Source organism: Anser anser (genome assembly GCF_964211835.1).
Source record: "Anser anser genome assembly, chromosome: 1".
NCBI lineage: Eukaryota > Metazoa > Chordata > Aves > Anseriformes > Anatidae > Anser > Anser anser.
Window position 1 is genome coordinate 117631578 of NC_139720.1, and position 70606 is coordinate 117702183.

Here is a 70606-nt window from a genome sequence, read left to right on the forward strand (position 1 = left end):
CACAGCAGCTTTGGCTCAGATCTGGAGGTAGCCACTTCTGTCTGTCAGCTGTGCAGGAAACTTGCCCCCCTAGGTGTACAGGCACCCTCGCTGGCTGCCTCAAGGAGGCTGTGTGAATCCCTTGTGCTTAAAGTCTGGAAAGGGAAAGTCACCTCCTTGTGAGCCATTCCTCCCTGCTGCATCTTCTCTGATTCATCACAGATGGTGGCAGTTATTGAAACCTGAATCACAGTGGCATTATGCTAACCCACCTCTGATTACAGTGCGAATGAGGAGCACAAAAGGAGGAGGGCAAGGGGAAGGGGAGAGCGGGACACTAACTGCAAATTAAAGGCAAATCACAAGCTTAGTTTCTGCTATTGTGTAAGTGGGGGTGGTTCAATCTTCTGCCATGCCAGGAAACTGCGAGACATACCATAGTGCCAAAGATCAAGGCTCATTAGGATGACAGCTATTAAAATCCCTGCTTTTTCTCCTATCAGAGATCCAACAGCCTCACACATTTCTGTACAGCTGCAGTGCATTTCCTTCCCACCACTAAGGATCCTGGGAAACAATGGAAAAATTTACAGGGACAAACTTGGTCAAGGGCTCTCTGAAAATTGTTATAAAAGGACTGAATCTAAATCCATAAAGAAATTAATGTTAGATTTCTTTGCCAGCATGCCGTAACCACTAATTCTAGATTCCTCAATGAAATACGTCAAAAGTAAGCTTCCTCCCCATCCATCAATTGCCTCCCAAAAGTAGGAAGGAGACCTTGATGGGAAGGAAAAGTTAAACCCAACAAGCAAAAAGCAACATGTCCTTCAAAAGAAGCACATACTTTCCTGACTTTATGGTTTTATTTATGTCCTTCCAGCCCACTCCAAACAGAAACTTATCACCCTCATTTTTTTTGGTGCCAAATCAATAATCGCTTGTGCAGGGATTGTGGAATGCTGCATTTGAAAGCCTCTCACACACTTTGTTGAAATAAAGGGCTGATAATAATTAATAGCTGCCAAGGACATTCAGCCTTGCTGAGTGGCTGTTAGCATGGTTTTCCCCTGGACACAGTTTAGACTGAGCCTCTCCAATTTTCCCAGACAGTATCTGGATACCAGACAATTTCTCTGCACTTCTGTGCACAGCCCCCTGCAGAAGGTGAAGAGAATATCCCACGAAGCCCTTGGACCAAAAAAATCTTGTTAACGGATGGGGTCTGCACCTTTTCTAAAAGCTCTTCCCATGCGGCAGGGTAGTTCAGCTGTGCTAGAAAGGCACAGCTTTCCCACCCATGAGGACATCTGTGCTTTGGGTAGGTGAAGTAGCTCTGGACTGGCTTTCAGGTCACGGGGGAATATCAAAACACTGTGTGCTGGAGGCTGAAGGATTTGTTCCAGATGGTTTCTGCCTCTTGTTCTCATTATTCAACCACTCTGATAGGGTTAGTAACCTTAGGAATTATGCCTGGATCGTAAGCTGCCTTTATTTCATAGTCATTCTGGAGTTAGTCCTAAAAGTGATGCTTTTGGGAGCAACAAGTCTAATAACAGCACTCAACACAGTAGCTAAAGGAAGCGAGACAGCTGAAGTGAAATGTTGAGCTCCTGGCTCTGCAGCTTACTTTTGTCAGTTCCTCTCAGACCAGGGGAGGCAAGTTTTGGAAATCTCCCCTTTTCTTTCTTCTTGCTTGAGCCAGCTGGAGCCAGGAGAGCTGCAGAGCCAGCGAGCAGCGAGCACCTCGAAGGCAGTGGTGTTACAGGAAAGGGGCAACCTGGCGGGCAGCCAGGAAAAGGAATGACCTTAGCTCTGAATGCCTTGCGAGAGAAACTAGGTGCTGTAATGTTTCTCGGCAGACAGGTGTTTTCACTTTGTCACTTCAGCTTCAGTAGCTGCTTCAATTTTTCATCAGAAATGCTTGTGACAGCATGGGACACACCTCAGCAGGAGGCAGGACACAGCAACGCTCCAGCATCTGCCCTTTCCTTTGTGCTCTTCTCTCTTCAATAAGATGTGGATGTTCTTCTGGAGACACCAGTGCTTATGCTTGGGCAGGTAGAGAGAAGACCTTCAGACTGGCTGAGCACCTCGATTTGCCCAGAGCTGTGTGGACATCTCCAGGCTGCAGGATCAGACCAAGACACGGGATCAGACCAAGTTCTAGCTAAGTGTGGTCAATGGGGAAGCTGCAATGGGAAATACGTGCCCAGCAGCTGGCAGGTTGCAACATCTCTAACCCCTGAATGAGTAACTGGGAGATATATTTGCTTATGTCGGGGCCCAGTCTGGTTCTTATTCCCAGCAGTCAGGGTGGCCAAAAAAACGCTTCAGTCTAAACAGATGCAATTTAGTCCATTAGCAGACATCAGAGAAGCTACCTGCCTTGACAAAACCCAGCTATGTTTCTAATTAAGCAGGGGTAGCTCAGAGTTGCTGTTGCAGCCACTGTGGCTACAATCCTAAATTCCCACAACAAATTACCTACACTTCTCACTGTTAACAGAATTACCTATCTATCTACCACTGTTGGTCAAATGCTGGAGTGCATCCTCAAACAGAATTGCTATCATAGCAGTCACCTGAGATTTGTTTGAGTAGATATTGTGGGATTTGGTGTTTGACATGAGTACACTTCCAGCCTGAAGGGCAGAGGCTCCCTTTTTAAGCGTAATCAAAGAAAGGTCAGTAGGGGCTTGGATTTCCCTCTTGTTCTCGGTCACCAGTGGGAGAAGTCGAGGCCCAGAGTCTGATTTCTCACATTTGGTTCCTTCCCCTCCTGCTTTCTTTTGGACGACCACTGTTTTGTTTTTGTTTTTGTTTTTGTTTTTGTTTTGTCCCTTCTTGTCTCCCCTACATCTTTCCTCCAGCTTTTTGCACATCCCGTAGAGAGGCTACCCACAGCCTCCCCATTCTTCCCATTTTCCTCCATTGACTTTTCTCTTGCTATTCACTGTGCCAGCACCCAAAGAATCACAGAATCACAGAGTGGTTGAGGTGGGAAGGGACCTCTGGAGGTCACCTCCTCCAACCTCCTGTTCAAGCAGGGCCACCCAGAGCATGCTGCCCAGGAACACATCCAGATGACTTCTGAAGATCTCCAAGGTGAGAGACTCCACGACCTCTCTGGAAAACCTGTGCCAGTGCTTGGTCATGCTCACAGCACAGAAGTGTTTTGTGGTGTTCAGACAAAGCCTCCTGTGTCTCAGTTTGTGTCCACTGCCTCCTGTTCAGTCACTGGGCACCACTGCTAAGAACCTGGCTCCATCCTGTTCGGACCCTCCCTTCAGTTATTTATGTACTTGATAAAATCTCCCTGAGCTTTCTCCTTTCCAGACTGAAATCATTTTGTGCATGGTTAACTGATAGAAGTGAAGGAAAACTCTCTCATGCAGGCCCTTTTGCACGTTGATGAAGGCACATATTTTAACCAGGGCTGCAAATGAAAGTTGCTTTGTCTTAGGTAGATCAGCCGGGTTGTCTGTGCTATAAGTGAAACACTAATACATAATACCCAGCTGGCATTATTCCACTGAGCATGGGTATGAGCAGAGAGTTCACTACAAAACCCACTAGAGAGCCAGGTGATGCTCAGGGGGCTGCTCCTGCTGAGCTTCCTGCTGCCCAGGCCCCACCATTTTGAGGGAGGCCACGGTGTGGGCCTGCCCTTGGTTCTCCTCACAACTGATGAGGAAGGGACGAACAGCCTATTCATTCCCTGTCTGTTTTCTGAAAACCCTCCTGTGGTTCCCATCCAGCTGTAACCGCAGTGGTTGACGGCTTTGGGAAAGAGGCACCCGGCTGATCTGACCTTCACTATCTCACAGGGAGCGGTGGAGCACGACTGCGCTGTGAGAGGGAGAGAAAGGAGAGCAAATCCCGATCTGCTCAGTCTTGGGTGGACTAATACTGTGAAACAGTTAAGATAACATTCACAGGGTCTGGAAATGCAGCCTGGACCTGGCCATCCTGAAGAGACATGGGGACAGTACTTTTCCTTTCGGCTTAGCTTTAAAAATATCAGCTTGCATGCTGCGGCGGTGGCCACCGGTCAGGTTTCATCCTTGCTGCCAGGCAGAGGGATAATCCTGCTGTCATCTGTGCTGCTGGCACCTCGCGCTGCCCTGCTGTGGAGATCCCCTCCTGCCCCTGCGTGTCCTCTGCCACCGGAGGAGAAGGCCTCGGGGCAGCAGTGCCCTGCCACCAGCACTCAGCACCCCGAGGGAAAAGGGGGGCATTTGCTCTGCCACCCCCTGCATGGGTTTGGACTCAGCCGAGGCTTGGCCCGCTGCGGTGGTGGGTAGCGGGGGTGGCAGCACGGCTGGTGGCCACCTTCCTCCTCCTGATGGAGGAGGCCGAGGGTGCAGGAAGGAAGGATGGATGATGGAGGGGACGCTGGATGGGGAGACAGGGTGGCAGTGGCAAGCAGGAGAAGTGGGGGGCTTCAGCAGGGGCTGGGGCCTGGAGAGGGACAGGGCTGGGTGCAGGGAAGGACAAAGACTGGGCAGGAGGTGAGGCGATATGTGACAGGGACAAGGGAGAGCACTGGGGGAAATCAGCCTTACCCTTAGGAAGAATGTAACATTTTTTTTTTCTGTTACAGCCTTTTCATTTGAGTAGAAGACATTCTGTTTTTTTCTCCCAGCTTTCTTTGCCCATTCTTTCCCTCCTGTTATTTGACCCTCCATTGGTAATTCCGCTTCAGTGTTTGCTAATTTTCTGTCTCTTGCTCTGCCAATACAACTGTCATCGCATGCATTGTGCTCTGTCCTTTATGAAATGATGTGTGGATAGCAAACAGTCTGCATGTACAATACAAAGGCTGCTCTTACCTCCGAGCTGGCAGACAGCTTAGTCTCCCCATCTGCAATTATCCTTTCAGTTCTTCTCTTCATCCTTTTCTGTTCCTCGGGCCTTGATTTTCTCTTGTGTTTCCTGCAGCCTGGCCCCTTGCCAGCTTTGTTTTCTCCCCTCAAGCTGAGTCTGTCCCTGTCCCTGCTGTTGGTATCACTTGCAGCGCTTCTCCCCCTTGCCCCGAGCAGCCTTGCTGAGGCAGCTGGAAGGCAGCAGTGCAGTGTAGCGGGGAGGACGTGAAGAACATCCATTGCAGATCTCTGTGGCCATGGCTAAGGTCAAAGAGCCAAACGTTTATGGTTTGTGCGTGGGTGTTATGTAAACAACAGCAATTATTCATTGTCAAAACTTCATAACTCAGCCAAAATTCGACCATTTTTGCTGGGCTATTCACAGAGGCTGCTACTTCTAAAGACTCGCAACCAAACTTCAGCCTTCCCCTCCCAGCTAGAGAATTTTGTTATTGCAATTAAGGTGAATAAGTCAGTCACAGTTATAATAAGCTTCCCACCACACCTTCTCCTGCTGCTAGTGATGTGATCCTTGCTGGGTATGGCCCCAAAAATCATACTCACTTGCAAGTGGTACTTGCTCTTACATGACTCATACACGAGATGGCTTCTGATGACCCCTCAGTTGCCCTTTCAGAGACCCCAAGTGTAAGGCAGAGGGTAGAGTTTCTTTGTTATACCTAGATCCCCAAGAAAATCCTTTAGTAATCCCCATCCTTACACTGCTTGCAAGAATGCTCTTCCATCCTCCTTTTGCCATCACATGCAGTGTAATCCTCCTTTTCCTGCGTCACCCGTTCAGTGATCCTTCTTATTCTGCAAGATCACATGCATTGCATATAGCAGCCTCCCTCACACTCACAGGGTGAGCAACGAGTCTGGGAGAAAACACTCTTCCTGCCATCCTCCTACATGTTGCAAAGAAAGCCTCCCTTTCAGCCCGTCCCCCCAAAAGGCCAGGGCAGTTTAGAACCCCTTTCTCTCACTCCGATGCCATGAGACCACTCTTCCCTGAGCGGTACCAACAACAAAGGTGGTGCTTATTTACTTAATCAGCTAGCTTTTGCTGCCTGTCATTGATATCCGTTTCCCTGTGCTGCGATAACCTTTCCCACCCACCCTCCTCCTCTGAGGCCATGAGCAAGGCAACACCGTGCTGACGTCTTCATTCCTGACACAACAGTGGGACACGCTGAAAGAACAGACCCGGACTAGGTTATTCTGCCAGCTCTCCCATGCACTCATGTCCTTGCTCCACACAGAAAGCATTGTATTGCAAACCAGTGTGCTGCTTAGTCACAAGGGAAGCCTGTACTAGCTTGTAGCCTCAGGTAAAGAGCTGCATTTTTTCAGTGTGAGAAACAGTGTGCAAAATGAAGAAAAAATGCTCTGTAAAATGGCCTCCCCTGTATGTGCACTCCCAAAGGGCCAGGATTCACAGTCCTGCTTGCTGCAGTGTCACACACCCCACTGTAGCCACTGCAGTACTGGGGTAAGAGCTCCATGCATCAGATGACCCTGGGATGAATAAGCGGGTTTAGAAGCCTCTGCTTCCTAGATTAGTGTCATCTCCAATGGAGCAGCAAAATTGGGATGAAGATGCTAAGATCCAAAAGTGATGATGGCTTGCCTACCTGTACAAGAGCACGTCTGTGCTTCTTCCAAGACAGCCTCTCTCGTCTTTGGTGGAGATGACTTAATCCAGAAGGAGTGATGAGAAGGAGAAAGATTTAAATCAAACCCGATTACTGTGACTTGATAGGCTTCCCTGGCAAGCTGTTCTGGGATTGACCCAGCAGTTGTCAGCTGGCTGCCTCCTCCCTTGACGACACTGCTCAGAGGGCTTGGGAGCCAGATGAACTAAGGCTGGGCTCTTAACGCTCCTCTGGGCTCCAAGAACAAGCATCAACGTCTACCCTTACAGGCGTGCAATGACGATCTTGTGAGGAGGCTGAGATTCGCATGGCTTTTAGCCAACCTTCATCGGTGGGCAAGCAAAAAGAAAAACGGCTCCACAAGTGCTTTGTACGAGACTCTGGAAATGGCACGCTCTCGTTGTGGCTTTGGAAATAATCCACCTAAGAGATTACTCTGCTGTGGCTGTGAGATAATACTGTGAAGCCATCGCGTGTGCTCAGCCACCATCCCCCAGGCACCTGAGCCCTCCCCAGGCCTTTCCCCAGCCATGTGAAAGGCTCGTGAGGGCACCAGGCAGGACCCTACCCACTGAAGGTGCCTGTCTGTTGCAGGCAACAGATGCCTACAGCCATGAAATGAGAGGCAGGAGGAAAAGTGCAGCATGATGCAGAGGGAAAGCTTATATCCTGGACCAAGCTACAGCAAGGTCAGTTCATGCTGGCCAGCACCTGAGCCTCCCAGGGGGAATGCAGGCCATCAAGACTGCTGGAAAAACATTTCAGAAACAATTCTGAAATGAGTCAAACATGCCCATTTTTTTCCCCTCAATTCAGTCTTATATGCAGCTATTAAAACAGACTGGGTTATAAATAAGAAAATGGGCCAAAGCAGCATGAGCATTTTTATTAAAAAAAGGAGAGTAATAAAGTAAAGCTGTAATAATAACACGAAAATGTTGACTAATATCTGTGAAAAGCTTGGAGAACCATGGAGGGAATGAGCTATTGTGTTTTGTGGCGGGTGGGGTGCTGGTGAAGTGTTTGTGGTTAGGACAAAGACTCTGACTTTTGCAAGCGGAGCTGATGAGTTTTAGGGTTTGCTTTCTGGAGACTCCCTGCACCCGTGAGGAAATGGCTGGTGCTCAGGGAAGGCCAAAACGGCCAGGGTTTTATTGAACTCATCAGAGCCTCTTCCAAGGGTTTTGTCTCTCCTTTTTTTCTCCCCCTTCTACTGCCTGGTGCCACCGATGAAACACGTTTCAATATCGCAGACTGAAAAGCGGTGGCAGATGAAGAGCTCCTTGTTTTGGAGAGCCGCGGCTGCACACCCAGCGGCACCTGCCATTTTACCTCGCCGAGCTGGCGCTGGTGGGGCCTGGCCGGGGGAAGGCTGCGTCTGTGAAAACGTCAGTGAAACACAAGTTCAAAGGCGGGGAAGGGACGGGGAGATAAGAGCGCTCCGAATCTTCATTTAAAAAACAGAAAAGACAATCTGATTAAGATGTGCTGGCTAACTCAACACACATGAGCCCCAACATCAAAAGGCTCGCAGCTGGTACACGTGCTGTAGATAATTATCAGTTTCGCTTGGTACTTCCCGCAGCAACAGAGCTGAGTCGGGGCCACTCCAGGGACCGCCTTTCCGACCAGCCCTGACGCTGGTCCTCTCCCTGCCCCGCGCCCCGCTGCGCACACCCTGCCCGCACCTGCTTGGGCCTGGGTGGCAGGGCTGGGGCTGAGCCCACCGCCCGCCCTCGTGGTGATTAGGCTGGGGGAGCGTATTGTGAAATTCCCCACGTATTTCTGAAGCCGTAAGGTTATGGCAGAAGGCAGGTAATGAATGCCGGGCCTTCCGAGAGAGATGTGCGTAGCCTGTACATGAGAATAATGTGACTTCAGGGGATGGCACAGCAAAGAGCCTCCCTTCTTTGTCTCTGTTCAGCACCAAACCCTCCCCCAGAGCTGAAATGACCTCTGTCCGCCTGTCCACGGGAGGCAGAGACAGACAGAGACAGGACACAAGCAGAGACAGAGAGGTCATGCTTTTGTTGGAGGGAGGAAATAATCCAAAGAGCAGTGCTGAAACACTCCTAATCCCCACAGCACTTTGAAAGGGGGAGCTGGGAAGCCTCTCCCTCCCTCTACCCCTGCATGGCCCCACGACAGTTTTCTTTCATGAGGAGCTCTTTGCACTTCATCCACAACCCCAAGACCACCTTCACTACATCCCTTTTTAATTTGAAGATTTTATTGGACTGAGGGAAGAAGGGGAAAATGCTAACAATTACAACTAAGTCCCCCGCTGAGCACCCTCTCACTACTCTGTCCTTGTGGAAGACTTTTCTTGTTCTTCTTTTTTTTTTTTTTTTTTTTCACACACTTAATCCTTCATTTAATGGATACCCAACTGCATGGGAAGCTTCAAGGTCTATAAAGAATGAAGCCGAACCTGCAAGACACTCTAGTAAGTCGACTGTTTACAGTAAGCACAGCAATCCATCAAAGTAGCTCTGAAGGCTCCTGAGGAACAGCTTGAGGCCGATAAAAAGCTGGATTTTGGGAGGGGATGGGATGGGGGGGAGAGAAATATACCTATAAATAATACTTTATGTCTGTGCCAGATCCGAAATGCAGGCATCTAACTCCACAGAGAATAGGCCAGCTCACTTTATGGCAAAGTGGATTCGCACTCTGTTGAATATTAGACACACACCAGCTGATGGACCTCCCCTGGAAGTTCAGCTCTGTCCCACTTGGTAATCCATTGCACATCTTCAAACAGAGCATAAAGCGTCATGTGTTTATTTTAGCAAAAGGAACTCCAGATACAGAACGTAAACCTGTTCCCACAATGGTGCTTTAATTACCCAAAAAGGCTGACAATAAATTTACATTTTAATTAAGAGTAATGAATTATGCATGATTGCTTAGCTCTTTCTGCATAGTTAGCAGACAAGCACAGAGAAAGGTATGGCATAGATTGCAGGAATTTATCCTGACAATACAGAGAAAAGGCTATTTTGATTGCAGTGGCTGGGGATTTGATTGCTCCCAATAGGTGCCAGTCCACGAAAAAAAGTCCTACTACACCACTGTAGTTCTGCTACAGGCTCCATGTTATATTATGGTGCACGAGAACTGACTCCAGCTTCTCCCCCTGTCATGACAACACAACACTTGAAGATCATTTCACTAGAAATTTAGCCCTTCTGAACACTTTAGGACTGTGTATGTAGGAAGAGTGATGGCAAAATATTTCCCATCCTCAGCAGGGACATGGAAACACCAACATAACTGTTGATGTTGCAGACTCCCATGATTTTGCCTTGTTTTGTCAGCCTGTCTGTCATAAGTGTCACTCATCCCCACATAAAACCATAGCATCCATCCAAAGGAAAGAAAAAGGAGGAAGTTAGCTTTTCTGGATGTATAAAACAACATGCAAATTTGAGCACATATGGACATGAATCCTGAAAAACAAAACCCCTAGAGGACAAACTGGGCCTGCAATGAATGCTTAAACTGTGACTTTTGAGTTATTTTAAATCGTGGGTTCTTAGCATGAGTGGGCAATAGACCGTTGGTGCAAAATTGTTTGAAACTTCACTACCTGTTCTGCCTCGTAAGGCTTTGACCTTCAAAACAGTTTATATTTGAAAAAAAAAATAAAATGGGAAAAGCAGAACAAAAAATTGGAACCACCAGTGAAATAAAAGCATGAACATATAATTGGAATCATCCTGTCCTTATGTCAAACTCTAAGTTGACCGAGTTGCCTGACTTTCATAATTTAGCTGCTTGTTTTGGTATCATAACACTAATTTCCGTTTTCAACTGCAATGTGATTGGTGCTTCAGACATTTCTCCTCCTTGCTGGAGACATCAACCTTTCATACCTTTGTCTCAGGGAAAGTACCACCTTGGAAAGTGGGGCAGCGGCACTTGGACCTCACGGTGAGGAGCCACCGTGAACTTGACATGGGTGAAAATCTGAGTTTTGCAGGAACCAGTATGTCTAGTACAGAGGTAGCAGAAACTCAGGGCTAGTCAACAAAGCTGAGCTGAAGCACATAGTTCTGCAAGCGATGGCACTACATGAAATGGACTGGGGCCCAGCAATCCCATCTGGCCACAGCAGATCCAGGCCAGGGCCTCATGGATCCCAGCGGCTTTCAGTCAATGCAAGGGACAAATTATAAATGTTAGTAGGAGCATTGCAGGGGACTGTTTCTCAGCTGAATGACGATGACTGTGACCAGGACTTGCTATACAAGGAACCTTGTTCTTGATGGAGCTTTCCCATTAGCCTCAGCTGAAGATGGTCTCCCAACTTGTTTCACATAAAGATGCAAAGAGGTGGTTCTGTGCTCATTTTTCATTTTCTTTCCAGCCTGAGAGAAGTCAGTGAGCACAGATATGCCCTTCACGGAGACAGTTACTAAACTGACTGGGGCTTTCCCACCTTGGGCAGACCCCTAAGCCAGATCAAAGTCTTCTGTCAGACAACAGCCTATGCCACAGAGAAAGGGGCTATCCCTTATATTCAGTGGTCACATCAGTAGCTCACAGAACAAGATCTTCCCAAACTGCTCACTTAGAGGTATGCTTTTGACTCTTTTTATGAAATCAGTTTTGAAATATGCTGCTCTCCCCCCAGCACACTTCTATCTTCCTAATTGCTTACCCATATAATGCTCACCATTCCCTCTCGTTTTCAGACGCTAACGCACCCTGAAGGACAACTGCAAACACTTGCCTAATATTATTGTTCCATTTAAGTGATGTGTCGTGTTGCCAGGGGGATATTATCCGCTCTCCAAGGAGAAGAAAGCATATTATAACATTCTCTCTGTACAGACACAGATCTCATGAGGAAAATATCCAAGAATCCCTGAGCTTAAATTCGGATCTATTTGTACCATCCCAAGCAATAAACAAAAATAACTTACGGCATTTTGCAAAATGTTCTCAGTGAACTCTGTCTTTGCCACCTACCTGTGTGTTTTCTGGCTACTAGCAGTGGCTTCAGACTGCAGATTCTCCACAATTCAAAATATCAGGTGTATACACATAACCAGGTGTCAGGACTACACCTACAGCAACAAAGTGCAGTGGCTTTTTGTTTGATTTCCAGTGTCGCCACGAGTAAATAACAGGAGCATTTGCAAGAACCTAAAATTGACTAATCAGAGATTTAATGAAAATAAAGGCATCCTGCAAGTCTATCCCCAGTACCCAGGAAGTACCTTTGTTACCAGAGATTATCACTTTAGTTAACCAAGGATTTTGGTACTTTGTTGATGAACATACATTACCACCAGAAAACAGAGGACAACATTTTCAGTCTCTTCTTTCACTTTATTTTACAGGAATGAAATATTTGACAGGCCTCTTTTTGGTCTTTCTTTACATTGTTGCTGATACTTACAGCATGTGTAATTTCTGTCACCCAAAGTTGCTTTAAAAGCACACAAATGAAAAGGCTGCTGCAGTACAGAAGTTTTGAAAGTATTTTACAGTAGTAAAAACATATGTGAAAGCCAAAACTGAATGCTACCGATACCTTCATCTTTAATTCGTTGAGCTCTGCAAAAGGAGAGCACAACACCACAGCACCACAGGACTTCACCAGAAGCTCTGAATTCTCCCTCCAGAGAGATACAGAGCATAAAGCAGCCTGCATCTTTTCAGACAAGGTGTTCTCTGTAAGCTGTAATATAGAAGAGGCTCAGCATTTGGATGCTGTTATCTTATGGCACATTTAAAGTTGGAGTCGCATGTGATAGTAGAAAAAAAATATTTTGACGTGTTGCAAATACACAAAACATCTTTTGCTAACATTTATGCCCTAAAGCTCTACCATCCATCTCCAACAAACAGGACAAAAGTTCAGGAGCAAAGAGATATGAATACATCGTTTTTCGATACGTCAGTACAAAAGACTTCAGTGAACTTTGTTATTCATTACCACATGTCAGTCCATCAACGATTTTCATAGTTCTGTTTGGTGATATTTTTTACTAAACACACATCAATTACCTAGTTAAATTAAATGGCTACAAGAGACTATCCATTAATTTCACACAGGCCACTGAACAGCCACCATTACAGATTTTAGCTGCTGCTAAACCTTATCTCAAGTCAAATTTGTAACCTTGAACTGTGGCAGTATGATCTCATTACCAGTCTCTGTAAACTAGCCAGTCCCCTAGGCGGGACTTTTTTTGTTTCTCTTTTCCTCCTTGAATTTCCCCTTTCTTGTGACATTGAAGGGATTTTAATCGGTTCAGCCACCAGAAGCTACACCTATGCTCATGAGTTGCTGCCTTTTAAATGGCTGCTTAAACTGAAAAAGTGGCTATGAAAAAGCGCGTGGAAAGAAACCTACTGAAGGCTTTGATGATGGAGGTGGAGGGAGGTTTCAACATCTCTCTGCTTCTCCACAGACCTCCAGGTGACATGGTGCTTTTTGATCTCAGTCGGAGTCTGCTGGGCTGTTGCCATGAAGAAAGCAAAAGAACACGCGCTTTCAGTTTGCTGATGTGTTTGCCTTTGTCTTGCTCTTTAGCTGAGCTCTCCAGCACCAGAGGGGGATGTTTGACTCATGCTAGCGTGACTTTGCGTTTCACGCAGCACGGTCCATTTCGTTGCTGCAGCTTTGCTTGAAGCAGGTCATGGGGAAGAATTAAGCTCCTTCCTTCACAGTCATGCAGAAGCACTCCAGTTCAGGCAGGCTTAGTGAACGGGAGAAGAGATTGTCTGTCTCCCTCCGTGCAGCTGTAAGCGTAGAGGTAGCCTGCAAGAGTCTCAATAGCACAGCACTGCTCTAATGACCCCGACTCACAACCTTCACAAACCTCTTGATTCCAAAATGCCTTTTATGATGCACAGATGAGCTGGGTTTTCAGACAAAACAAACAAACAAACAAAAAAAAAAACCACAAACCTCTCCCTCCTCTCCACAAACACACACTCACACACACTTCAGTCCTGGCAAATGCCACGCTTTCTGGTTCAGCGGAGGGCCCAGCTGCACCAAGTGCAGTGAACTGATAAAGGCAGGCCAAGATGCAGGTTTGGTACAGAACTCAGGGGCTTGTTTGTATCCACTGTTGGGTGGGTATAGAGCCAAATGGCAGGTTATTCCCCATGCTGGCTAGGGCACAGGGCTGCCTGCAGGCAGTCATGCAGCTTCTGGGCAGAAAGTGCCTCGTTTCTGAGTGATGCAGTGTGAGTGCAATGAACCTGGGTCTGCTCTCACTTCCCCAAGAAGCCCCATCTCAAGAAACACAAAGACACCAGAAGATGAATGTCATACTTCCACGACCAGTAAATGGGTACAAATATTAGATAAATGGATAATACGACAATCTGGAAGAAGGCAGTTTATAATGGAACCTGGCAAAAAAAGTAACTATGCTGAGAGGAAAGCCATTTCAAAGCTTTGGGCTTAGTAAGAGCCGGTACTCGATGGAGGGAGTGTGGCCAGAGCAACTGAAGAGGATGTATTTCCAGCCAGAAGGAAATTCAACTGAGCCAAAACTGGAAGTCCCCAAATAGTCAGGATAGTGATACTTGCAGCTGAGAGAGTCCTAAAGAGAAGTCTTGGGGACTGACGCAAACTCAGGGGTCAGTGTTCTTCTTGGCTGGTTTATTGGCTGGGGAAAAGGAAAAGCACGACATTGCCTAAATCTTTCATGTGAGTGTAAGCACAGCTTAACAGGATCTATAATTTTTGAAATGAAGGCAAAGGGAGGCAGGGGAGACAAAGCTCATGCCTATTCTTTGCGTGCTACAAGAAGTTGGTAAGAAGCATACCACAGCTATTAGATCAAGTCAAAGAATGATTATAGCATAAATAGCCAAAGAAAACAAAGCACAGATTTGCTCACTTTCTTACAAGAAAGCTGCATTTATTCCAGGGTATTACTTTCACTTTACTAAGAGAGCCATTTGGCTTTAGACATTTCACTGCTATCTCTACTGTACTCATGTCAACAGTTTGATTCTTTACTCAAACAGTGTTTTGGGTAAAGAAGCTCTGCTGGAAAGGGTGATGGGGCAGATATCAATCCTGCCAGCCAGGCACGATGCTCATAAGGCAGGTTTCCTCCTGCCGACAGGCAAGGTACAAACACACTAAGCACATGGCCAAAACAGCACCAGCTGCCTTCTCCCTGCTCTGAGCCCACCAAGCAGTACAAGAAATTAGTCTTAGGCAACCTCCCTCTTCCCAGATCAACCCAGGGTTTTGACCAGGCACCTCCAGCTGCAGGCTCATGGGATGCCTCTCCACACCTGCCCCAGATCCTGCCCTCCTCTATGTTCCTCCATGTCCCTACACATTCCTCCACGTCTTTCCACATCGCCCCATATCCTGCCATGTTTCTCCATGTCTCTCCACCTCCCTCTGTGCGCCTCCACGTCCCTGGCAGGTTGCTACACCTTGAGAAGAAGAGGGAGCACTAAATCAAGAGTTCTGCTGGGCTGGGTACTTCTTTTATCTTTTCCTTTCTGCAAGGACAAGGAGAAATGCCAGGAAGCGCCAGTGCTGCCTAAATGCAGGCAGCCTCCCTTGCCTCTGACTGCTGGGTGTGCTCCCTGCCTGCCCTATTTCTTGAGCTCAGCTGCGTTTGCTCCCTGGCAGGATCATTCCTTACAGATCCTGGCACAGGAACCCGGCCCCGTTCTGCGTCTCGGAGTACTAATAATGGCATGTGCATGCCCACAGTAATGAGAAGGAGCTGAAAGGTGGAGTGCAGAGCACCCTGATGTGAAATGATAGCGGGCTGGGAATGACAGCACAGGAGTGCATAGGCATAAACTACAGTGCATTGGCTCACGGGAGACACAGCTCAGCCTGTCAAAATCAGGCACAAAGTGATGGCTGTGCTGAGGAGAAGGAGCAGGGACACAGGGGTGGTCTCAGACAGGGCTGAGCACTCGTGGAAGATGGTTTCCCACAGAGGCAGGTCCTGGTCTCTGTCAATATTCAGTGCAGCTGGTTATAGTGGGGACAGAGCGGGTCAAATGTGCAATAGGGTAAGGTAAGGCACTGCGTTACTTAAAAGAATTACCCTGCAGACGGGAAGGTGTTCCCTGGCTAAGTCCTGCTACAAGGCACATCTTCAGGCTTCTGCTTCCTTCCCCCAGCCACTGCTGAGGCTTTTGCCTTGTGCAATGTGGCCAACTTTGCCAGCCCTGCAGGGGCTGGGAAAAAGGCACAGTCAGACAGGGATCTGCAGCAGGCAGTGGTGCGATGCAAAGAGTGAGTGGAGAGACTGAAAGCAGCCACAACACATCTTAAATCCACAGCAATTCCATTGAGACCTCTTAGGGCTATGATTTATTTATTTATTTTCATTTTCTGCAGGCTGAAAATGCTGTTTGTTGGTTGAAAAGTGATGCAGGCTGGGGACCACGTGCAGCTAGTGCCTTGCCCTATTTGCTGGTGCACGCAGTGGAAAGCCAGTGCAGGCTGACGTCTCTCCAGGTGGTGTTGAGGGCACGGCTGGGTTTAGTGTCATCCATCCTGCCCACAGAAGATGTAGGAGATCTTGGCTAGGAGCTCTTGGTGAGGCTGGTACCCCACCATGAAACAAGGAGCTGAATAGATGTGGTGCTGTGGTACATTTCCATTGCTCTCCTCCTTCCCACCCACTAGCCCATTCCCCCCAGTTTTTGTACTAGAACTTACTGGGGAGAAATTGCACTGTATAACCCAGATTTTCACTCTGAATGGCAAGTAGAGGATTTCAAGGAAACATGGGAAGGGAGGAACGGAGCAGGGAGAGCTCTCAACATGCTCGGGAATCGCACTGTTTGTGGGAGCACGGAGGCATGAGCAGGGCTACCTGGAGAGCTCAGCAGCCACCTGCTGTCCCCAAGAGCTGTAGGCCCCTGAGAGGGACTGAAAAGCACAAGTTTTTTCAACACTGTGTCTCTTCTACTTTCCAGATAGTGGCTGAGGAGTCTTCGCAGCCCTGGTGTAAGCCCACAGAAATGCCAAATCCATCTCCAGTTCCAGACTAGCAGAAATGTGATGTGATACACTGAGGGAGGGAATTTGTTGGGACAGACAGAAGCGCTTGGTATGTGTGCTCTTGGGCTTAATCTGTGCCATATCCTGGAGTAAATATACAACAGGATAAGGTGAAAAAGGGGCTAGAAATGGCTTCCTCTAGTAAGGTGGCAACTTTAAGCTAGAGCTTTCTGACATGTCACGCTGGCCTCAAGCTGCCCTTGCGTTTCTGCACCACCATTGGAAGAAGAACTGCACAAGCTTCTCCCCAGGCTGCTCCTCTCCAAGCACGCGGTGCGGCACTTCCCAGCCAGGCAAGCCCTAACCCGAGAGTAAGCTGCTTTCGCTTTGCAAATTGCTCATGGCATTTCCTGTAAACACGATCAACATCACCTACGGGCTGTGAGCAGGGAAGCACAGTGACATTACAAAATGTCTTCTGAAAGGGCAGGCTGCCTCATTTTTTCCATTGTTTCCCAGTTTCCATACTTAGGAGAGCTAGAAATTGCGGGGCCGAGATGGGGGAAATCCCATACTGATTGAGAGGGGGGCAACCACAGCAGAACTTCCGTGCTGGACTTTCCAAAGCTGTCCATAACCTCAGCGTGGTGCAGTCTTTTTTCCCTAGAAAACCGTGGGTAAGAAAAGATGAGTTCTCTGATGGCTTACCAGTCTCCTCTCCAACTGCTGTACTCACTGCTCCTGAGGAAAACACACTTATGGTCTAATGTCAGGATAAAGAGCAAGCCTGAGGAGGATGTATAAGCTAGGAGAGTAACACAGAGCTGCTACCTAAATAAAATACAACCAATCTTGCGTGCTTGAAAGTTCATGATTCAAGCTTCCCCACACCGTGACATTGGATTAGAGTGACTCAAGCAGTGTGCTTTGAAAAGGACAAGAAGATAGGTAAACAACGAAACCTCAGCCTACCTGAAGGTCTATTTGTCTTCTGATATCCTTGTCTTCAGGTTCACCGTGGAGGCCCTTAACCATTTCCCTATGACCATGAGGCCTAGAAACAGCAGAAAAACTGATGTCTCAGATTCTCATGTGACCACAAACATCCAGGCTTTTAGAAAGCAACAAATATCACAAGATCCATGATAGATCACAAGATCCATGATAGATCACAAGAGCAAGGAACCATCACCAAACTTGCCGCTAACACAAAGCAAAGCAGCCTGACAGTGTCACCTTACACAGGCAAATACTGATGAGGTGCTGTAAGAACCGGCTTCAAGGACTATTTGAAGTCAAACTTATTTTCCTTTTGTTTGTCTTACGCTGGCATTTGCCTATACCTCAATCAGGACAGGGGGGTCACCTTGCCAGGAGCTTTATAAACCCCCTTTTTTTTTGGTTTTCCTCAGAAGCTCACAATCCAGTGTGCAGTGAGGTCCAGTGAGAGGGACCTACAAAACTAAATCAATGAGCCAAGAAGATCCACGAGGACTGGATCTAAATTAATGCTCTAGAATAGATGGAGGAAAAGACACACGCACACACAAAACCCACATGATGTATTATCACAAAAATGTGAAAGAAAGCTAAATACATGGCAGCAGCCAACGCAAACTGGCAAGTTCCTGGGCTTTACTGGCGCTCGGCCAGAGGGGTTGGTGCCATCTGGCCCGCAGCCGTGCCGGAGGCTTCGATTAGATGAGGAGCAGTGCCTGATGAATGAGAAGGCACAGATGCGGGGCAGGTGGAAGGGGCACGAGGAGGGGAGACAGTGCAAGACGGAGCCAGTCGGGCAGCAGCACGCTTGGACACGCACAGCTATTAGAGTGAAATCTCCAAGGCTTAATTTTTTATTGCAAATTTCTGAGCCCACTTCCACCGAGTTCTGTCTTTTTCCAAGAACGGTCAAAACTCTCTTTCTGCTGCGCACAAGGGCTTCACGTCACAAGGGAGTGTGGTCTCTTCTGAGAGTCCTCATGCCCTTTTTTTAGATCAGAACAATCTGGGACTATCCCAAGGAAAATTTCTCATACTCTGTCTGCTCCTGCAGATTAGCCTGGAAAGAGATTTGTAGAGGGGACAGCTAGTCAGTCTGTTCCTAAACCTCCCATAACCTGAATCTATTTTGGCCCAGCAGGATCAAAGTAGCTGTAGCTGAGCAGGTTGGATTTTCACCTCAGGCCTCCCCCTTCCCCTCCAAAACCACACGGCACACACACAGAGTATCGTGTGGGATGTTTCTTTGCTGTTCTCGGTGTCATCTGAAGCCATTACCCCAAGTTACATATTGACCCACGGTGTTATGCCCAGTGAGCAGGAAAACTGGCAAGCAGGCAGGCATTGTGCACGGCCCGCCCGATACACCTGCTTCCTCAGCGTGGTCAGCAGCTCTCGCGGAGATTTTACAGAGCATTTTGCCTCCTGGCAGCAAAGCCTCAAGGTGAGATGGCAAGGCAGAGGGCTGGACCGTAGTAAGAGGATAGTATCGGCCAGCTACTGAATCAGAGAAGGGTTTCTATGCCTTCTTCTCCTGACCAGGATGAGGATGGCCCAGCTCATGACCAGCATGAAACCTTCACGCTCAGGAGGTACCAGAATGAGCAGCGCTGTCCTGAGGAGATTTTCAAAGAGCCCACAGTATGCTGGAGACAGGCTCTCAGCAGCACAGACCTCAGAGCCATCTGGGAGACAGGGTTGGAGACAGTCACACCTAAAGCATGGGCCAGGCAGGGACAGACAGACCCAGGCCGAGCTGAAATTGGTCTCCTGGACCCACGGGCTGGGTGTGGGGGAAGGCCCCAGGTGAGACTGGTCCAGGCCATTAAGGGTTGTTAGTGTCCTCAAGGCCCCGACAGATGTAAATGTAAGGGGAAGAAGGGTGTATCTCCTTTAAGAACAAGTCATTTCCCTCCCCTTAATTATGTCCTGAAGGGCACCCAATATGAAGCCTTCCTATGGAAGCACCAGCTCCCTAAGTGGTGCCTGCAGACTTGTCTGCATGCGGGATGTCTGGAGGGTGGTCCTTCAGGCAAAGTCTGCCCTCATAGCAGGGAAATCCTGCTCATATAGCTGATGTTTGTTCTTCAGCATCAGTTCCTCACAGCACGTAATGCGCTCCTTACAAACAACATTAATGGAGGTGCGGAGTCCAAAGTTAGGAAACGCTATGATTAAGGCCACCTGTGGCCTTACATCATCGTCTTTGTCTGTCTGCCTTGGGAAACAATTTCTAATTGCCTGCTCCTCAAGTTCTTACCTCACTCAGAGCATGAGATGGCCAGTGCACTGCTGTTTTAGTCTTCAGCCTGTTCTGTGCCCATGAACTTGTGGCTGCAGGCCTTTTGTGCTGCACCTCTCTCCAGCACTGCTCTAAAACCCAATTATTTCAGTGTTTTCTGAACTCCCCATCACTAATGTATCATGACATTTGCCAAGTGGCCCCACCCGGCTTCACAAAATCCATTTAAAGCTGGAAAATTGAGGAAGAGACAACAAGAATGGATATATTAGTTTTGGTGCTGGAACTGGAAGTGTGACGCTCTCAGAGCCTGAGCTTTCCCAGCACTCAGCGTTATAGAGGGCTCAGTGTCTTTGAAAGACACTACCACATTAAGCTGCATCAGAAAGCCTGCAGCATGTCTGCAAGTCAAATTCTCCTGCTTCCACTTATAGCCAAACTGAAGGAACAGCTGGTTACAGTTTGGTGTCAGCCACTTGTTTCCCATTGCAACACAAGCTTTGCAGAGTAGGTTCAAATAGAGTTCCGGACTCTAAGACATCGTTTTAGGCAAGAGATATTTGAGATTCAGACTGGGAAAATATACAATATTCATTTTACACTTCTATGCACTTTAAGATACACTTTTAGATACACTTACTTGCATTTTACATGTATATGTATTTGGGGCACCCCTGTTACCAATCTATACATAAGCAGACACATGTAATTAATACATTTCAGGAGGCTTTGTTGGCAGCAGAACAACCGTAGGACTCTCCAGCTTGGTTTCCAGTCTGTGTTCGAGAGTGGTGTACACTCAAGGCAGTAAGTGTTTTTCTGTGTGCCCTGTGCAGGCTTGACACCCTGGAGTTGGGAGGAAGAGTAAGAGGTCAGCAAGCATCTTCCTGGCAGCCCTGCCTTCTTCTCCCCTTTAACTCCCTGGCTGTCCTCTCCTGTGACTCCAGCTGAAGTCCCCATCATTTCCAGCCAGCCTTCCCCCAGCCAGAGCTATCAGCCTTGCAGTTGGCAGCACTCAGCCTCTCTAGCATCTAAGGTCTAACAAGCTCAGACAACTGAGGATTAGCTGCACGGTTCTCCAGCCACAACACAATCCTCCCCAGGTGCCCTCGGCTGCTCTGCCAGGCACCAGCCTGCTGCCCTGTGCCCAAGCCCTGCCTCCTTGCAGCTCAGACCTGCTCCTGGTTCCAGTTCCTGCCTCCCAGCATCCTGACATTGAAGTCTAGTCTCTGATAATGCTCTCTTCTTGCCCTTCAGCTTCCGTTTAGCCTTGTCTCTTCAAAGAGACAAACCAACCTTTATCTAACCACAGGGTTCTGCCTCCTGTGTCCCACTGAAGATGTCCCTCTGTCCTACAACACCAGAGGCCAAAGCACTGCTCCCTTGGACAACATGTCCCTTTGCACTCTGCAGAAGGACCTCACCTCTCTTCAGTCTTTTCTCTCAAATTCCTGGGGGAAACCTCAGCCCTCTCCTAGTGACCCCATCTCCAACTCCTTTCCCAGATATCTCCTCCTCCTTCCTTTCTCTGAATCAGACCAGAATTTCTGCCTTCCCTTCACAAACTCTCCTGATACCCATATCCTTTTCTCTTCTGCTCATGTGCCCCCATCTCACCTCCCTTACCTTCTCCCAGGCCTTACTCTTTTCTCTTAAAGCTCTGGCTTACCATCTTCTAGTCCATCTTCCTGTCTTCACCTGGCCTCCTCTTTTTGTGCTATTCATGAGAAAGTTCATAATTTAAGTTGGTTTTTCACAGAAAAGGGGAAAAACACATCCATCCTTAACACAATTCCTGCCATATTTCAGATCTTGTGCTCTAGAACATGGGGACCAATACAGCAGTTTGAAGAACAGGTCCTTAAAAACAAGATACATACCTTGTTCTGCCCTAACCTTTTTCTAGGAAACATTTCAGTGGATGTCGCTTCCAGATGATGCAGACACCTGTAATGAAAAACTTGATTTCAAACACTTGCAGTCTGGCAAATGTCTTAACACAGGGTTTTATGTAATGGGAGACACTAGGCATCCTAAAACATAGACTTTGTGTTTTGCCCCACCTGTAATAATTTTGCCTATGGAGAATCGAAGGACAGAGATAGGCCCATCTCTTCTACTTCGTGTTATGAGCATGCAGCTCCGAGTTACGCTGCTCTCAAGGCAGCTGTCCTCTGGAAAGGTGGAAGATCAGGCTTGGAGATGACAGAACCAGCTGGATGTTCTTTGAACTCATTCTCACACATTTCTGAAAAACTGGACACACATAACAAGCAAAACTCAGCCAAACTGTTTACCACAAACTGAGTGCTCTTCCCTTTACTCAGATATCCTTTTAGCTCAGGAAGGAAATACCACATCTATATGTGCACAGGACAGGCTGCAGGCAGGTGTTTTGTGGTTTTTGTTGTTCAAGGGAGCAGCCAGATTTGCATTAGGGGCAGAAGGCAGAAATAAACCGAGGAGACAGATTAGGGACAACCACAACAGGTGATGTGGAAATGCCCCTCTTTCCCCCCCGTTCTTTACCAATCACCCGTCTAAATGGACATTTGATTAAAAAATACCAGCAGTTCTTCCTCTTGGTGGTATGAAGACAGAGTACAAGTAGTTCCCACCCTCTCCAAAATGAGGGTGACCAGAGGTGAATGACTGAATAGCTGAAGCAGTTTCTTCACTGATCATTATCAATCAGGCCAGCATCATTCAGCATGGCTAATTCCACCCACCACAGATTTGTTTTGAAAGCAAGATGATGCCATTACTTGTTGTGGATGCACTGTTTAGGCATGTTGCAGTATTGCCTAAGCTCAGCAGGAAAGAGAATAACATTGCTAAGGGCAGGTGATGATATCATTTCTGACTGAAAGCGAGGACATGCCTTTCCCAGCACCTATGGGGAGTAGAAACACTGGCAATAAGCAAGCAGCAGGAAAGAGAGGAATCGCACTGAGTCGGATTCTTTAGGAAGGTCCTGATACAGCCAAAGCCCCAAGCCCATGCCCAATCCCATGTTCATGTGTGGCCCCCTCTGGCTGGAGCCAGGCATGAAAATATGTCACTGGATCGGGGCCATGATAATGGGGAAATACCAGACAGAAGCCCTGTCTTGAAACTCACCAGGCCCCCAAACAAGAATCCAGCTATCTGCTCCGGAGACATGGGTAGGAGGGAGCAGACCAACTGGAGAACAATGGTATCTGCGATTTATTTTTGAACGGTGCCTACAGCTCCCTGATCTGTAACAGAATGTAAATACATATTCAACACATCAAAGAGACAAAATTCTTGTAGGCAAGCAACATTTTTTCCTAGCTGAAGCACAGCTATTGCATCAAGACTCGGTCACCCACTCCTTCAAAGGATGCCACGCAACCAGGTGGTGACCAGTCTTCCAGATTTGGGTTCTTAAATCACACCTGGGAGGAGGGAACAGAGAGGGCTAGTCCCTGAAGTATCACAGGACAGAATTCATCTGCAGTCCCAAAACAACTGTAGATGAGAAATCATAAAAGAAAAGGGTAGAGGAGGAGGAAATTCCTTTTTCCTTTGGAAGCATCTGTGTTTGTGAACAAATAGGAAACAAAGGCCTAAAACATTTACACCTGAGTTAGCTGTGTATGGAAAATGGGGAGAAGCAGGCATTTCTAGGACACAGTTTGCCTCATCCTTGGGTAGATGATGTCTAAAAGAGATGGGATGACTCACGGCATAGGAACGCCTGCTATTCCCCACTGACGATAAAGGGAGCCCAGAGCAAACAGAGCTATCTGCAGGCGCTCACAGCGGGACGAGGTACACCCACCCCATCCGCACCGTCCCCAGGTGCCTGTAAAGACCTCCTGTAAGTGACTGAGTCACGGTTGCTTGATTAAAAAGAGACCGTGGTCACAGGGAGGATTGTCTTCAGGGTGACCTGTAGCTGCACCTAGGCTTTCCTTGGGAAAATCTGGTGACATGGTTGACTTGCTCTGGGAGGCCGGGCAGAGCCGCAGGCTCAGCTGGAGAAGGACAGGGGCTCAATGGCTATGGTAACACAAATCCTCTCCTTCAGAAAGGAACGGAAAAAAAAATAAATAAAAGCTTCGTAATTTGCTCAGAGAGACTTTTCGCAGTCATTTGAGGGAATCCCTTGATGCCGCCGAATAACCTTTAAAGCGGAAGGTGGTGGCTGGCAGGGCTTTCTGACAGGCACCTCCGGCACGTCACCGAGAGAAAGCGGCGTGATTCAGGAGCGCGGTGAAACCCCGGCGCTCTGCTCGGGGATCTCCTTTCACTGCATCCTTTAGCAGGGCAAAGCCAAGGCGAGGGGCAGCCAGCTGCAGCCAGCAGCCCGTGTGGAAAAGGAGGGGGGGGACCTTTTGTTTCTCGGAGCTTTTGAATGCGACCATCTGGGCTCTCCTTCCTCCTCGCCCTTGTCCCCAGAGCGAATGCAGGGCAGCACTGAGAAAGCAGCATTACACGGGGCAGGAAGCGAGGCACAGCAGTTAAAACCTCTCTGCTGCTCGACAGGAAGCACGGCAGCACCCTCTCAGCAGCGGCTGCTGTGTCATTTCCCTCACTCGGTGGCCTTGGCTCCTTGTGGCAGTGGGTGGTGCAGGTGTGGGGTGGGCTTCAGCTGAAGAGCCCTCTCCTGTGCCCCTGGGGAGCACCCTGCAGATGCGTTTGGGAGGACCCAAAGGAGTAAGGTCGTGTTGACCCAAACCTGGCCCTACAACTGGCTGGATGCTGGCTGGTCCCATGAAGACCCTTTCAGGCGTCCGGACTCAGCGTTTTCCACAACCTGTATTACCCAGGACTTTTTTCCCCACTATAATCTACCGTATCCTGCCCTTTCTCCTTTGATAATGGCAGTTCTTAGGTCCACACCTCCAGCAAACCAAGTTCTCAGTGGCCATGCAAGCATCATACCATCTGACCTTGGCATTTTCCATCCTGCATTGCAGCACCATTTCCCCTTTATTTCTTCTAATGAAGCAGAAGAGGCAGCTGCTATATCGAGGCACGTGGCCACTTGAAGAGCACAGCAAGATGTTCGTGTATAGATAAACTACAGAAAATACCCGTCTGAAAACCCCAGTGACCGCATGATTTACTTCAGCTCACTGCAGAGAGAGACTGACAAAAACTGAGATCAGATGTTCAAAGGGACACTAAGCCTCAGTTGTAGAAGGATTTCCAGAGACTCTCATATACATTTTCATCACTAAAAATAGACACTGGGTTTTCTGAAGTATTCTGCCTGCTCACAGAAGTTACCTCTTTGGCTACAGGCACAGGATGCTGAAATGCTGTCCCTTCTTTAGACGCCGAAGCATGGTTTGAGCTCTCCTGAAAGCCTCTGGCTCCTGAGGTGTCTTTGTGTGTGCTTAAAAGATTCCTCGACATTTCTGGCATACATTTAGCACAGAAACATGCTTGTCCATGGGTGCTGTTGCTGTGGCCTGCTGCTCAGAAGTACGCCATCTGCAAGGGAGATCGGCGCAGTGTTCGCTTAGAGGCAGGCAAAAGTGGGTACACAGCAAATGGATGTTGCTATTCCTGGGTACACGAGAGCAAGATTTCCTCCCTTTGGGAAGCATACAGATTGTGTCTGGCTTGATCTACGGCAAGGATGACTTTTAAACGAAAGATAACCTTTCCAGCTTATCTGGGGCTTGTGTTTACATGTCGCTGGTGCTCTTGTTGCCACAACTAAAAAAAGTTCGCGGTCCTCCGATGTGTCCTGTCCTTGATGAGCCCTTTGCCAGAAAAAAAACTGTGAAGAGCAAGTCCCGGAAACCTCTGCCTACCTTTTATTTTAATAGCAATGAGTCTACTGCCGTTAGTTGTTCACACTTCTGTCTGCTTTGTGGTAGTACTGGGCCTTCTCTTTAATGTGAGCAACCATCGCAAATTGTGGTTTTTTTTTTTTTTTTCAGTAAAAGAATCCACATTGAGCATTTTGGTAGCAGCATATCATATCATATTGTATCATCTCCAGATCTTCTCAAAGCCTCTCACCCGTCTGTCAGATTAGATGTTTTACAGGGCTGCGTAACACACAGTGCAGCCCTGAGCACTGCTGCTGACACCAGTCTGGATCACCGGCCTAAGTTATTAGGTGTTTGGCACCAAATATTTACAGGGTATCAGAAAATACCTTGAAAAATAAATTAAAAGTTCGCAGAACCTAATAAACACAAACTGATGGTAAGAAAAGTAAAAGCAGGAAGAGCATGCATAAGGAAAGCTAAAAGATTCACTTGTTCTTTGATCGTTTTCAGTATTTCTGCAGGATTATTTATTCAGTGCTGAGAGATAAAGACTTCCTATTTACCACGGGAGAGCCGCTATTTTCCCATTCTCTATGCAAAGGATCCTGACCCCCACCTTGTGTCCTCTACATGCCTGTCCTGAGCGTATGAGATGACACAAAAAGGGAGGAAGAAAGGCGCAGCTCAGTTTCACCCGTTGACAACATTTCACTTTGCATGACAACTTAAAACCCACGCTTAAGGAGAGATGAGGGGTCCCAACCCATCGACCAGGCATGCGTCTCCACCATGAGGCTGGAATTTCATCCACGTCCCTCCGCGAGAGCTCCGGAGTGTCCTCACTTCTTAATAGCTAGGACGAAAAGGAAAGGCGATTCTCACGCCGAGCTTCCAACACCAGCCTCTGCAGGCAAAACAGCTGAGAAGAATGAAGAATAAGACCAAACCAAGCCAAATTTCATGAGAAACCAGTCAACCAAACTGAAAAGGGAAAACCAACTGTGCAGCACCTTTGTGCTTCCAGGTCCCGGTGGAGCATCCAAACTTCTGAGTCTTCCCACACACAGCTCATGAAACCCAGCGCTGCAGCCCGTGTTCTTAGATGTTAGATCAGTTTTTCTTGGCTTTCAGTCCAGTGCCACGGCATGTTTATTTTTTACGGTAGGCTTGTAAATATCCATGTGGCTACTAACAATGCATACTTTCAGAAGCAGCGAACCTTATCTCGGTTTGTTGGGAAAGCTTTCCAAATGTTGCTTGTCTTCGTGGAGTCAGAAGAGGGAGAAACTCCGTGTTTTGAAGCCAAATTAGGCTGCTGGGTGCTATGAAGCTATCAGATTATCCAGAGGAGGCTTCACGCACAAACGTACTGTAAGTGATGTCTCGCACGCACTGCCATTTACCACGGGCCCTAAGAAACAAGATAAAAGCCACTGGTGAGTAAAAGCCAGGTGTCTAGCTGCACCATCTGCCGTGGGAACTGTATTTTCTACCTGGCTTGAGAAAAACCCACAAAGGGAGAAAGAGATGGACAAGACTGCCAGCAGCGTCACCTGGGCAAAGCTGAAAAGAAAAAGCCTCGCCCCCAAAACTCCTGATGGAAATGCGGTGAGAGCTGCTAGGGCCCCGCTGTTCCTTCTGTAGGACTGCCAGCGTGCTTTATCTGCCCATCTGGGCTGCGGCGGGGAGACTACAACCCGCAGCGATGCTGACTAAGGTTCGACCTTAGAGGAAAGGAACGGCGTGGTCCTCCTGGACTAAAGCAAACACAGGGTCAGAGGCCGGTGGAGAAGCCAGCGGGACCGCGCTGTGTTTCTGTGGCTCTGGATACATGATTGAAAGTGGTCCGCTGATACACACCTTAAGTACATTACGTAGCTGAAAATTTTTTGGCCACTTGAGAATTTCAAGTGGCCACACCCAGGAATGTGTTAATGCTGTTGTAATTAGGGGTGGGACAACCGGTTCAGATAAAATAAAGAACAACCTGAAACTACACCCAAAACTTGAAATGATTCTCTCTCGTTCTGCTCAGAGTTGTTTTTGCCTTTAATCTTTTTTTTTTCTTCCACCCCCCCCCCCCCCATACCTTTCCAAGGAGGAAGCAGGAACACTGACTGTAATATAGCAGGCTTGTCTCATTTCAGTAACTGAAATCAGCAAATATCACAAATCTCATAAAAAGCTGAAATTCTCAGTCTCCAGAATGTTTTACCCAAGTTGTCTGTGCTTTATAAAATCCCTCTTAGATATATATTTCCTAGACGGCTTCCATGTTTCAAACAAAGAAACACAATTACCATCCAGTGATCATATTTGTTTGTGCCTTACGCTTGCACTTCAGATAATCACACCTTGCTGGTGACAGGCTGCCGCGGCTGGAAAACACCTCTCCTCCCAGGCTCCTTCCATGCCCCAGCTCGTCATGCTGGCGGATGCAGCTCAAGACAGGACACGGGACAGGAGGACCTGTTTATGGCATTGAAAGTCTTTCGGAGTCCTCAGGGTTAAATCATTTATTAGATGTAGAATAAGGGAGAGGTGTAACCCTTCGGTCCATGTGGGCAGAGGACAAGGCTCTTGTCGCTCCTTTGTCTGTAGCATGGAGCATCACCCGCTCCTAGCGTCACCCCAGGACTGACGACTTGCTCTTTTTCCACATTTCTTGAAGCACTTCTGGCTCCTGGACTGAGGTGCTTTCATTTGCTAGAGCGTGGGTTTATGGAGGAGGGATCCTGGAGGAAATCACTATTATAGTGACTATTTAGTGGCCCCCTGGGCCAATAGGTTTTTATGCACTTGTGTACAAATCATGCCTAATCCCTACAAGTGACCGCTCAAGGCCTAGCAACAAGAAGGAAAAGAAATTGGAGCAGAAAAATTAAGAATGTGCTGAGACATCACCAAGGAGTCGTACTTGTAAAGTAGTCCTGAAAGGTTCTTTGGTTTTGTTGTTGCTGTTATTTATTAAAACCGTATGTTTGCTTTACCTTAATATTATCAGGGATGCCCAGCTTCCTCTTTATATCTTGTTGGCGGTCAGCCTGAAAAAGCAAAAACAAGGGGCTTTGCTTGAGACAGCTCTCAGACGGAGAATCCTTAATGCATGGGCTGAAGTTAGCTTGGTTTTTTGCTCCAGCTGCCTCAGGTACTCAAGTTACGTTTGGCTGTATTAACCGAAGGATAACAAACATTGAGTCGTCTGGCTAGAAATGACTTCCCTTCCAGCGAGGTAGCATTTCTATAGTGGCAAACGTCCCCGGCTTCCTATGTTTCTTTGATGCTCTGTAACCTTAAAATAAATAAATAAAGCCAAGGCAACAAAACCCGTGCAGGAAGCAAGCTGTTCGCTAGGCTGCTAAAAACCCCACATATTGTTTCACCCCAGGGACGTGGACTCCTGTGTTGTAGAGAGCCAAGCGAGGGTGCTGGGGGCAAGAGCTTGGCATCTCCCACCCGCGACAGCTTTGCCTCGTACCCAAATGCTGACTGCAAAGAGCACCCGAGGCCATGAGCAGAGCCCAGCCCCAGCGATGCCGAGCGCCTATATCCCTCGGGCATCCCCATGCAGCCCCGAAGCCCTGATCCTCTGAGGTCCATAAGCACCCACAATTTGGCACAGGCAGCACACAGGTGGAGAGCCGGCCACCAGCCCCAGTGCTATCGGTGTGCTGGGGAGAGGTAGGGGCAGCGGAGAGGGCTCCCAAACTTTTTAATTTCCACCTCTTCTTGCGCATACTTTTCCATTTTTTCTCCTCTCCCGTTTTTCTCCCCGCCACGCCGTGACCTTGGTGCAGGAGGAGCGTGGTTAATCAAAAAGGAAAGGAAAACAAGCGCAGCCTTGTGCCGCCACCTGCAAGCTGCCCCGAATCCATTACCTGCGCAGTGCCAGACAGTGACGTTCGCAGCCATGGCGAGCGGAGCACAAACACCACCTCACACGAATGGCATGTGCGTAGGAACAAAAAACAACAACAGAATTCCTGTACACATTGCTTCAGACTCGCCAGCTTTTTTTTTTTTTTTTTTTTTTTACTGTTATTTTGCCTCAACATGGTCATAGAGGTACGGCATCTATTTTATTATTTCTTCAGCTATTTTTGTAGCTAGTTAGCTGGTCGTGCTGCTTTCTAAACCTCTTTACATGCTTTCTTTAAATAAGCTCAACAATATCACAAAATTGTAGAGAAGGCTCCTTGCTGGTTTAAAACCTAGGAGGTATTTCAAGATGGTAAACACCAGATTGTCTCTACTTGCCTCTGGTTTTGAGCTCTCTGGTGCATGCTATCAAGTCGCTAAGCTCCCCCGTTGCAGCCACAAGAGCAGGAAACTCGTCTGGCTTTTTCTTGCATCCCGCACTGCGCCCCTTCTCGCTGCAGCAGCCCGCTAGCAGAGCTGCAGGTGGCTCCCACAGTGTGCAGGAGCTTCATGAGAGCTCACAACACGGATCATATATGTATAAAGGACAGACTGAAGGCAGCAGCAATGCTTTTGGCAGCAGCATGCCAGTCTCTTTGCTCTTTGAATGCTGCTCTACAGTGGACGTGCCACAGGGGCTCGATGGGCCAGGTCAGCGTGGGCATCTGCTGCTGCCCTGGTGCCTTGCCTCCTCCTTTCCTCTGGAGCTGGGAATCACAGAATCAAAGAATTTCCTGAGCTGGAAGGGACCCACAAGGATCATCGAGTCCAACTCCTGGCTCCACACAGGACCACACAAAAATCATACCCTATGTCTGAGAGCCTTGTCCAGAGGCTTCTTGAACTCTGACAGGCTCAGTGCCATGACCACGTCCCTGTGGAGCCTGTCCCAGTGCCCGACCACCCTCTGGGTGCAGAACCTTTTCCTGACACCCAGCCTGACCCTCCCCTGAAGTGCAGCAGCCATCTGAAAGGCATTGTGCTCATCTCCTTTGTGACAAGCCCTTTTCAGCACAACCCTCGTGTGGCCAGAGCCAGCACCCTGGCACTTTTCAGCTCAGTGGCTGCCCACAGCATCGCTGCGTCCCTGCCAGGAGGAGGACATACTGTGCCTCTGTGACCCCTCGGTTCTTCTTATCATGGAGGATCCTGGGGGTGCTTATCTTATTGATGTTCCTCATTCCTGAAGGCACCTACTGGTTTTCCAGAGGCAGAGACACCCCGCGGGAAGACGGCACAAAGAAACAGCCATCTTCCAGCTGCCTCATTCACCCGCGGAACACGGATTCCTCTTCAAAAGGAAGAAGAATTCCTCTTCATTCTTTATTCCTCTTTAGCAGAATCTTCATTAACACAGTTCCATCCTCAGTATCCACGGTGTCACTTGGGTGGTGGCCAAAGTCCCCTGTCAGCGACGGCAAGTCCCAGCCGTGCTTGGTAGCCTCCAGAGCACATCAGCCACAGATGAAGGCTTCAGCATCGCCTTACCATGCCCGGGGCAGGCGGCCCCATGCTCACTGCTGTTTTGTCTTGCCTCTTGAGGATATCTGGTAGTTTCAGGTTCACAGCCGTAATAAGTTTAAAGGGGGGAAAAAAGAGGTTCTTTAATTGTAAGACCACCCAACTCTTTTAATTCATGGTTCGAGCTTTTTGTTCTTCAACGTATCAGCTTTTCACAGATCGTATTTTACCACGTCTCTGTGCTGTTTCCCAAGCCGAGGTTGGTCAATGAAACACTAGATCATAATGAAACAGCAGTGGCTCTGCGCTCAGAAATGCAAGAAGCTTCTCTGACTGTGGCTTTGCTCTTATCCAATTTCAAAGATTCACTGGGAGAGTTGTGAAACTGGCCCACTCAAAGCATGAATCAGGAGCTTGCTCTGAGCTCCTACGCTGCGCCCGAGAAGGAAGTCTGCCCTCCCTCCGTGCTGAGTCAGGCCGCGAGCCCACCTGAGACGCGTGTGCAGGGGATTCACGCAGCACCCACTTACGTCTCACCACGACCTGCCTTGCTCCCACAAGCAAATTCAGCCGCGTAGAAGGGGCAGCATCGCCCACACGTTTCCAAAGTTGAAGCACTGTCCTTCTGCACCGTCCTCTGTCTCCCCAGCCTCAGAGGCTTCCCCATCTCTCCCCATAACCCCATCGTTCGAGTCACACCAGCCAAGACCCTGTCCCCCATGCCTGGCAAGGGCTCTCCCACCACTCAAGTGCTCCCTCAGCCTGGTGTCCTTCCTCTGGGGCTGCCGCTCGCACAGCTCTTGCCAGAGTCCAGAGGTTGGGAGCAGGGATGGGCTTTGTTGCCTGCAACAAGTTGGGCTGGTTGCTGTTGCCTAAACAGAGGAAGGATAATTATAACTGGTCAGCAGTCCTCCACGCTTTTTTTTCCAATCGGAAGAAAAGCCTTTTTTGGCCCGAATTGTCACAGCTGTACAGAAAGTGCTTGTCCTCATCTGAGCTTTTTTGCAAGGTCAACATTCAGGGCATGGTTTTCTGCCTTTAATACCCCCTAAGCATCAAAAAATCTTATTTAAAAAAAAACTCACAGGAAAAAAAATTACCTTTGCCTCCGATGAATTCCACATGGTGCCACATCAAAACAGTACAGCAAACCCTCCAGAGTGACACTATTTGCTCTAGGTGAGGTGAGGCCAGGCCTCCTATTTTGTCTCCTAGCAAGGGGCGCAGCGCTGGGAGCAGAGCACCACGGCGCTGGTCCCAGTCACTTAGGAAGGTGTGATCAGCTGGCAGTCAGAGCTGAGCAAAATATTGGTGTTGGGTGCCATAAATAATAAAAGTGGAAAGGGGAGAGCTAAGTGCCGTTTACATATTTTAATAACTGCTTATATATTTTAGTCTGTTTAACAAACTAAAAGTATTAAAAAAAAAAAAAAGATTGGCGATAAATTTCAGGAAAGGCACTGACGTTTTAAAAATTAGGCAATCTGTTAATTCTAAAATAGAGCTTTAGTTTCAAACTGCATACGTGTAAAATAGGAAAGGCGTAAGAAGAAAGAACTTGCCCTGAAGATGAAACACGCTCCTTGGTCTGAGCCTGAAGGAGAGTCCTTTGCTGACTCAGAATGAAGTGGGGTGTGCGGAGAGGGGAACAGAAACAGACCCCAAACGTTGCACGCCGCGTTTTTGCTCTTGCTTTTCCTTTATTGCAGCTCAGCTACCAGACTAAGGATGTATACTTGTCCATTATTTATACGTCTATAATTAATGGGTATGAGCATAAGTGGTGACCTCTTGCATCACGAGCACCGCGCGCTGTTATATTTAAAGTGAATCCAAGGACCTGAGCAAGCAGGCAAAGCGAACGACTGTTTGTTGTAGCAACAGCTCCTTCGTTTTTTCAGGGAAAACTTCCCATGGCCTCCAGACACTTACATAAACGAGAGGAACCACCTTCGAGAAGTGGAAGGTGCTGATTCAGTTTTTCCCCCACCCTACAGAACGGGAGGGTGAAAATAACCCGTGGTTTCACGGGGAAAGCAGCAAATTAGGCATGTCAAAGGTGCACTCGCTTAGGCCTGGAAGAAGGCAGCTTAGCGTTCAAGGAAAATGAGAGCGCCCCCCTCCCCACCCCGATATGCATTTCCTACCAAAAAATCAGGGCTGGGAAGACCAGGGGGGATGGCACGTCATGCTTGTGCCAGTGCCAGAGCAGTGGGAAAACGCGGCAAAACTCCTCACCCGGCAGTGACCTGTTTGCCTTGGGGCACAACGGGAGATCTCCTCACGTACTGTGGTTTTATTCAGAGACTCCTATTTTTGCAATCACAGCCCTCGTCAGCTCATCTGTTTGGAAGCTGCCTGCAACGAAGGATGCATTTTCCCTGGGTCCTCTTCCTACAGCTGCCCCCAGTTTGAATATCGCTGTGCTGCTTTCTACCCGAAAAAAATCCGTATTTTTCAGGAAATCTGTCACACCTAAGCAGACTGATAAGCCATGCAGAAATTTTAAGATGCCTGTTAAAGCTTTAAGAAAACAAATTTCCTTCCAACAAACGTAAAAAAGCAAATTAAAAAGCCCTGGGCAGCAAGTTCATTGGGCTGGCTAACAAGCAGATTTTTGTGAGGCCCTTTACGTGGGTATCATTTACCTTATCTTCTGTAAATCTCTAATCTTTCCTCCTCGTATTAACTTGCCAAAGGTTTTGATGGCTCACCTGGGCTTGCTAAGCTTGGACCCAAAAGCTATAAGGAGAGAAGGGTTCAAGGCGGTGCTGATCTGACCGGGTCACATCTGCGTTTGGAAAAATACGTTGTTCTTCGGGTGTTCGCATGCTTGCAGTTAGTTTTCGGTTCCTATTTATTTATAACCTTTCAAATAAAGGATCTCTTTCATGGAAGAGCGCTGCAGCCAAGTCATACCAAGTGTATCTAGCATCCACCCAGCTCCAACAGAGTTCGTGAGCTAAGAAATGTTGTTGTTCAGCTATATAACAATTCATTTGATACCAATAAAGTGCTGTTACATGCTTGGGGTTTAGCAAAAAGGAATTCCACATGCCACCATTTAGTAGTTTTTCATTGTTTCTTTTCAAATGAAGTCTGTGAGCAGCAGAAGTTGACTTCTGGGGCAGTTTAGGTTGAACAACTTTGATGCGGACGCAGAGGACGAGTGCTGGCCACTGGAGAAGCTTGAAATGTTGAAACTGTCTGGGTTTTTGGTGGAAATATACAACTTCTGTGAAAAAAATAAAATCCAGCACCTGGGGCATTTAGCCAGCTGCCCCAATTATTCAAATTATAGGCAAACTTCAGATAGGGGCTTACCCTGGCAGTGCATTTGCTAACCTGAATTTTGATAACGCTCCTCTGTCCCCGTCACTCAAACCTGTCTCCCTTTGGAGAGTGCAAGTCTGTATTGATGCTTGCTGAGCCCCTCCCCACGGGAATTAATGCCAACCGGTGACTGCACTCATAAAAATGAATTGGAGAACAAAGTCTAGGGTACAACTTTTTGTTTGCAGTGCAGAGGAAAGTCCCCCAGGCTGAGATTTTTTCCTTCAGCTTGCACCACAACAGAGCTGCCTGCTAAAACCCCATGCAGCAGCCCTGCCTCAGGGTCTGTGTGGATGGTAATGGCTCCTTCGGGTGCCACCAGGAGCCTGGTTTAGCTAGCAGCATCTTGGTTCCTAACACCGGGTAGGTGGCCTAAGGCAGAAAGGTTCTCCTTCGAGGCTGAGCTAGAAAAGCAGCTCCATAAAGTCACCTCTTTCATCTCATAAGGTCACCTCATTTTCATTTGTCGCTCAGTCTCCACAGAACCACAATTTTCATACTGAAAGACACTTTTCAAGCGAGAGGAGAACCATGGAGAACCTCAGCATTTGTAAGCCCTTCCCCAGCTGACGGACACTCACTTGGGATTACGTTCAAAAAGCACCTAGCTGACACTTTATGGTTTTGAATCTAGCTCTGAAATTTTCAGAAACACTTCTCCAAAGCTGCTGATCTTTTACATTCCCTCGGTATCCTATTGCTAAAGTGCAGTAGATGCCATCATTTGGACAGCTATTCATGCACAGCAAGTTCACCTGGGTCATCCACGCATTTTGACAACTCAGACCTGGAAAGCTTCACAAAGTAAGTGTTCACCCATCTGATCTGGCAGGAGTTCTCCAAACAAGCCGAGCAGATGTGGCTCCACGCTGACCACAGCAGGGAGCAGCACGAGATCCAAGGTCGGGTCCACCCTCTGCCCGGCCTAGGACCAGTGGCCTGGCAAAGAGGAAGGGTATGCATCTGAGGGAAACCAGGAAGGTTTTTCCCCAGTCCTTTCCATAAACCAGATTGTTTTCAGAAGCATACAGACATCCATTCTTCATGGGCACACTGGCTTCATCGCAGGTCGCTGCAAAACCCTGAGAGGATCCCTTCCCACATGGGGTGTGAGGGTGATCCCAGAGGTCACCTTCCAAGAAGTTTCAGATGTCCCCATTTTGGGAGAGGTGCTCAAGAGCATCAGATCTCGGCTGCAGGTTTGCCTGCCACGCAAAAGACAGGTCAGGCCAAGGCACCTTTCCTTCATCTAAGCTGAATGTGGTTTCATGACCCTTCTCCTGACTTGCAGTGACAATTTGCTCCCCTTTTTAAATTTCATTTCCATGTTTGGCCTGCAGGAATTAAAAAGTCAGCTGTGTTTTATTCTGGGCCTTTTCTTCAGGGTAAGTTCATCAACACAAAACCCCCCAAAGTCATCTGAGCTCCCGGATCTTGCGCTGTGTATTATGTATGGCTCCCGGTCATCCTCCTTCTAGATCACAAGCTCTTGGAGGCAAAGGCTGCTAAGTTCTCTGCATTTGGGCAGCATGTGGCACATCTGAAGCTTGCCATTTTTAAAATCCCCCCAGAAATCCCAGGCACATGAGGCAAGCAGCTGCCGTCCATGCCCACAGGAGTGCGGGCTACTGGCAACTCCGTAGTAAAACCAGCCAGGTTGATTGGAAACTGGCCAGATGGCAGCTCCTGCAAGCTAAAGGGATTAATTATTTGGGGATCATGCCTGGAGAGCAGGCGTGATTAATGCAATATATAATTCCTTGTCACGACTCTGTGTCAGTGCTGGGAAAGGAGGAACAGCCTGGGATTCAACAGCAGCCATCTTTGATCTCTCTGGGGACACAACAATTTTTTTATAATGCTCACAAGACAAAAAAATCTCTCTTTTAGCCTGAAACTCTAGGTGTGAAAGGCTATCATCTACCACTCTTCACTTTCCTGCAATTACACTGATGTCATACAGTCTTACTTATTTTATTACGTATTTCACAACTGTAGTGTTAATTAACTATTTTATTGGGTCTGTGTAACTAACCGTGTAATGATTCAAGCACCTACAAGACAGCTTTGTTTTTCTTCCCTTTTAACTCACCATGTGTGACACTGCAGCTACTTCTTCTGACCAGGTATTTCACTACATGTCCCTACCTCTCATGGCCGAAGAAAACCTCCAAGAGATTGTCCAGTCTAATTAAGAGCTGTTTGTCTAAGTGGAAAAATCCACTTAGGGGGTTGCGGCCAAGTGCCCCTAACGGAGCTCCTCTGGGGTTATGGCTCCTGCTGTGGGTAACTGTGGTGGGGCTTGGTGGTCTTCTCCAACCTTGGCTGTGCAAGTGGCTGATGTTAGAGCTGGGGGGATGCGACCCACCCAACACAGCTGGTGGGAAAATTCCTCCCAAAACCGCTCCATGGCTTTCGATCTACATGTCCTTTATGCAGGGAAATCAGGCAAATCCCTGACATGGCCCATTCTCCCCACCAGGCAGTGAGGTCCTGGCTGCCCTCCTGTTCAAGCATGACCACCATTTTTAACAGCCGTGTATGAGCACGGTTATTTCTAGCACAGTTTCCCTGAACTGTGCCAGCAGAGAGACTCTTTTTGTTTTTCCTTTCAGACCCCAGCCAGCCAAACCACGCTCTGTTCTCCACCTACACGCGAGTGTAGCATTACAGACGCTGACCAAAGCCGCGGGGAGGAGGGAGGACGAAAGGACACGTCTCTTGTCTTCGGTCATTGCATCACCAGCTTCGGCCCCAAGATCAAAGGCACTTCCAACCGGCCCCATTCTGATGAGACCCAAATGTGGGACAGAAGATCCCAGATTTCCAGGGTGCTTTTCTGGGCACAACATTACTGCCCTCTCCACAGCCCTCCTAGCCCCCTCCCCATTTGTTTCCGTGATTTCTTTAGCATTAATCTGCAACTTTTCTTCTGCGGAAAAGGAGCTAATGCGTAAATAATGCAAACCAAACAGGGAGTCCTCTTAATGCCTCTCCGCAGCGGTTCCTCGGAGCCCAAGTGGGTTTTAGGAGCTGGCCTGGGCCCATTGATGTTCCCTCACCTGAAGCCGTAATCCTCTCTTTGTGCCCTCAGTCACTGCCATAGCAACTGGTTGTGATGGCCCCGAGGATTAGAGCCTTGGGAAGGAAATTAGTGGGGAGGGAAGGAAAAAAATAAAAAGCCCGCAAGAAACGCTCTGATGCTGTTTTTGTTACGGTGGAACGAATGGGTTTAGATGAAACAAAGAGCCCTGCTAGCCCTCGGCTGATCTCCAGGCAGCCGCCAAGCTGAACGACCGGCGGGCTGCAAGGTTTGGGCCGTTTCCTCCTGTTCTGTGAGTCACCGTGTTTTGGCCTCCTCGCTGAGCCAAAGCAAGAGGAACGTGCTCACCAAGGGCCTGCTCACCTTGCTTGGCTGACCCGTCCACCTACATCAGTTTGTGTGAGCAAGTAGACGTTCCTCCCAAAGGACCGCTTGTCTGGCTGTAATGCACCACAGAGGATTTGTGCAAGTTCCTGGGGTAATAAAAACAGCCTGAGGAAAGGAGATAGATAATACATGCCCAGTGCACCCACAATGAATCCTGGGTGAATAAACAGAAAAGCCTTACGAGCTTTTGCCCAGAGCTGATCAAAGAGTCCTCTAAGTAACTGTACTGAAGACGGACTTTTAGACATCACCAGCAACACCTCATTTCTCTTCAGTGCTGCCGCCAAATCAAGCAGCCCAAATATCTGAAGGCATAAGAAACAACACGGAGGACAATACAGGGGAAATAACACAGCCTGAGTCCATGAGGCACAGCCAGGGCCTCTGCCAGAAGGCCATTGCCTTCAGAAGAAGGCTGAGTACCGGGGCAGTGTGGTAGAGGGGCACATCTGTAGCAGTTCCTCTCCCGGCCTCAGAGACCTAGAGCCAGTGCAACAGCTAGGGGAATTGAGCCAGGGTCTGCCAGAGAAGAGACCTTCTGCCTCGTGACCACAGCGTGTCTGCTGTGAGAGGTCTAGGGAGGAACAGCAGAGTTTGTGTCCTCCGGGTGGGAGGCACTCCATGGATGTGGGCATCCCTTGTGGAGCAACGTCCTCCAAGCCTCCTGCAGCCTCCTGCACCCTGGAGGAGCCGAGCCAGTGGGCAGGGGCCACCATGTGCCAGCCAGCAGGAGAAGAACAGTGGTGCCAGGGCCTTCAGAGGTGATCCACACGTGCAGATGCAGCCAGGTAGGATCACACCTCCCCGTTGCCCCACATGCTGATGCTCAGAGCTGAATGCCTCGAGCGAGGGAAGGTGGGGTAAAGGCAGGTGACTTTGAAAAGTTGGAGAGAAAGCTATTTGCATGTGAACTATACTAAATATCTTGAAATATCTAAATATCTTTATACTAAATATCTTGAAATATAAATATCTTGAATGAGTTTAATGAAAGCTCCAATCTTCTACCTTCGAGCATTCAGTAATGACAAAGGGAAGCTCAAAACCATGAGCGGGGCAATGCGCTGAACTAACACATATTCACCAGTGCACACGTGGAAGTTGCATCAATCAGATCTGCTTCGTTCTTCACAGCCCGATCGGAGACAGGTCATTCATAATCTTTTTCTTTTAACTTAACTGTGTGCTGGAGGCTGGTGCTTACAAGCTCTGTTTGCCAGGCTGTGGCACTGGAATGGTTTAGCTGATGACTTTGGTGTGGTGTGTTAGAAAGGATTAGCTTCTTTGTGTGCATGTGCACCTGCACATAAAAAATGAAGGTTTTTCTTGCTGAGAACTTCTACAGGAAACCCATGCTAAGATATCTATAGGGGAAAGCCCCAAAGGAACATTTTTCAGACTTTGTTTTTTCCTTTTTGCTAGTCCTTTATTTCTCCTAAGATGAAAAGAAAAAAAGGAATAAAGACAATGTGAGAGAATAAGACAAAAAGGAGATGACAAAACTTTGCTAGGATTTGTAGGGATGAAAGCGTACAAACCCAGGACTGCAGAATCACACAAAAAGGAGGCTGGAAGAGACATAACTATGCAGTCCCATGAAGCAGGACCAGCTGGACACAGACTGCTGTACTGCAGGTCTGACGTGGTCCAAATCTGTTGTGAGAACTCCGCCTGCTCCCACGTGCCCCCTCCTCACAGCAGCTTGCTTTACATTCACCTTTCTCAGACCCTTTAGTTACAAGATGGCAGAGACCTATGGAGCACAGGTTGAGAGCTGCTGTTCACAGAAACACAGCAAGCTTGCAGTGCATTCAAATAAAAGAAACAAAAGAAAACAAAAAAAGACCAGTGATGTATTAAGCTAGTAACTAAAGCTCTTCACACAAGCTTCTTCTTTAATTAGTGCCTTTAGCACTGCTGGCGTAATCACGAATGTATTGCTGTGAGTGTTCAGTCAGCCATGACAGACCCAGCACATCCCCACTTCTTGCCAAGTTCCCTGAAGCCTTTGCAACAGCATCCTTCAGTTTCTGACCCTGCAGCCAAGGGAATGAATGAAGGATGGATACTGAAATATATCTGTATGTGATGTATGCCAAAATGAATAAAGTTGATATGCCTACATTATAGCAAATACCTACAAGCCACACAAATCCCCAAAGCTAAAACCAACTTGGCAAACTGAACTTAGGCTGTGTTTTTTTTAAATTACAATTCCCGGGGAAGCAGATCCGTTCCTGCCCTCCTCTGCTCTGCTGTACGTATAGATACCCCACCGCAGCTGTGGCCATCTAGGTGGTTAGCTCCACTCTAAGCTAATTTTGCAAAATGACCTAGTTTAAAAATATTTTTAAAGAAATCTGTATTTGGGGTGTGCTTTTTTGCAAGCTGAGTCAATTCAGAGCTCTTGTTTCAAGAACGCCCATCGAATGCATTGGGCTGGTGCACCAGGGGGCTGCAGGAGTTAGGTTTGGGACCAGGAACAGTGGTGAGCATCTGGGGGAAAGACGGTAGGGATCCCAAGGGATGGCAGTAACGGCAAAGTTATCAGACTGGAAGTTCCTATTCACCTGTCACTTAGTAAAGTTATACCTCTACATCCTCTCCTCTACAGGGAGGCCTTTTCCTCCACCGTGACAATGTAAAATGTCCTTGAGGGGACAAGTGAAATTCCTGTCTGCTTTAAAACTAATGCCTGGGTTGCTAAGGGCTCTAGCTCTGCACAAACATGAATCCGATAGTAGTGCTCGTTATGACATGAAGTACTTGGGTGGTGGAATAACGCCAAGTTCGTGTTGTTTGGGAAACCCCATTATTATTACACTCCTTTTTAATTTCCTGACTTCCTGATGGCTTGTCTTCCAACCCGAACTTTGCATTCTTTTCTCTTTTTCTCATCTCTTAATTATAGCTAATGAAAGGTGGAGGAGGTAAATGTTAAAGAAACTTTAAATAGAGCATCAAATTCCTTATGAATAGTTGTTATTTTCCACGTTTCCACACAGCTTTAGCAGTCTCACTCTCAAGTACCATTGCAGATGCATTACATTCATACCAAAGCTTAAGGGATTTGTTCAGAATGAAAATGAGGTGGAAAAATGTATCTGTGCATCTAATTCTTCCATTCTGCCCCCCTCCAACGTCCATAAGCACCTATCAGGCTGTCTCAGTTGGAAGCTGGACTGCAGTCCCTGGAGAGGAGTGTGAGGTGATAAGCACCAAGGAGGACAGGGTTGGTCGGGGTCATCAAAAATGGTGTAACAGGAATTAGCTGAATAAGTGAGAAATAGATGTCATATTCCTACAGTCCTGTTCCTCATCAGTGTTCCGCAGAAAGCATAAATAACTAAAGTAAGCAGAGGAACCTTTAGAAGGAATATGACAGGGAACAAAATCCTGACAGCAAGGTCTGTCAGGCTCCGAAATAGTCCCTCAAGGGAAGCAGTGGACACCTGAGTCATTTGAACAATAGACAGGACCAAGCACTGGGAAACACACAGGAGGGAATAAATCCGCATTAGCAGAGGGACGTCTCAGATGACCTCATGGGCTGTTTCCATCCATAAATCTATGATTCTGTGACAAGACCTTAGCCAGAAGAGGGCTGTGGCAACATCAGAAATGGATACACCCATATTATGTACATTGGACCTTGGAGTGGCCACAGTGATCTATGTGTTACGTGAATGACAACTCATATTTTTGGAACATTTTAGTACCTTAGCTATTTTCCATCACCCATAGATTCTGGATCTGACTTAGGCGAGCATCCCACCACCCAGTTCACGTCATTATTACAGAGTGAAGGAAGAGGGCTGGGACATTTGCGCCTCTTAGTTGTTCTTCAGACTTAAAATACTCAGTCTGCTCTGAGAACACTAGGTTTGGGGACCTTCCAGCTTTTTTTTTTTTTTTTTTCTTTCTGTGATTGACTTTTTGGGGAACTCCACCTGCGAATTTCTGTGGGAAGAAAGTGCCCAAAAGTCTATTGATTTTGATCTGGGAATGACAAACAGTAAGCCTTTCTCCCTGCACCAGAAAGGAAAAAATATAGTAGGAAAGCAAATAAACAAACAACACGGATTAAATGATTTTAAAAACAGTGATCATATTGGTTTATAGTAATGCTTATGACTCACCTCCTAGATTTTTAATACCCTTAGTACCAACATCATCCCTTCAAGCACTTCATTTCTTGAAGAAACCATTCTCTTCTCCTCCCCGTACAGCACAGCTCTGTTCAACCTTCACGCTCATTAGAGGCACCAGGGAACAATTTAGTTTTCATAGAATCACAGAGTATCCCGAGTTGGAAAGGACCCACAAGGATCATCGAGTCCAGCTCCTGGCTCCACACAGGACCACCCAAAAACCAGACCGTGTGTCTGAGAGCCTTGTTCAAGCGCTTCTTGAACTCCAGCAGCTCGGTGCCATGACCACTGCCCTGGGGAGCCTGTCCCAGTGCCCGACCACCCTCTGGGTGCAGACCCTTTCCCTAACACCCAGCCTGACCCTCCCCTGTCCCAGCCCCATGCTGTTCCCTCGGGTCCTGTCGCTGTCCCCAGAGAGCAGAGCTCAGCGCCTGCCCCTCCGCTCCCCTCGTGAGGGAGCTGCAGGCCGCCATGAGGCCTCCCCTCGGCCTGCTCTGCTCTGGGCTGGACAAACCAAGGGGCCTCAGCCGCTCCTCATGCATCTTGCCCTCCTGACCCTTCACAATCTTTGTAGCCCTCCTTTGGACACTCTACTAGTTTTATAGCCGTCTCGTATTGTGGCACCCAAAACTGCACACAGGTGAGGCCACACCAATGCTGAGTATAGTGGACCTCACTGTGTCTATAATACTGCCAGGAGGAATCAGGGGCAGCTTTGATCCCCAACACATGGGAAAGAGGGAGTTAGCATTAGGTGTTCCCTTTCTTGTCCCCTTAAAAGTAAATCTCTCTTTCATACCCATCTTTATACATGCCTATATAACATTTCTGATGGCTCAGCCAAAAGTCAATCCTCTAAACAGAAATGAGGGTTCAAACCCCCCAACAGGTCCTCTGAGCTCCCAACCCTTCTCTCCTTCATCTCTCCAAGAAAAAGCCACCAGTGTCCTTCTTCAGGTCTTTTTCTGCTCTGCATCACCAAAACTCAGCACCTCTCCTGCCCTCCGTCATTCTGAAAGCATCAGAAACCACCGGGTGCTGACCACTGCCCATCACACCTCAGCAAAAGGCAGCCAGCCTGTGTGCAACTTCCCCTGCCTTCACACAGCCTGTGCAGAGAGGGAATAGCTCAGTTTTGGTGTCCACCAGAAGTTTCCTGTGCTGTCAGTGAGTCCTGAAAAGCCTTATTAGCCCCTCATTACCGCTCAGTGCTGACAAAAGGTAATAATTGACAAAGCCATTTAAGCAAAGAGCTCCAGAGTGGGCCATTATTAATTCTGGGAATATGATTTTGAGCAGTACTGAGAAATCATGCTGATTCGGGCTCTCAATGCACCGCCCACCGTTCAAAGCACACCGTGTGCGTGTGCATTCACGCACAGAGGCACACGTGTGCATGTGTCTTCCCTCTCCCGATGCCTATCAGGCAGCAGAAGGGATGTGAGCTAGTCTGCGCTGCTCCAGTTGGACTGGGCAGGTCAAACTGCTGGTGCTGAGCAGCACCCTGCAGCGACAGCCCCCATTTCCATGTGCCGCAGCCAGCTTCTGCCAGCAGGACACAAACACCAGCTTCCAGCTTGGCTCCAGGGACAAAGTGCAGAAGGAGCAGGGCAGGGACCTCTCCCGAGCTCCTGCTCCAGCACAGCCCCAGTGATAGCTGAAGGAGGAAGGCATCTCATCTCCCAGAAGAGAGGGGAGTCTGCCCTTTAGCACTTGAGTGTTTCAGTGTCCTGTTTCAGTGATGCAATGAGGTTTGAACACGCAGGGGAGTGACTAGGACAGTCTCGACATGCAAGGTCTGCTGCCGAGCGTAATTAGGAGCTGCTGTGATTTCCTCATAAACTTTGCGAAATGCTCACGTGGCAAGGGGAAAAAAAAAACTGGTAACACTGGAAGCTCTTATTCTTTTATTGGGATTTTATTCCTCCAGCGAAAAACACGCACCTGAAAGTATGATCTCAGACCACAAACCCAGGTGAAGTCACCTCAGCCAACAGGGAGGCAAGCTTGGCGGTGGGGTTGGAGGCCACGTGCTGGCACATCAAGCTGTGGTGAGCTGCAATGCAGCTGGTGAGCTGGCTGCGTGTGCTAAGCACCAGGAAAAGGCCGAATAACAACACACGCCAGGGGAGAAAATAAATCCCTCCTGCTTGCCCTGCTGCTCAGAGAGTCGATGCTTAAGGCCACATCCTGCCCCGAGGAACTGGTTAATCCTGCTCGCTGGAGGGACGAATGCACCCGCTGCCTGGGACGGTCCCAGCATCTCCCACCGCCAGTACTTCCACACGTCAGACTCCTGCCAAATGGGACTTTCTTCCAAGCAAAAGTCAGTGTGCAGAAATGAGCAGACTGCCCTGAAGTCACCCTGTCCCATCAAACCTCCTTTTCCTCTCTGCTTCTCACCGCTCTCGCTCTTGTGGGAACACAACCCACCGGGCCGCATACTTTGGATGCCTAAGACTCATCAGGTCTGTTGTTCAGTAATTTAAAATAAAGAGCAGAGTAATTAAGAATTAAAGCTGCATTTCTGTGTCAGAGCTGTTATGAAGACACTACTGTAGCCTTTTGAAGTGATCTTATCCCAAATAATTCACAGAGAAGCTTCTTCCTGCTCCAGGATAAAGATCCACCCGTTCACTCACATATTTAATTGAATACGAAGTGTTTAGACTCTTTCTGCAGAGAGCTATTAACCCCCTTACTCCAAAATCAAGACCGATGCCCCATTTTTTTCAGACATACCAATAAAGGGAAAGCAGCGTGGGTCATATGATTGCCCGACCTGTCTGGCTTTGCAGTTAATTTGGTGGCTTTGGGTTCTTGTTCCCGTTGTGCTCACTTTCCATGAACAGAAAGCAAAAACGTTCATGGAAAATGGATTTCAAAGGCATGTGCATAAGTGTTCCTGGAAATCTAATTTTACATTTTCAGTAAAAGCATCTGCTGCAGACAAGGGCTGAGCAGGGAAAAGCAGTAAGACACTTAGCTGCACAACTCTCTTCACCCAGTGCAAAGAACAGAAAGTGCGACTGTATCCCAGTGAACGTAAGAGTTGTTTTCGGGTGTTAAGCAAGCAGGACGAAGCAGCTAAAATCAGATGGTTTGCTACATTATTTTTCATCTGGCATGAACAGAGGTGTTCAAAGCTCAATTTTTGCAAGATGCTGCTTGCAGGAGGAGATCTTTGTAAAAGAGATGTTTGTAAAAGCAGGGCTTGGGGGCAAATGGGTGTGTGACAGGCCCTGAGTACCACCTATCTACCGAGCATGTAGAAGAGCTCACGGCATTACAGTGATGCTCCTTTACCAGGAAATGTGAAAGAAATGATCAGCAAGGATAGGCAGAAAGCACTTAGCTAGAATTTCTATAATCCCTCCCAGTTCTTGACTAAGATGTATCTGTTGTCACAGAATTAGCCAAGGACTGGCAAAAGAGCAATAGACCAGGGTGAGAGGAAAGGGGCATAAGGCACAGGAGATATAAAAACGAGCCTCAGCCTGGTTCATGAAAAGCTCTGTCAAAAACAGTGCATCTAAATCCACTGCCTCAGTGGCTGAAGAAACTAAGGATGAGATTGCCTGGCTCTGGAGGTCAGAGCTTTAATGTGCTGTTAAAAGCATCTATATCATAAAGCAGCGCCACTGCACCAGTTTTGATTTAGCAACGCCAGGTTACATCAGCTGAGGAAGTGATCCAGAAATTGAAGTCTGCCTCTCTGTAAACACAGTGAAGGGAGAAAGGCTCTGCCATCTTGTGAGGATGGTCCAAAGGGCCCACGGTGCTGATCTGGGCACTCCCTCTTGCCCACCCCAATGTCACTGCTTTGTCACCTCCCTACAAGGAGCAGAAGGGACAACGTGGTCTGGCCGCTGGCCGTGCAGACCTGTAGGTCTTCTCCATTTTGTGCCCTGCTCCATCCCCACACCAGTGGCTGGCTCCACAGGGAACGAGCCTCAGAAAGTCTCCAAAACTGAAGCGTCAGTAGAAGAGATTTGAGGACAAAACAATAAAAATAACAGCAGCAGATCACTCAGAGCAGACGGTTTCACTCAAGAGCTCTGAGGGAACTCAGGCTTGAAACTGCTGACCTATTCAGTACAATACCACAACAGTTGTTGAAATGGCGTGGCACCGCAGGAATGGAAGGTGGCAAATGTTACATTCGTTTTTAAAAAGGGCTTTTAGAGGCCATCCAGAGACCTGTGAGCTGGAAAGCTGGGCACCCATACAAGGCAAATGGAAATCGACTGTAACGAAGGGCAGAACAGCTCGATATGCAGATACATGTGGTACAACAGGAAAGAGCGCAGTCTGCAGAGCGAGAGGTCAGGTACTACTGTGAGCACGTTGGTGTCAAGACTTGGGCAACTTGGCACAGTCATAAATGATCCAACTGCAAGGAGATGCAGAGCGAGCGCAGAAAACTGAATGACAGGTCGATAAAGCGACATACGCAATTCACTGGCAGTAAAGACAAAGCAAGGGACACGAGGAACACCAGCCCTAGCCGTACGAAGTCCATCAGGGGCTCTCAATTATCACGTCAGGAAGGAAACATCAGGGCCACCGGGCTGAAAAGTCCAGCTCACTGATCAACAGTTGTCAACAAGGCAAAAAAAAAAAAAAGAGCTTTAGGGATTACTGCAGAACGAATAGAGAATGACAGAGACCGCTTGTTCGGTACCTCAAACACGGGGGCAGCTCTGCATAGGCAGAGGAGGATACAGAAGACTCAGAATATGGAAAAGACGGTGCAGAAATGTGCAGTAGTTTCCAGAGGCAGGAGGCTGACTGCAGCAGTGCTCTGCTTCGTCACCTCTGCAGTGAAGGGATACGAGAGGTCTCACCAGCTCGTGAGCAGCACGGAGGTGTGAACAGGCAAGTGTTGCTCTTTGTGTGTCCCGTAACAAGAGAAAGGGAGCACCGACCAGACTGTTGGGCTGTGGGTCCAGTATGAAGAAAAGGAAGCACTTCTTTCACACAATGCAAAGTTGAATTATGACTCTCATTGTCACGGGATGCTTTGGAGGCCAGAAATATGAAAGAATTCCAGAAAGGGGTTAGCCAAATTCTTGCAGGCTTAACCCATCTGCAGCTGTTAAACACAATGACCCAGATGCCAGTCAAAAATTCCCTTAACCACAGCTTGCTCACGACCGGGCTGGTAACGCCACGCAGGGATTGCGCTATACTTGCCCTCTCCCTACGCATCTGCTTCTGAAGCGAGCTGCTTGATTAGCTGTGCCTTTGGCCTGGGCCACTGGCACTGCATAATACTTTATATACGACATAAAATGTGTATTAGGAAACTAGAATGTATTACAGGAGACGATCAAGTCTGTTTACCTTCTATGAATGTCTCGCCTTCGGCAGGCACTGATATCTGATGTCTTGGGAGAAAGGCACTTCTGTCCTCCAAATCTATCCATCACACCCCCTGGCAGCCCGTACCAAAGACCAGCTCTTTCTTGATCTCTCACAGATGCGCTGCTAAATCCATAAACCATGACGCTGGATTACCTTTATCATTGATTTAGCTGTCACCACTGAAAGTAGTTAGCAGCCATGAAATAAGCCAGCAACCGCACTTGAAGCAACGTTCTCCCGAGGCGCATATTTCCTTTTATTAGTTCTTAAATTAATTCTCCTTCGCTGCATGAAGTGCGCCTCATTCTCACTTTGCGGGGTGAGGAAAATGAAAGTCCCTATCACCTTCTATCTCATGCACCATGGTTTTGTACGAGCAACTGCTCTCCTTTCTGCCGCTTCTCCTTTTCCAGCTGACACAGGCCGGGATGACACCAGGATGCCTCTAGGTCCCCTCCTCACCGAGGTGTGACTGCTGCTGCTGGGGACACAGCCAGCGAGAAGGTTTGGGACGAGCTGTGCTTCACCCGGCGAGGGACAGTCCCTCGCCCCCAAGGCTGGGTCATGCTGGCAGCAAAGCGCCCAGCTTGCTGTTTTACACCCGATTTGCTCCATGTAAAAACAACGCGTGTTTTTCGTTGCTACCGGCCCGGCCTCTCCTGCCAGCTCTAAGCACTTCCTTTAAACCAAACCAAACCAAACAAAAAACACGCAAGATTTGATCATTCACTTTTGGGGCTACGTTACAGTTGCCGGCATCTGTCCCGTCTGAAAGGGAAGGGAAAAAACACCCCGATCCCAGGCAGGAAAAGAATGGAAAAGGCACTAGGTGCTGCGCTGTGGTGTGAGAAATGAAGCCAAGAAAAACAGCATCTCAGGAGATATTGAAAACAAAACCAAACATGGTAAACAGGAGCAGAGGCAGGTTTCAGAAGAAAGGCAGGAAGACAGTGACTAAAGCACCAGGAGGGGAACAGCGGACACATGGAAACTGAGCCCAGAGTGCCATGGTTTCTTTGCTCTTGTTTTCTTTACCATTTTACAGAAATCACGATGCTGGCGAGACCCCGCTATACCCAAGGGTCAGTCATGCCACTGCAAGCTGGTGGAGCCGCGCTGGTTTATATCTACGAAGCAGTAACTTTCTCAGGTTTCCCAGAATTACTGGGGTTTAAAATAACGCCCTGAGAACCTCGCTGAAAACAGCAGCTGGGATTCTTCTCAAGCCAGGTCATACTAACAAGATAGATAAAAAATAATTAGAAGTGCCTCTATTATTTCCCATAGTTGCAAAAACCCTAACTTTGGATGCAGCCGTGTTGAAAACACGACCCTAAAAAAACGCATGCATGACACCTTGCTACCAGTGCAAGACTAACACAGCAAATGCACACAGAGCTCTTTCAGATCAAGGTGACACGGATGGATTGCTCGTCCGGTAACGACTAAACCACGCTTGACCATTTTCACTCCATAGGCCTCTCTCCCTGTCAGGTTTTATAACCCGATTACTACAGACTTGGGTTAGATTCAGACAGATTGCCAGGCAGTGAAAGGCTCAATATCCCATTAGCAGATTTGTGAGCTGGCCATTCCTCTTCATTTAGTATGTAATAGAAAGTGTCAGCGACGTCCTGTGGGCTCAGGCTTCACGATGAGCCTTAACTATGCAAGGTGTATGTGCGCATCTGGAGCTCGTGTGACGCTGCAGAGAAAAAAACTCCACGGAATCAGGTGCAGGACAACAATTTTAAAACATTTTTTATTTAAATATTAAATAAAACACATCGACTAATCATTTTGGTGTACATCTCTCATTTTAACATAAGAAATAAAATGATTGTTCAGTCATGATAAAAAATAAACTATACATCTTAATTAAACCAATCACATAGTGTCTTTAAATACCCTATTGCATTGCAGTCTGCAGAACAGCACTGTCAAGATATCTACAAAAAAACCCAAACTTTTTAAAATGACCTCTTTCTGCTCCAGCAAGAATTCCAAAGAGGTTCTACAGCAATTGGAAAAGAAAAAAAAATACTATGAAAGTAAAGTGCTTGTCATTGCTTAGGACAGGAAACAAAAGAATCTGTGGCCTTTTGATCCATGGCATTTAAACAGAACAAATATTGAAGAGGAAATTCTGCGTTTAAGTATGTGTGCTACCCCTCACAGAACTGAAGGCAAGTTGCTGCTTTGTGACGAGCTGGCTTCTTCTCACCCCCCTCTCTCCAGCCACCTCCAGATAATATTTTGTTGTTGTTGTTTGCTTTGTTTTTAAACCACTGTAATTTAGCACGAGACTTTGGTGTTTTCTCTGCTGCAAGGCACCACACATTCAGAAATTGAGCTCAAGCAATTCTATCTCCCTGTGAAGCTTCCAGACCACGTAGCAGCAGTGGCAAGCTGGAGATGCACCAATACAGACACACAGGTACTACACACAGATAAAGGGGTCGTTTATGGAGAGCCACAGACAGAGCCACAGGACATCTTTAGCCATTCCTACTCCCACCAAGTAACCTAGTCAATCTTTGGCTTTTTTCTTTTTTTCTTTTTTTTTTTTTTTAAGAAACAAACCAAAAACAAAAAAACAGGTATCTATATTATTTGCAAACGCGTAATACTGCAGGTTGCACGAAGCCAAGGTAACTTGAAGGCACCCTGTGTCACGCTTGGGAGATGGGTCCTTAAAGCATTTTCACAAAAACGCGACTATTTTCCGACCTTCCAACGGTAACTTCCAGCTGTTTGCTCACCTGCTTCCAAAGCTTGAACGCCCAACCCTGCCCGCCGCTGTAGGGGCACGGCCCTGCTCTCCCCCTTATACCTAAGCACATCTCCTGTTGACGCCAACAGAAGTCACGCTCCGCCTTGGGAGGAGGGGTGGGGTTTATACCAGAAACACAATATAAGCATATTACAAAATATAAAAAATAACTAGTGTTATATAGTTTTCTGCTTCCTATTTATATACATATACAGCATTAAAAACCATACGAAAAAACACCTACCTAATCCAAAACCTCATTTTGCTAGTATGCCAAAAACAAACCAACCCAAAACAAACACCCAAAGATTGTGCTGTTTTACTCACTTTTAATACAGTTTTGTTCAGAAATAGCTGTACTCTGTGAGAGCAGAATTCTGTTCTAGCCTACTCCTTTTGTCTTTGTCAGTATAGAATTATAACCTCAATATTGCACATTTCCCCAAGAGTCAGTTCTATTTGGACCCTGATAATGAAATGCATAAAAACATAATTAGCAGCGGAAATAACGATGTGCAGCGCTAAGAAATACCCCTCAGGCAACTTGGAGGCAATCTCTAGGAGGGATTTTTAGAAGGAAAGCCCTTCCCGCCACCCCACCAGCGATAACGGTTCCCTCCTCACTGCCTCTGCAGGAATACGAAAAAACTTAGTGTTTATAAAAAGATTCCTAGTGATCGCTTAGACCAACAAAATACACACGTGTGCATGCGTGTATACGTACGTATACACACAGCACCCCAAAGAAAACATCCCTGCAGAAGACCAGACAGTATGTAATTTGGATCCTGATATCAAGGGATACATTTTTCAAGAGATTACTCGCTTCTGTGCTAATTATAAGGTCGTTTGGCTGTTGGTGTGGTTGGTTTTTAAAGGTTTTCCAGCTGATACATAAAGCAGAAAGTTCACAGTTTTCATTTAAAGTATACATATCTGGGAGGTGCGGAATGGGGAGGTTGGTTCCTTTAAAATTAAAAGCGTTAACAGGAGGAGAAAAAAACAAATGGCAATGCTTCCATTTTTGTCTTCTGTGAATGCATAAATGCTGCATGCCACTGGTTTTCTGTTTATTTTCCTTAAAAGAGGTAATCATCTTCACAAACCCATAAGTGAATATTGTGAAAAAGGGAGGCTCTGGTCCCTTCTTTGAAAAGCCTCTCCCTGCTGTGTCACCACTACCGACAGCTGCTAATCTTGCATAACAGCGGAGCTGTATTGGTCTGACTTGGGTACAGTACCGAAGAGTTCTTCCCCAACCACATCCCTCCCTGTCCCCACAAATGCCCCACCCATCTTCCCCATCATTATTTTTCCTTTAAAAAAAAAAATTCAATTTCTATTCGTATTTGTTCAGTGCAAGAGTAGTAGAAGCAAAAAGACATACATATTGCTTGGTTCAGTTCTATAAAGTTGCTAGCTTTCTGAGCCAGACAGCCTCTTCACATACTTCAAAATTTATTGCTTCTGAGAGTCACTCGTCCGCACGACGCCAGCCAGCCACGGACCTACACGTGCCACGGAGCAGCGGTGCAAGTTCTTCGCAAAAAAAAAAAACAACAACACACCACAGCAGCATCAGCTGCAGCAGCCAGAGCTCTCATTTGACCAGGACAAACTTCCCTAGCTGGTTGGAAGTCAGGTCCTCCATCTCACAGTCCCCGTGCTGCACAGTGACAGCCTCGTAGCTCGGAGACTGCGCGGAGAAACTCTGCTGCTGAGAGAAGGTGGTGCCAGCGGGAGAGACGCTGCTGCTGATGTACAGGTGAGTGTCTAGGAGGTGAGCTGCTGAGGACACCGGTGACACGCTGACACCAAAGAAGTGAGGTTGGAGCAGCTGGCTGTTGCCACCAAAGGCCAGCTCAAAGGAGTTCTCTCTTTGTAGCTCGGACAAGAGAAGAGAATTGGAGGTTTTGCAGGTACCTGCGCTATCAGAGGAGGGGAGGCCGCTGGTCGCAGGTGTCTGAGACGTCTGGGGACAAGCTGGCTGGAGGAGCTGGTGATGCTGGAGCTGGAGCATTCTGAACAAAGGCCGAGGGTGGAAGAGGTTAACTTGCGTTGCTAGGACAGGTTCACGTTTTCCTTCCTCCTTTCCTGCCCCAACCCCCGATCCCAACTTGCCCCCCCCCCTTTTTTTTTTTTTTTTTTTTGCCTTTCTCCACTGAACCTTTCCTTACCCAGCCAGTACAATTAAAGCAACGACCACGCCAGGTCGCTGCGTTTTCACTTGGTTTTTCCTCATGTCAGAGAGGGAGGCTATCACCAGAAAGCTATCTAGTCACAGTGTGGCTGGCTAATAATAGATGTTCTAGAGACAACGTGTGCAGATAAACCGGAAGCACAATTTTCCATCTCGCTTCTCTGGGAATGAAGAGGTGCCACCGCACATGACATTTGAGGCCACTGGAACCGTGCCTCCTTTGTGGGCTGTAACTTTTCCAAATTACAAGGTCTCACTTCCTCGCCATGGGAAAATTACAGGAGGAGGCAGAGGAGGAAAGAAATCATTCCCAAAACTAACAAAGAAAAATACAGCTTGCAGTGGGGAGAAGTAATGTTTTCCCCCACGGTACCCAACTGCTTCTCAATCCAGCAACCTCCGAATGCTTGGCCATCGAGATTTTAGAGTGGAACTGCACGTCCTGCGTTACGCATGCCAGCGCAGGAAGCCGCAAAGGAAGCTAAGCAGTTTATCTGCTTCACACAGCACGGGTGAGAGGAAAGGAATCCCCAGTGACTCAACTCCCCAGTCTCTTTTGCCCCTAACCAAAGCAACCCCTAGGAAAACAGTAAAACTCCTCCAGGCCGGCTTCTCACCTCTGCTGCTGTAGCACCTCTTCCAGGAGGCTTCTTCCCTCTCTGCTGCTCCCGCTGCTGCTGTACAGGCAGGTGCTCGGCTGCGTGTGTTGGAAAGGGCTCATGGCACTCCTTGCTGCCCGAGATGAGGAGGACTGACACACCTGCCGAGCAAAGCCTTTGATTTTATTCAAGCCGAGAAACCCTTTGGCTCGAGCGTTCTTCCGCAGCTGCTGCCTAAAAGCCTTCAAGCCTGTGGGACACGAGGAAAAGAAACGCACTTTAATCCTCCTGAGCATTTGCCTAGGAGCCTGCTTTACAGATCAGCCCCTCTGGGCAGCTGCCTTCATTTGCGTGAGCACGCGCTACAAGAAACCGTGACTCCTGGGCTCACGTTCACGGCTCTGCCTGATGGCCAGAGCAGAACCGACGTGACAGAACAGGGTCTGGGACAGCTGCACCCTCGTGTAGATGGGCACATGCACAGCAAGGGACAAAGCTGCCAGAAAACACAATGTGCATTCCGTATTTTAGGAAGAGGGTGGAGCTTGCCGTCCCACTCACAGCGGCAGAAATATCTTCACGGGCATGCTGAAGCAGCATGTGAGAGCCTCCCGTCTCAGAACCTTCCTCAGGGACTATGAACACGAGAGGCAGGATGCCTCAGGGTAACCCTAACACAGAGGGAGCAAGCCCCTGCATGCTTCCCTCTCCCAGCGGCCGTCGGAAGGGTGCGAAACCCCAGCAGTAAAGCGAGGAAGGAGTTACCTTGAGTTAATGAGGTATCAGATGCTCGCCTTCCTTCTTGGAAGCTGACAGGCAGGAGGGAAGCACCTCCCATGCAGCCCTGGGCCTGTAACACCGGAGCGTCGGACTGGGAAGCTAGGAAGGGTGATGTCATCCTGGCTGCGGCCGGGCTCCCCGTCATTACTTGACCTGCCAAGCAGCTGCTCAGGGCCACGGAGCTGTCATTTGAAGATGAAGTAAGGCAGCTGTCTGAACTAGTTCCCTCCGTGGGGCTCGCTGAGGAGGAAATGACTATACCTGCAGAGGGGAAGGGAGGACAGAAAGAGCATTCCCAAGATGAGCACGGGAAGGAACGAGCGTGACATCAGAGCATTCTGCCCACCTACGCTGGCACTAATTAGCAGCTGCGAGCCAGCGAGGTGTCCAGCAGCTCGTGCTGTCACAGCGCCTGACTCCAGCACGAGGCCACCGACGTAAAACCTGCCTGGCTCCTGCCCAGCCAGCAGGGCTCTGCCAGCATCTGCAGGCTTACGGGGTTTCTCAGCACAACACTCCGACGTCAGATTTTTGCTTTGTGAGCATTTCTGCTCATTTAGCTCACGGGGGTTGGTTGTGTACCCAATACAGTTAGTGATGACCTTGGGTTTTTTTGTTTGTTCGTTTTAAAATTCAGTCGCACATGCGACCACATTCACCCACCCAAACAGTGAAACAGGCAGAGAAGGGTTATGTCCTGCTCGTGAGAACGCTTCCTCTAAAATGATCCAGGTAAAATTTAACAGTGCAGAGTCCCTTCCTGGAGAGCCCCACTTATTTAAGGGAAGACAGACATGAGGAGAGTGGACTAGACCTCTTTTCTGGGCTTTCCTACCCCAGTCAAGGTAAAATCAGCACACTCTCCCCAAACATTTGGCTGCTGGGGCGCTCCGTCTCTGTGCTTTTCCTCTAGCTAAGGACGACCTTCACCTCTCCCAGACTTACTTACATGGAGGGGCATGCTGATAGAAATGAGTGGTGACTTCAGCCAGCGTGTGCCTCCGGCTGGTGTTGCTGGGGATGCGGATGGGGTGGTCGTACGCCTTAATTTCGTCTTCCAGCTCCTTCTCTTGCCTTACTTCTTCGCTAATGGTGGTCTCCAGCAGGCTGTTGGGGGAGATGGAGCGGTTCCGAAAGAGCCCATTGAAGTTGGGATCCACAGGAAAGAACACAGGCTGCAAAAGACATCAGTTCACAGACTGAAGGGCGTTTCACTTATTTCCGCACTACATTTTAATACTCTTCACAGCTCTGGGGCATGCCTTCCGTAGGTGTACTGTTTGAGAAGCTACTACAACACCATGCCCAAGTGCAAAACAAAAGATTCAAGGCAGAGAACAACAGTTACAAACTGCTGTTTTGGATCAACAGAACAATTAAAAAAAAAAAAAACACAACAAGACAAGTTACACACAGGGCAGCTGAGAACACCAACCTGTAATGGATTGTTCATGTCACAGTCCATTTCTGCCTGCAAGGATGGCTGAATCAGACTCTGAGGTTGCTGGTAAAGCAGAGATGATCGCAGGGTTTCACTAGTGAGACTGTCCTGAGGCATCTGAAGGCAGAGAGAGATGCACAGAAGCCATCACACACCGCAGTTCCATGTGATTCTTCAAACACTCAAGGCTCAAGGAATTTCAGAGACACCTTCTGTGCGAGCCTTCTCCACGCACTTTCTATCAAAATTAACAAAGCTGCTCTTTCAATGCCAACACAAACACAAAGTTCCTTCTCCTAACTCAGGCAATTAAACTGGAAGTACAGTTTGAAAAGGCACCGGGAGCGCACTTTAAAGGGGGGGTGGGGGTGAGGAAAAGAAAAAGAATGTCAGAAAAAACACAATCACGGAGTACTTCTGAGGATCCTACGGGGTGTGTAACAAAGAAAACGTAAGTGATCGATGCCTGAGAGGGCAGCCTAATCTTCTGGCTCATTACTGAGCCGCACCAGAGGCGAACTGCTCTCTGGATCACGACCCACAGGCCGTTACTATTCCATCAGCATCCTGCTGACGAACAGTAGGCTGCATCCTATCAGAGGGCACAGATATCGGAATCGGTTCTCAGAAGCCTCAGAGTTGCAGTCTTGTATTTCCCACAGAAAGGGGCAGGAAAAGAGAGCCCACACATACAGCCTCCCAGGTAGATAACGCCCTTCCTCACCTCGACATTGCTGATTTCAGAGCTCCTTGGCCTTTGCTGGCGGCCAGTCGCTGGACGACTCGATAGCTGGCTGCTTCGATACTCCTTGAGCCGCTCCAAGAGCAGGTAATAAATTGCAGCAAAGTGGTTGTAGCTGCTGTTTTGTAGAGACTAGAAGACATCAAAAGAACCTTTGAGTAACAGGTAACTCAAGATATAAGCAGCCACAACTCATCATTAAGGCTTCATAACACTGTACTCATAAAAATAGTTAAAATCCAGAAGGGCAGTGTGAATTTTACTACACTGAGACACTGGATCAAGGCCGGTCACTGAACAACGCACACGACTGCACCACTGGCATGCTGGTAGTCACCGAAATTATATTTAAGGGACAAGCGCTTCTCACCTCTACAGTTCTCTGCCTGTCGATGCCAAGTGTCTGCATGATCCCAAGGACCTGTTCATTGTAGTCGCCCAGGTTGGAGTTGTAGTTTTGCATGGAGAAGGACAAAGACTGCTGCTGCTGAAGAGACGGGTCAGCTTGCATCCACTTGTGCTGCTTTATTTGGGAAATAGTTATTCGTTTTGTTGGGTCCACGACCAACATCCGTCGGATTAGCGTTTCACAGTCTGGATGACAAAGACAAACTCATGAGCAAGGGGTGAAAATGACAGTCCAGCCCCAGGTCATTGCTAAGAAACTTTCCCACCACCAACGTTTGATGTCTGTGAAAATGGGAATTAAGAGATTTTTGAGCAGCTGATGCATGGTGTGACTACTAAATATTCAAACCAACACAGGAAAGGCCAACATACATTTCATAAAAGCAATGTGTCACTACAGGAAATGAAGCTGTACTGGCTAGCAGCAGGTTTCAGGTGGCTTTCCGCCTTGCAGCAGGGCTAATTGTGAGTGGATGCAGGTTTAGATCCACTTGGAGCAGGTCAGAATTCAGTACAGGACTACTGCACAACTACTGTACGTACTCAGATACAACTTCCTGGTCCATGCCTACTGCTAATTTGTTTATAACCGGGGAATCAAAGCCATTCACGGCTAAAACTGATAAAGGTCACACTTCAAAAGATATTATTCACTTGAAGAGAGAGGCACATTCACTTTTCTGCATCCAAATCAGGGACAGGTGATACTACGCCTCAGTTCCTTTTTCTCACCAGCCTGTTCGAGCGCAAGCATTCAAGAAACAGCGCTAAGCCTCACTATTTCTGCTCCCCTTGGCAGCAAAGCCACACTGAAAAGTTCCCTTTCTGCATAGTTTGAGCATCTTAGAACTACACCCATGTCAGCATTGCAGGCTCATTAAAAGTCTGTTTTCTCTCTTTTCTAAATGATTATTTCTTCAGCTAGGGTTTCAATTATTTTTGCAATCCACAGAGGTACTCTGAGAAAGGAAAAGACAGCGTTTTAGATGCACCATGAAGTAGATATCAGAAAAGAAAGCATGTGCAACCAGGCCCTGAAGTCCTACCCTACAGAAATTACTGGATGCATAACGACAGGGGGATTGCCAGCTGCAAAACCAGTCCCATGTGTCACTGCCCAAAGAAGGAACAGGACAACTATTCCTTTACTCACGGTCCCTTTTCTAACATTAAAGATCTGAATAAAAAGCACCTTCGGACATGAAGTATGGGATGCGGAACCGCCCCTCCAGCACTCTTTGCCTCAGAGTTGGTAAGTTGGGTCCGTCAAAAGGCAGAGAACCACAGACGAGGACGTACAGCACCACCCCAAGGCTCTGTCAACAGAAAACAGCACAGCGTATGAGCGACTCCAGCAGAAGCAATGGTTTGGAAAGCCCACAGCCCCTAAGAAACTGTGAAATGCAAATTCTAAGGAATTTCAAGCTCACCCATATATCAAGGTGAGGGCCTTCATATTCCTTGCCTTCAAACACTTCTGGAGCTGCATAGGGCGGGCTTCCACACCAAGTGGAGAGGGGTTCTCCTGACTTGTAGAAGTTTCCGAAGCCAAAGTCTGGAAGGAAGGTGAAAACCTGGGGTAAGACATCACTCAACCACACGCAAACATTTCAGAAGTAGCAGAAAATGCGTTGCTTTGTTCTTCACACATCCATTTGAACTACTCTTTTTTTGTCCAGAATACACGTACATAGAACAATCAGTAACTTGTATTTAATTTTTAGTTACCATAAGTACATTTATTGGATCACACCAGGGAGACTGAGTTTGACTACATGCCTAACGCTGTTTATAGAGTAAGCGTGCATTTCTTGTTACCTGCTAACTTGATATTCATGTTAGCATCTAGCAGAAGGTTCTCTGTTTTGAGATCTCTGTGCACTATGTGGTGGCTGTGACAATATTCCACCGCCGAAAGAATCTGCCAGAACTTCTTCCGCGCTTCGCTTTCACTCAAGTGCCCGTTGGAGGTCAGATGATCTGCAAGACCAAAAAGGACGCACAAAATTTAGAAACACCTGGAGGAAGCTTTTTGTAATATTCCATGTGCTGTACTTGCTTTTTGACAGCTGACAACACCAAGCCTGGATTTGTAGCCAGAACATATATTACTCAGGACTGGCAGCGACAAAGCCACAACTTCTAAACCTAAAGAACCATTAGCTACTGCAGCGAGAACTTACCAAACATTTCTCCGTTCTTTGCAAACTCAGTAACAATGTAAAGCATATCCTTTGTCTCCATAACCTGTCGAGACACAAGAAAAGACACGCTTAAAGAAATGCAGACCTCTGTAGTTTCTTTCATTTCTCTAAATGTGTTCTCAGACATATCGGTTCAATTATTTATTTGCTGCAGCAGCTGGCAGTAAAGACATCTCATTTTGCACCACAACGATCTTTCCTAGCAAACTGGTAATGAAAAAGGTAACAAATCATTGCTCATGCCTACAATATACAGCAGCTTCCCGTGCCACTGTTCTTCTCACCACTACCATGTCACCTAATCTCCATAAGATAACTGGTGAGCATATCCATACTTTTGTACACTTCCCTGAATTCCTTTTGTTTTTTGGTTAAAATATGCATATAAAAGTTTCATAATTCACTGGACATATTTTGAGCACTCAAAGACGCTTAAATTTACTTAGTCATCTTTGTTTCATGGCTAGCAGGTACTCAGATCACAGGAGATACCTAGAACTTGGAAAATCAGGAAGTCATTCATACCAGACACCCCACTCCCATTCAGCGTTGGCTGGGGACGTGGCAAGCCTCCCATGCAAGTGAAGATGGGTAGCTGTTTGTGTAACTGCACTGCCTGAGGCACATCAACAACTGTCAATATATTGCTCAACATTCACCTATCAATCTTGTGTCAACTTCCTCTGACACTTGTTATTTTGCACATCTTTGGAGGGAAAAAACAAACAAATAATGCTGAGTGTTTTTGAATTCATATTCAATTACTATGTCGCGTCTTTTAAATATTGCCTTTCAGGTTTAAAAAAAAAAACAAAAAAACCCAAAACAAAACAAAAAAAAACATTTCCCTAGAACTGGACACAAAAGGAACAGGTATTTTGTTTTGGAAGCAGAAGACTCGCAACAGGTTAACAATCAAACAAGCGCCAATACGACTTCAAAGGCTGCAGTTTCCAGCCTCCTAAAAGTAACTTTTTTCAAAGTCTCTCGTCCTCCCCTCACTACAAGTACACACAGACACAAAACGAAAATAAACAAACAGGGAGCAAAGGAAGAGAGGTTCCCAATTTAAAAAAAATGAAGGAAAGTGTTCTGGGAAAGTTGCCAGCTGGATGAAATTAAGACGCCGCGCTGAAACTAAAACAATGATGAAATAATACAAGAACACACACCCTACATCGGCATGTCATCTAATTCCATCCCTGCTTCTCGGTCTCCACCAAACAGGTAAAGCATCGATTCCAACAACAAAGAAAAGAAAACTGCTGAAAAAAAATTACGGCGCACTACCAACGTCATTTGCTCAATCAAGTGAAGTGGTTCAACTAGATGGAATTTAACCTGCTTTTCTAAAAGCTTCAAAATAGTATTTAGTATTTTCACCCACATCATTCCACTGAAATGAAATCAACAGGACTGTTAGAATGTTTCGGTATATCCTATACTGCCCTATGGGCAACAATGACGTCAGATGTTAACGCAGAACCATTTTTGTTATGATGTTTAATACTATAAATATCAGGCACTTTGTGTGTGTCAAGGTCTTTAAAAATAATGCCTTGCTGAAGCACCTGCCTTACTGGCTTTTCAGCCTTACACATTAATTAACTATTTTTTTTTTTTAAGCTAACAAACCCAACGGTAAGATTGCAGCTGGTCATAGCGTGTACTACTGCACATGGCATTTCAGACCTGCTGCTTCCTTTCTTCTGCTATTCCTCCCCCCTGCCCTCCTGGGCAGGTCCAGACGGACTGTGATACCTCATCTTCTTCTCCAATCCACATGGCACTATTTAAGATGATTAAGAGGAACTTACACCAAATGCTAATTAGATCAAATGTTTAGAATTTGCAAAGCAGTCCTTGCTCACTAGACAGCTGTGATCCTGTTTTCCGCACAACACGTTAATTTGTTCTTACTGTTAAAAAAACGAACAGTGCAGAAACTGAACAAAACTAAATCAAAATTCATACTGTGAAACTCTACAAGTGAAAAGATATTTTAAAATCATTTTTAAAACTACGCAAACTGGAGTGGAATAACCAAAAAGGTCATTTTCAGACATATTTTATGGTATCAACATTTGTAGACTTTTTTTTTTTTTGCTGGTGATCTTAAAGCCCTTCCACTTATGGCAAGCCCAACTTTTGCGCACGCGACTCTGCTGTCCTAAAAGAGTTTAAGTCCTCCTCTTATCAAAAGTACGTAAGAAGCTCTGACCTTCTACACTGGAAAAGCAGAGGAGTTAGGAAGGCAAGTTAACTGTAGAAGTTCAGATAGTTCATTTCAGATCAAGAAACGGATTTCAGTCTGTTTTAATGGTTTTGTTTTAATCGTTTTGTTTTAATCAATTTGCCAAATAGTCGTCTAATTACCAGAATCTTGTTTAAAGAATGATGAGTGACTTAAAAAAAAAAAACACAAAAAAAACAGTTTTTGTAGAAAACTCTTTAAGTAAACTATTTCAATTTGCGTTTTCTCTGCAAATATTTGATGTAAAATCATGTGCAAGACACGCGTATGTCATTTGCATGCTGTGCTTCAAAGCCGACCTCTTACCTGGTATAGCTTGATAATGTGGGGATGATTCAAAAGCTTCATTATCTGAACTTCTCTATAAATCTTCTCCAGGTTGCTCGGGTCTAACCTTGTTTTGTCTATTATTTTTATTGCAACCTGCAGATTAAAGAATTAAGAAAATAAAACAACTCCAGGCATTGCAAAATAGGTATTCCTAGAAAAAAAAAATAAAAACAAACACAGCACCGCATGCAAAACCACACAGAAACTCACAAAATCCACATAAAGTAACCTCTAAAGTACAGTCCCGACAAAGCTGATTTTTCTGAACTGCACTGAATTCACGACAAAGCGTTTTCATTTTTCTTTTCTACGTCAAAGGATTACACGTAAGGTAGCAAACAGAACTGCAGAAATTAACACTGGGCAGGATTCGGTAAATCTTTTAATCCACCCCATGCTAGCGAAAAACTGATTTCTGTAACAGGCTGTTTTCTACTCGAGCGACCGGTGTGACTTTGACATGTACTACACATGGAAATACAGCTGCTTGCCCATTAGGAAATCATCTCCGCGAACACCGCAAGTTCTTTGTTCTCCAAATGTACGTGCTGAATGAAAAAATTAAACCTGTCTAAAGAGTTCAAGAGTCCAACAGACTGAGGAGCTCTTGGAGAAGTAGGAGGGATGGAGAGAAGGTATCGTGGTAGTTGGCGGTGTTATTTTTGATGTGTTCTTGCTTTAGTTTTACACCAACTCCGTGGGGCACGGGCTGCTGGTACTGCGGTGAGAAAGCACGGAGTTCGCTGCCGGGCTTTTCACCTCCCGTGCCGCTTTCTTTTGTTGTGTTTGTAAAGAAAACGCCGCCTGGGCTCTCCCCTATCCCCCTAGCCGCACTCACCTGCGTTTTGGTCACCCTGTGCCGGGCCAGCTTCACCACGGCGAAGTTGCCTTTCCCCAGCGTCCTCTCGATGTCGTAGAAGCCGACTCGCAGCGGCCGCTGCTGGGCTGGCTTGGCGGCGGGCACGGCGGCGTACTCTGACATGATCACCATGGTTCAGGCGGGCGGCGGGCGAAGGCACCGCCGCGTTCAGGACGGCAGCATGGGCGCTGCACCTGCACGGGAGACACGGGAGTCGGTCAGAGTCCCCCCCTCGCACCGGCGGCCGCGGCTCCCCTCACAGCCCTCCGCGCTCCCCTCACAGCCGCGACCGTTGGTGCGCGACCGTTGGCGGGCGGCCGTTGCCGCGCCCGTACCTGGCGCGCGCTCCCCGCGGCTCGCGCCGGGCTCTGCCGCCGCGCGGCTAGGGTGTGAGGGAGGGAGGGAGGGAGGCAGGCAGCGCGCATGCGCGGCGCCGCGGGGGAGGGAGGGGGGCACCCCGCGTGCTCCCTCCTCCCTCCTCCCCCCTCCCCTCCTCCTCCCCCCGCCCCTCCTCGGCCCGCTCCTCCTCCCCCGCCCACCGGCGGAAAGCCGAGCCGGGCCCCATTGACGTCACGTTTGACGCCAGAGAGACGCGCGGCCCGGCGCGGGGCTGGAGGGGAGCGAGACGGCGCGGCGTTGCCGGGCAACGGGCGGCGCTGACGCGCGCGCTGATGGAGCCGTCGCCGGGGAGACGGGGGGGCGGTGACGTCAGGGAGGGAGGGGAGGGGGCACCTGGGTCTCCGGCCCGCTCCCCGCCCCGCCCCGCCCCGCCGCTGTCACGTGACGCCCGCCATCTCGCGGCGGGGTCGCCCCCTGCCGGCGCGCGGCCGTTAGCCGCCGTTAAGCGCCCGTTAGCGGGCGAGGCGGGCGGCGGTGGCGAAGCGACGAGCCCCTCGCCCTGCCTTCCGCCTGCACCTGCGGAGGTGGCGGCTCCGCGAGCGGGGCTTGGAAGCGGGCCCTTTTGCACCCCCAGGCTGAGTGGGGGTCCCGAACGTGCCCGCTGGGCTCCTCTCGAGGCTCGTTGCCAAAAGCCAGGTGGCAAATGCCTTCAGTAAAGTTCAGTCTTCACACAAAGTGCAGTCTTCACACCAAGTTCGGTCTTCAAAGTTCAGTCTTCAAAGTTCAGTCTTCACACAGCGACCAAAGTTTGCGCGCTTGGTCTCGAGTTCCAGCTAAGCCTTAAAAATACGGCTTGAGTGATGCCTGGCGTGTCTGTTACTCAGCTTACTCTCTGTTAGGGTCAGTCCTAGACTTTTTTCAGACAAGTAATGCCCCACTCTGTGACCAGACTCCTGACCAGAAGGCTGTTTGCCTTAGTCTGAAGTCCTTTTCTGACCGTCATCGTCACTAACACACCGGACACTTACCTTCCACCCAGCAGCTACCACCGCTACAAATGGATGAGCCAGGCTCCTCGCAATAAAAATATGAGTTTCACGGGAGGGGATATAGCTCTGCGTCATACCAAACTTTGCAAAGCAATTTATATGTTTTTTTCACCTGTAGCTGATGGTCTCCTTAAGGCCCTTGAGTGATTTCTGAAGGGCTCAAGGTGGACCCCCTATGGGAGGAGAGCCAACGTTGTTAGCTTTTTTGTATTACTGTTATTTAAGATTTACACTGTGAGGACCTCATGAGAAAAATGTGGTTTATATAAATCAAATTACGTGATACACAAGCTCTATGTCATAAATATGAATGAGAGAGATCTGTCAGCATGTTCTAGTGAAGCAAACCGGACTTTCTCTGCTTCTCTTATCTAATGAGTTATGTTGCTCTTGTCGCCCTCAGTAACTTGGGTGCTAGGCCGGTTATGCTGCAGGATCCTTCATCTAGAAACGCGGAGAAGTAACACCTGAGCACCTGCAGGGCTTGAAATGAAGGTGGTAGAGAGCCGTGGCTTGCAGAGCTGGTGGCTAGGAGCCTGAGCACGGGCACTGCTTGCACGGAGGCACTGGTTTGGCCCCGGTCATGGGACTCCTGCCATTTGGTGTAAGGGGGTAATAGCATACAGCCTTCCCTGGCTATCCTAACGTTCAATTAGCGCTTACACAGTGCTTTGAATAACTCACATGAAAAGCTGGCTTATTATTATTATTATTGTTATTTTTAAGCTAACAATGTATTCTCCGTGGAGCTCACGAAGAGGAGGTGACGCACAAACAGCATATACAGTAGCAACTGCATGTGAACAGTGCCCCAGGAGTTATAAAGAAAAAAATTACCTTAATAATGGTTCCTCTGCTGTGGTGGGATTTTCCTCCCTTTAATTATAGTTGCTGTTTTCATTTCAAATTGATTAAGTGTTTTAGGATGGCAAACAGAACCAGGCTTTTTAGAAAGAGCACGCACGGCAGACAGCCCCAGCTAGGAAGGTAACATTTTTATTTCTTTTTAAAGTACTCTTTTTTTTTCTTTTTTTTTTTCCTTCCTAAATGGGAAGAAGTGAACTGGATTTGGTGTTCTGTCTAATATCTCATGATTTTTCCATCCTAAGGAGTGGCAGACACCTGTGCCATGGGACTGCCTGGAGATTGTAAGACGGCACCAGAGGGTTAGAATCCTCGATCCTGGTTTTAATTACCCGCATTAGATGGAAGAGGCAAGAAGAACTGGCAAGTGTTGCTGTCTGGGGAAGGTGCTTATGCAGATCTGCCTCTCTAGTCCAGAGGGTGGGATACATATAGCTTCTTTAGCAGAGGAGGGAGCACACAGTTTTTAGTAGCGATCACGCTATTGTGATTCATTGAGAATTAAAGGCCTCCTGTATCTATCACTCTCAGCAGCCTTTCAGTATTTCTCTTCCATTTTCACGCATGTGGGTCATGACAGTTTCCATCAGTGCTGCTCAGAAGTAACCACTGCAAGGTTTTGGTAGTATCATAATTACATTGTTTTTCTTCCACTTTCACTATGAATCAATAAGGTCTAGGCATTATGAACCTCACACGTGGTCCCGTTTCTCTGTCCTAGGGGTGCTTTTCTGGGAAGGTCGATGCTTTTGCAATTCCTGCTCTAACACTTCTGCTGCCCTCTGGTGTTTTGGATATCCTGAGTGAGGAGTCGCTTCTGAGAAATATCCATGGTCAGCAGAGGGATAATTATGGAGCCGGCTTGTACGTAACGAGGGTAGGAAAGCAAGGAAAGTGGCGTGGCACTTTCCAAAGTGTCTCTACCAGGATGTTCCTCTGAGTTCTCTACGAGGAGGGAGAGGCTGGGAGGCCACAAGTGCTCATTTTTTCCATTGCAGTAGTCCTGTGCCCCCTCGCTAAGGGTGGCATGGTCTACAGATGGGAATGTGTATGAAGACTGCTGCCTTCCAAAACTCATCTCACAGATATTTCCAGCAATTCAGTCTTCAGTCGTTTCACTCAGCATTTCCTATCAGTTTCAAAACAAACTAACAACAATAGCAACTTTCTTCACTTGGGGAAAAAAAGCAAAACTGAGAAATGGAAGCATTCCTTTCTGCCCATTCCACCTTCCGTAGTTACAGTCAGCCTGGCCTGCTGTCGTAGGATTGTTGGGGCACTGCTTCCAGTATAGCTGCGTTTTTCTCTTTTCTTTCTTTTTCTTTTCTTTTTTATTTTTCAGAAAAGACCAGTGATTATTTTGAAATTCGTATTTGTTGGGCCGTCTTCAGTGTCTCATCATTTACACAGTGTAACTGAATAAAACCTTGCTGAAGTCAATAGAGTTGTTCCAGGTAACACCAAGTCTGCATCTGGCCTAGAAAAACATGAAATGGAAGGTGTCACATTCTGAAAAGCGTAGGCACATTTGAAGCGAAGGAGTTGAGAAAATCAACTAAAATATTTGTAGGCTTATTTTAAAGCCAAAAATTTTAAGCCAAAAGCATTGTCTTGGGGAGGGGGGAGTGCCTAAAAATTTCCAATATGATTTCAAAGTGTCCTTGAATTTGAAAAAATATATGTCTGCGAGCACAGTTTTGGCAAAAACACTCGTGACTCTCAAAGCTAGCATATCCTTACTGAGGCACCACAGTAGTATCCAGAAATACATTTCAGACCCCTGGAATGTCTTTGGTCACAGTATTGCATCACGGTAACATAATTATCATCACAACAATGAGCTTTTGTCGTTAATGTTTATGTCATTTCATAATTAATGAGGCGATGGCATTTCTCTGACCTAATACATTGAGCTTGTCTTGCAGAAGAAAGGTACGTAGTGCTCCTCTTCAGCCTTCGTCCTTATCTAGGGCTATAAAACAGCTTTTTAAAGGGTAAGCACCAGGTATGTAGGGTTCTTTCCTTTCCTAAATATAAAGTGCTACAAAATCCACTGTTAATACCAAGGCTTTGACTGTTTTTGTTTGTATTAGGGGAAGTACAAACACAGAGCAATCAAGACAGTTTATGCCCTTGAGAGTGTCTTTCTTTTACTGTCATCATTTCCCTTCCCTGTTTGTCACTCTGATAATGCTGCACTGTGTTGGGGCATACGAACCTGACTGACAACTGGCCACAAACACATGAAATAGTTATGAAAAAAGAGAAGTGGGCCAGGTTATTTCCATTGCCCGGATAAATGAAATGCAGAAACTAAACAATCAACACCGAAGAGCTGCTTATGAATTGAAGTTGTTTTTCTTCCCTTCGGTTGTTTAAACTTAATGACCAGAAGTGGTAACAGCACTGAAAGTGCACCGTGTGATCTAACCACGTCCAATTAGCAGGAACTCATTTTTTACAGTATGTGGGCTGATTTTCAGGGATGGTGAGCATCCACCGTTTCTGCTTTTTAATGGACGTTGCCGTTGCTCAGCATCTCCGCAAATGCATCTGTGTCTCCTGCAAGGCAAGGCACGTATTCTGCCAGCGGCTTTGACCAGGGAGGACTGCAGCCAAGAGCCCCTGGGGGTGGGTACGCCTGTGTTCAGCTGCTGCTGCCCTCAGCATCGAGTGCAGCCAGGCGGGTGGGAGCTCTGTCCTTCCTGGGACAGAGCACAGAGAGCTCAGGTGCCTACGGGGCAGTACTTGGAAATGGATCTTTTTCACGACGAAACTGTGGTCTTCATAGTCAACACGGAGAGCAGATAAATAGCTCCCCACATTTAACAGTGCCTGCTTTACTGCCGGGAGGGCAAAAGGCTGCAAGATGAAGTGCTGTGCCCACGGTGGTGTGGCAAGCCTGTGGCAAAGCTGTGGCAGACATTTTGTGTGTCCTGAGCCCATCCAAAGTGCTTTAAGTGCGAGGCCATCCTTCACTCTCTGATTGAGTGACTGATGTTGATTTACAGCTGGTGTAAAAAAGCTACATACGTGCCATGTACACAGCAGGCAGCTCTTGCACGCCGTTCTTCACATCAGGCTGGGCTTTCTGTAGGGTTAGCACTTGCAGTTTAACATCAGCCCCCCGCTTCCCGCTGGAATGTGGGCAGGCAGGCAGGCCAAACGTGGACAGCTAGCTTTCTGCTGCTCACGGGCTTTGCAACTGCTTGCCGGCCGTTTCTGTTGAGAGTGTGTATTACCTCTGCCTGCTCCCTGAAACACCCTGCGTGCTGTGTTAGCTCGCGTATCGTTTTGTTGTCTGGGGTTTTTTAGGCCACACCTGACAGAGAAGCTCGGCAGTATGGGATCTGCCAGAAGCTGCTAAGCCAAAGCCAGACAGTAAATAGGCTTCAGAGCAGATGTGAAAGCCTAGGTGGGAGGGAGACATGTCCACGTATCTATCTGACAGGTGAAATTTCCCTTCCCGCTTCTCTGGCCTCGCATCCTCCCCGCTCTCTGCCAACCCCCTGTGCCATTTGGAGCTATCATCTTCCCGGGGCCCCAGGCAGAGCTGGAGGCTGAGGAGGAGGCAAAGGGCCCCACAGTGAAGAGGCTACAGATGGGATGAGCTGGAAACATCTCTGGTGTAAAGGTGAGGGAAGGAAATCCACTGATAGTGCTGCAGGAAGACTGCTTGTGTGGAAAAGCCTTGTTGGGGCAGGAACGAGCTGCAGAGGCTGCCCTGCGTGGGCCCCGAGCTGTCAAAGAGGAGTCAGAAGGCTTGGTCACCTTGTGGTGGCTTCACCACCCTTGGACACCCCAACCCAAGGCAGGGCTCCACCTCCAAGCTGTGAATGAGAGCCCAAACTGTGGAGGCCAAACTTTCATGTGCCCCCCTCTTGCCTTGCCCAGGATCTTTTCTCTTTGGCATCCCTACAAATACTTAGGGGCAGTTCTGCAGGCCTGGTGGACATGGTAGGAAACCCTCGCGTTCATTCAACAAGTCTGGGAGCCCTCCTGCGGGCAGGCCAGAAGGCTGAAGACCATTGCTCATGGCTTTACAGCTGCTGGGGTTGCCCTGAAGCTTTCCTGCTTGGGCAAGGCCTGCCAGTTATTCTCCTGCCGGTGTGGACACCCTCACAGGGGACCATGTGCCTGCCCCTTCGCTGTGCTGGAGGGACTCCCTGCGCGGGCAGGAAGGTAATTCAGCCTCGTTCCTTGGGGCCTGACCTTCGCCAGCATCCTATTGCTTTTTACAGCCGTGGCATAGGATGCGGCGGTGCCCCGGCGGTGCAGCTGTGGGTGATGTGGACACGTGCCCAAAAGGAAGCAGCCTGAGACAATGGGGTGCGCTGCACACGTATGTTGTTTATAGCCTCCAGTGGTGCCTGCTGTGCTGGAAATAGTGACCCAAATGTGACAGTTTTTACATCCCCTCGCTCCAGCCTCTGCTCCCCTCACTCGTGTGTGACTCATGCAGAAACCTACACGTCCTTCCCTGGGGGCAACGTGAATGAGGGCCCCCTTGCCTTTCCTCCATATTAGCACTCCAGCCTCTGAGATCCGTCATGCTCCTGCTGCAGTCTGAAATGGAAAGGGCAGTCGCTTTCCTGATGTCCCAGGTAATTGCTTTGTCCTCCTGTGGCCGTCTGCACCTCTGCCAGGCAAGGGGGTAAGCCCTGCCTCTTTGGAAGAGGGCACTAACAGCATTTCTCCACGGCATGCTGAAAAATCAGGAGCATCTCCCCTCCCCCTTCCCCCTCTCTACTTTGCTCGCTCTGAAAGAAAACAGAAACAAAATAGAAGTCGCATTCGCAGCACCGTGCCTGTGGTACAGTTATTCCATGGGGAAAACCTGATATATCCACCTATTGTCTGAGCCACTACTAAGAGACCTTAGTGAATGACCAAGCTACGAAAACAGGTATCCTTCCTTAGAGATTAATGCGATATTTGCGTCTGATGTTTCCTGCCATACAGCACAGATTGTTTGTGTTGATGGACAAGTGAGAAATATGGCTTTCCAGAGGGGGGGAAGGACTGTTGCAACACACCTTTATTGTCGTTCTCTGGAACAGCATATTAAATTCATTTTCCATCCATCCCTGTAAATACATTTCCTATAATTGCTACTATGTCAGATGCACTGTAATCCGTCCCCTCCTACGTCAGCTGCATTGTTGTAAACCCCCCTCCCTCCGATGTCAGGAAAGCTGTAATCCTCCTCTTACGTTACACAGGAGCTGCATCTCTGACATTTTCAATTGCATTCACCCCAAGCCAGACAGAGCGGGGATGGAGAACAAAACACCAGTTTCTAGACCGTGAACGTAATGAGTTCTCCGGGGCTTTGAGCGTGCATGTGGGTGTTTGAAAGTAAGGTCAAACGTATTTTACACACTCAGCTGGCTTTCTCCAGTCACAGACCAGACAAAGATTACCATTGCTGCAGAACATGAGAAGCTCAGCAGAATTTCTGCATGACATTGAATCATTCATCATATACCCTTACATACTGGTTCTGTGTGTAGGCTGGGATGAAGGGTAAGACGATAAATAGCACTTCAGAGAAAAGGGTTAGCAAAAATCTTGCTTCATAAGCCCCAAATGGTGAAATGACTCCCATGAAGGAGTGAGGGAGGTGGGTTGGCTCATGGTTTGTGAGTGGGACACCAAGACAATCTATTTTCAAGTACGTACGCGTATGTTACGCTTCAGTCCCAGGGGCTGAGCAAGAGCCTATGAACAATAACACACAAAAGGCGAATATCTTACGTGCAAGTCTTGGCACAAGCCAACTCTGAGCTTCCGAGGAAGGAGAATACAGGGCATATGGCATCTAAATATATGCAATCATGGATGACAAGAAACACAGAAGAACTTTTTGGACGGAGCTGTTTGTTAACATCCTGAAAATATCTTTCACAAGATGGATACTGACAAGACAACTCAAATCCAGATGGTTCTCCCGTGATTGTTTCAAAAGAGCTCTAACTCCGGGGTGGAATAAGCAGCTTGTGCTACTGGAGAAGGTTGCTTGTGACTCCTCGAATAGGAAGCCAGGTGTTTGTACTTCAGTGAGAAATACCCCTCCTGTCACACAGCTGATACAGCCAGAGGGCACACAGCTTTGTCTTCGTATCCAGCAGGACGTGGTATCTTCAGAAGCTCCTCATGTTCTAGACCAGTTTGGGGTTGGCTCAAACTCTCTTTTCTTTCTGCTGATAGCCATCACCTCTCAGAGGATCAGTGGCAATTTATTTCCCCGCTCAATTTACGCTTCTCTGTTTGGCAGACGTTTCCCCAGTTTTATAGTGCATACCTGCAGAAAGCCTTTTCAATTAGGTCTGCAACTACTGACCTTTGTGGAGAAGGTAGACTGGTGTCTCAGCTTAAAGAGATGCCTTTTAAGAAGGCAATTTAGGATCAAGTATCCTCTGAAGCTATTTTTTTTATTACTATTTTATTTTTTGTCGCCATCAAGATGATGTGAGTATAGAAAGACCATATTCTGCAACGTTTATTTTAAAGAATAACACCGCTAGATGCTTAAAACATAGAGGGTCAGGTTAGGAAGAGACCTAGTTACACAGCAATTCCCACTGCAAACCAAGATGAGAAAGTCAGGAGCTGAATTCATCTGAAACTTCTGGACACCT

At 47.7% G+C, this 70606-nt stretch overlaps 1 protein-coding gene and 3 long non-coding RNA genes across 8 annotated transcripts in view; all 4 read right to left on the bottom strand.

Moving 5' to 3' along the window:
* The window catches only part of LOC310883652, a 24746-nt gene extending 18297 nt beyond the window's left edge, over positions 1–6449 (bottom strand). For both annotated transcript variants that reach the window (XR_014573630.1, XR_014573631.1), the window contains exon 1: positions 4815–6449. This is a non-coding gene — a long non-coding RNA (uncharacterized lncRNA). The remainder of the gene's footprint in view (positions 1–4814) is intronic.
* Positions 6450–15802: 9353 nt separating this feature from the next.
* Positions 15803–17615, bottom strand: LOC310885997. Its single transcript, XR_014575073.1, has 2 exons — positions 17439–17615; positions 15803–17129 (listed from the first exon to the last, which is right to left on the bottom strand). It is a non-coding gene; the product is annotated as an uncharacterized lncRNA (long non-coding RNA).
* Positions 17616–19628: 2013 nt separating this feature from the next.
* LOC310885992 lies at positions 19629–31883 on the bottom strand. Of its 2 annotated transcripts, XR_014575068.1 has the most exons (6): positions 31585–31883; positions 28454–28507; positions 22828–26874; positions 21771–21963; positions 21588–21654; positions 19629–20553 (listed from the first exon to the last, which is right to left on the bottom strand). It is a non-coding gene; the product is annotated as an uncharacterized lncRNA (long non-coding RNA). The 2 variants fall into 2 exon arrangements; XR_014575069.1 differs by having other exon boundaries at positions 19629–21654; positions 29342–31883.
* A 16970-nt stretch (positions 31884–48853) lies between these two features.
* On the bottom strand, positions 48854–62175 carry SIK1 (salt inducible kinase 1). Of its 3 annotated transcripts, none has more exons than XM_083847121.1 (14): positions 62049–62175; positions 61693–61907; positions 60831–60947; positions 58250–58313; positions 57885–58046; positions 57497–57621; positions 57259–57382; positions 56029–56252; positions 55641–55790; positions 54911–55033; positions 54425–54650; positions 53461–53736; positions 52714–52945; positions 48854–51917 (listed from the first exon to the last, which is right to left on the bottom strand). In XM_083847121.1, exons 2-14 carry the CDS (start codon positions 61843–61845, stop codon positions 51497–51499), a joined length of 2397 nt encoding a protein of 798 aa, XP_083703247.1. In that variant the 5' UTR covers positions 61846–61907; positions 62049–62175; the 3' UTR covers positions 48854–51496. The 3 variants fall into 3 exon arrangements, with proteins under 3 accessions (XP_083703247.1, XP_083703246.1, XP_083703248.1); XM_083847122.1 differs by having other exon boundaries at positions 50210–51917; positions 52714–52856; XM_083847120.1 differs by having other exon boundaries at positions 61693–62083.
* Positions 62176–70606: the final 8431 nt, after the last annotated feature.

Coding starts and splice junctions, on each gene's coding strand:
- SIK1 (XM_083847121.1), bottom strand. CDS start 61,845: ATGGTGATCATGTCAGAGTACGCCGCCGTGCCCGCCGCCAAGCCAGCC. Junction 55,791..56,028: donor ACAGGCAGAGAACTGTAGAG/GTGAGAAGCGCT, acceptor GATGTCTTCTAG/TCTCTACAAAACAGCAGCTA. Junction 53,737..54,424: donor CTATCAGCATGCCCCTCCAT/GTAAGTAAGTCT, acceptor TCCCCTCTGCAG/GTATAGTCATTTCCTCCTCA.